Source organism: Garra rufa, chromosome 14 (assembly GCF_049309525.1).
Source record: "Garra rufa chromosome 14, GarRuf1.0, whole genome shotgun sequence".
NCBI lineage: Eukaryota > Metazoa > Chordata > Actinopteri > Cypriniformes > Cyprinidae > Garra > Garra rufa.
The window spans coordinates 16,146,066-16,217,068 of record NC_133374.1 but is presented as its reverse complement, the minus strand read 5'-3'; the positions used below and the strand labels follow the sequence as shown (position 1 = coordinate 16,217,068).

At 35.0% G+C, this 71,003-nt stretch overlaps 6 protein-coding genes across 16 annotated transcripts in view; 2 read left to right on the top strand and 4 right to left on the bottom strand.

The window, feature by feature from the left end:
* rap1gap2a (RAP1 GTPase activating protein 2a) overlaps positions 1 to 3,290 on the top strand; it is a 109,941-nt gene extending 106,651 nt beyond the window's left edge. For all 5 annotated transcript variants that reach the window (XM_073818436.1, XM_073818435.1, XM_073818434.1 and 2 more), the window contains 2 exons: positions 191 to 229; positions 927 to 3,290. In XM_073818436.1, coding sequence (XP_073674537.1) covers positions 191 to 199 — 9 coding nt within the window. In that variant the 3' untranslated portion in view covers positions 200 to 229; positions 927 to 3,290. The remainder of the gene's footprint in view (positions 1 to 190; positions 230 to 926) is intronic.
* Positions 3,291 to 3,336: 46 nt separating this feature from the next.
* On the bottom strand, positions 3,337 to 6,736 carry LOC141285472 (uncharacterized). 2 transcript variants are annotated; one of them, XM_073818480.1, is made up of 5 exons: positions 6,404 to 6,736; positions 5,681 to 6,016; positions 4,398 to 4,553; positions 3,814 to 3,842; positions 3,337 to 3,723 (listed from the first exon to the last, which is right to left on the bottom strand). In XM_073818480.1, the coding sequence occupies exons 1-5, from the start codon at positions 6,459 to 6,461 to the stop codon at positions 3,622 to 3,624; spliced, it is 681 nt and encodes a 226-aa protein (XP_073674581.1). In that variant the 5' UTR covers positions 6,462 to 6,736; the 3' UTR covers positions 3,337 to 3,621. The 2 variants fall into 2 exon arrangements, with proteins under 2 accessions (XP_073674581.1, XP_073674582.1); XM_073818481.1 differs by having other exon boundaries at positions 4,398 to 4,550.
* Positions 6,737 to 21,704: 14,968 nt separating this feature from the next.
* Positions 21,705 to 33,004, bottom strand: tsku (tsukushi small leucine rich proteoglycan homolog (Xenopus laevis)). Of its 2 annotated transcripts, none has more exons than XM_073817900.1 (2): positions 32,796 to 33,004; positions 21,705 to 23,877 (listed from the first exon to the last, which is right to left on the bottom strand). In XM_073817900.1, the coding sequence occupies exons 1-2, from the start codon at positions 32,844 to 32,846 to the stop codon at positions 22,828 to 22,830; spliced, it is 1,101 nt and encodes a 366-aa protein (XP_073674001.1). In that variant the 5' UTR covers positions 32,847 to 33,004; the 3' UTR covers positions 21,705 to 22,827. The 2 variants fall into 2 exon arrangements, with proteins under 2 accessions (XP_073674001.1, XP_073674002.1); XM_073817901.1 differs by lacking the exon at positions 32,796 to 33,004 and adding an exon at positions 26,499 to 26,639.
* A 6,556-nt stretch (positions 33,005 to 39,560) lies between these two features.
* On the top strand, positions 39,561 to 54,375 carry gucy2f (guanylate cyclase 2F, retinal). Its single transcript, XM_073818155.1, has 19 exons — positions 39,561 to 40,125; positions 41,212 to 42,005; positions 44,238 to 44,539; positions 44,626 to 44,980; positions 47,152 to 47,236; positions 47,341 to 47,437; positions 47,525 to 47,653; positions 48,742 to 48,822; positions 48,902 to 49,078; positions 49,183 to 49,339; positions 49,425 to 49,574; positions 49,730 to 49,878; positions 51,294 to 51,457; positions 51,535 to 51,727; positions 51,812 to 51,986; positions 52,077 to 52,175; positions 52,263 to 52,357; positions 52,683 to 52,768; positions 54,145 to 54,375. The coding sequence occupies exons 2-19, from the start codon at positions 41,261 to 41,263 to the stop codon at positions 54,227 to 54,229; spliced, it is 3,324 nt and encodes a 1,107-aa protein (XP_073674256.1). The 5' UTR covers positions 39,561 to 40,125; positions 41,212 to 41,260; the 3' UTR covers positions 54,230 to 54,375.
* Positions 54,376 to 57,909: 3,534 nt separating this feature from the next.
* On the bottom strand, positions 57,910 to 61,873 carry LOC141285106 (serpin H1-like). 2 transcript variants are annotated; one of them, XM_073818156.1, is made up of 6 exons: positions 61,717 to 61,873; positions 61,019 to 61,066; positions 59,857 to 60,470; positions 59,165 to 59,263; positions 58,843 to 59,075; positions 57,910 to 58,752 (listed from the first exon to the last, which is right to left on the bottom strand). In XM_073818156.1, the coding sequence occupies exons 3-6, from the start codon at positions 60,437 to 60,439 to the stop codon at positions 58,450 to 58,452; spliced, it is 1,218 nt and encodes a 405-aa protein (XP_073674257.1). In that variant the 5' UTR covers positions 60,440 to 60,470; positions 61,019 to 61,066; positions 61,717 to 61,873; the 3' UTR covers positions 57,910 to 58,449. The 2 variants fall into 2 exon arrangements, with proteins under 2 accessions (XP_073674257.1, XP_073674258.1); XM_073818157.1 differs by lacking the exon at positions 61,019 to 61,066 and having other exon boundaries at positions 61,717 to 61,872.
* A 3,290-nt stretch (positions 61,874 to 65,163) lies between these two features.
* Positions 65,164 to 68,911, bottom strand: LOC141284889 (serpin H1-like). Of its 4 annotated transcripts, XM_073817913.1 has the most exons (6): positions 68,781 to 68,881; positions 68,048 to 68,095; positions 66,912 to 67,525; positions 66,418 to 66,516; positions 66,099 to 66,331; positions 65,164 to 66,009 (listed from the first exon to the last, which is right to left on the bottom strand). In XM_073817913.1, exons 3-6 carry the CDS (start codon positions 67,492 to 67,494, stop codon positions 65,707 to 65,709), a joined length of 1,218 nt encoding a protein of 405 aa, XP_073674014.1. In that variant the 5' UTR covers positions 67,495 to 67,525; positions 68,048 to 68,095; positions 68,781 to 68,881; the 3' UTR covers positions 65,164 to 65,706. The 4 variants fall into 4 exon arrangements, with proteins under 4 accessions (XP_073674014.1, XP_073674015.1, XP_073674013.1 ...); XM_073817914.1 differs by lacking the exon at positions 68,048 to 68,095 and having other exon boundaries at positions 68,781 to 68,911; XM_073817912.1 differs by having other exon boundaries at positions 68,048 to 68,853.
* Between the last annotated feature and the right edge of the window lie 2,092 nt (positions 68,912 to 71,003).

Below are 71,003 nucleotides of genomic sequence, written 5' to 3'. Positions count from 1 at the left end.
CTTTAATATTGACTGGGTGTATTGTGAAATCATTTTCAAAGTTGTTTTATGGTAGAACAGATTAACGACAATAATGATGTTGAAATGACAACATTGCATACTGTATGGTACTCTGGATTTTATAGTGAATGTGCATTTGTTATCATAAGAATTCATACACTAAGAATAATCCTTATCCCCTTTCTTTCAGGGTCATTAGGTCAGACAGAAGCCACTGCATAGACAAAAGGTACTTTGCATGTTACAGTTTTTTACATATCTTCAAGTTAGATTTGAACAGATGCATCTTGAATGTCGGTAGGCGATTCAGTCAAAATTACAAAGGCAGCGCTCTGATACACAGAATTGAAATTACATAAAATATACGTGATGAGATTTTGCCCTCAGCCAAAACTATTTGCTCTGTAACAAATAATAGATTAATGAGACCAAAGACTACCCGTTAGATTTACCCAAAATGAAAAAAATGTATCTCCTGCTTAACCACTATAGAGGCATCAGAGTCAGCAGCAAATTCCAAAAGAACTGGCCAAGGTAAGGCTGCACAAAGTGGGTTCATGAAGGCTGTCATGTTGCCCTGAAGCTCACATCTCCAAAAACGTTGAAGCAAATTTTTAAATAGACATTATCTTTATTAACAAATTGCGTATTTTAAGTCTAAACAAGTACATTCTCACCTAAAAACTTTTAAAACTATGTTCCATGGCACAAAAACAGTATTATTTATAACATTTTACTGGATTTGGACATCAACCATGACACTCGCTGTTAGAAATACTGCAAGCGGAGGTGATACAAACTCTATCAGATCAAAAAAAACATCCCATTTTTAAACTATCTTAATCTTAGTTTTATATGTAATTTAGTAAATCTTCTCTTTTAAAAGCATATAATTTACCTAGTGTGTCTGTTCTTTGTTTTTCTAGGCAGTGACTTTGAATGGATTTTTATAGACTGGAAGAAAAAAGGGACCATTTTCTCTAGCCAATGCAACAGTTATCACTGCTCACCATAATACACAACTGAACACTGTTGTAAGAACTGATCCTACAATCCTACAAACACAGAAACGAACACAGTCTTAGTAGAAAAAAGCAACAAATGTCTCTGTTTTCCCAACATCTTAAATGTAGTGCTCAAACAAGTGTTGAAAACTATCCTTGCGTATATTGCTTTCTAGACAGATGCTCAATATTAACACAGCCACTTGAAATACTTGAAGAGTTCTCAGTCATTAAATGTTACAAGATAAGGACTACAAAATAAGGATTATAAGCACCTGTACTGCACTCAGTCTTTTGCAGAGATTACGGGTCATTTTGAGTCTTGTAACACATCGCCCATCAGTGTAAGCCTTAAATACTGTACACTATAGAGAACTATGCTTTGCTGAAGATTTCGTTATTTTTGAGTGATGTGAAAAGGTCAAATTCACCTTTCCTGAGGAGGGTAACCAAAGATGACGATTGCCAGGGTTTATTTGTGGTAAAATGGATGGCGAAGACACATTTTCTTATATTTTTAAAGGAAATTTGGTCTTTTCATTTCAGCGTACATTTAATTCTCCAAATAAAGACTTCAGTATATAGTTAAAGTCAAAAGTTTACATACACCTTGCAGATTCTGCAAAATGTTAATTATTTTAGCAAAATAAGAGGATCATACAAAATGATTTTTTATTTATTTACTGACCTGATATGTTTACATATATTCCACAAGAGAAAATAGTTAAATTTATAAAAATGACCGTGTTCGAAAGTTTACACATACTTGATTCTTAATACTGTGCGGGTAACTAAATGATCCACAGCTGTTTTTTTTTTTTGTTTAGTGATTAGTGATAGTTGTTTATGAGTCCCTTGTTTGTCCTGAACAGGCCCACTGTACTTCAGAAAAATCTTTCAGGTCCCACAAATTCTTTGTTTGGTTTGAACTCTTTCCAACAATGACTGTATTATTTTGAGATCCATCTGAAGGACTCATATGCAACTATTACAGAAGGTTCAAATGCTCACTGATGGTTCAAAAGGAAACAAGACGCATTAAGAGCCGGGGGGTGAAAACTTTTGGAATATAAAGATCAGGGTAAATTTAACTTATTTTTGTCTTCTGGGGAACATGTATCTTCTGTAGCATCTGAAGGACAGTACTAAATGAAAAAAGTATGATATTTAGGCAAAATAAGAAAAATATACTTTTCATTCTGTTTAAAAGTTTACACCCCTGGCTCTCAATGCATCAGTGAGCATTAGAACCTTCTGGAATGGTTGCATATGCGTTCCTCAGTTGTCCTCAGTGTGTAAAGATGGATCTCAAAATCATACATTGTTGGAAAGGGTTCAAATACACAAAAAGAATTTGTGGGACATGAAGGATTTTTCTGAAGAACAGCATGCAGTTTAACTGTTCAGGACAAACAAGGGACTCATGAACAACTATCGCTACACAAAAAAACACAGCTGTGGATCATTCAGGTAACAACACAGTATTAAGAATCAAGTGTGTATAAACTTTTGAACAGGGTTTTTTTATATATATAATTTTGACTAATCTTTACTCTTGTGATCGTCTTTTATGTGAAGTATCTTATTCAGGTCAGTACTAAATAAAAAAAATAACATGCATTTTGTATGATCCCTCTTATTTTCCTAAAATAATTAATGCTTTGCAGATTCTGCAAGGTGTATGTACACTTTTGAGCTCAACTGCATTTGTTTAACACATGGTTGGCAGCTACTGCTAACTTTACTAAACAGATTTGCACAAAGGAACTTAAAATTATTTACTTCATTAAATTTCATTTTGAGCTCTCAAAAACACTTGAGAAAGTGTTAACATGGACATAAACATGGTTCTTCTTACTTTCAGACTTGTGGATGTACAAAAAGGTCCTTTTTTTGTAAATGCTTTGTTGTTCAACTATGGCTGACAGATAACTTTTGAACATTTTTTGAAGGATTTTCTTTAGAAATGATGTGTTATTTATTTCCATACGTGTGTCTCTCCTCATTCCTCATGATTCTGTTGTTAGTTTTCAGCGGTACTCATTGGTGAGGGCATTAGACTGCAGAGAGCGAGTTAAATATTCTTGTACAATAGTGACAAACTTCGACATAAAATGTGTTGGCATATATGTTTGTACTGCCATAATTTATTGCTTTTAAAAAATGTTGATGTTACGTAAACAAAAAGTCAAATGAAAGATAATTTAAAAGATTATGTATATGTATATTTGGTTATGGCATGTGCCATTAAGAATTTATTATAAAATAAAATGTATTTTGTGTCAACTACCTGTCTGGTGTGTAAAACATTTGAAATATGAGTCCAATGCAATTTGCTTAAATATGTCTTCTTTTATTTCAGATACAACCACATATTTTATTTACAAAATGCACACATTCTACAGAAAAACAACAACATGTAATATGGTATTACAACTACTATAATAATACCAAATGTAACATTGCTAGCATTCACATTTCAAAGGATGCCAAATCTTTTCAATCTTGTTGTCTAACTTGGCAACTGTACTGCCATAGTGTTTACAGTCATGTTTGCTCTGCTATTGAAAATAACCCACAGCCACATGCGAGATAGAAATGCAAGATGTCTCTGTGTTCAAGAGAAACGCAGAGAGGAATAGACAATTGGCTCAGATGCTTGTTTTGGATGATCATTCTGCCGCCTTGAATCGTTCAATGCAACTTCTGCATACACCAACTGCACGAATAATGACAAGTAAAGAAATTGATCACATTCACTGATTAAAATGAGATTTGTATCAGAACACACAATTACTGAGGTACTTACTTCCTTTTTTGGTTTCACTCTAGCTGCACCTAAAACATAAAAACAACTAATTCAGAAATGTTGTATTTTTATATATTTTTAATTTAAAGGATAGTTCACCCAAAAATTAAAATTCTGTTATTAATTACTCAACCTCATGTCGTTCCAAAGCTGTTAAGACCTTCGTTCATCTTCGGTACACAAATTAAGATATTATGTATCAAATTCGAGAGCCTTGTGATCCTGCATATACAGAAACGCAACTGACACGTTTAAAGCCCAGAAAGGTAGTAAGGAGATCATTAAAACAGCCCATGTGACATCAGTGGTTCAACCATAATTTTATGAAGCTTGGGCCTTGAATGTTTCATTTGCGTTGTTGTTTTAGCAGGGTCAGAAAGCTCTTGGATTTCAATAAAAATATCTTAATTTGTGTTCCAAAGATAAATGAAGGCATTACAGGTTCGAAACAACATGAGGGTGAGAAATTAATGCCAGAATTTTTATTTTTGGGTGAACTATCACATTAAGGCAAAAAACAAAAAAACAAAAAGCTAAGTTGATTAATATTTGACACATTTGCAGAATATGGAGTTGACTCTTACAGGACGTGCGAGGACGAGGCGGGACAGGGGGTGGTGGTGGCCGATGATCCCGCGTGAGACACCAAACAAATCCCAAAACAACAGGAAAACACATCAAAGCACCAAGACAAACCAGGACTCTATAAGAGAGGCTTCTGCCTGGTGAATCTACAGCTGCTGTCCAGAAACAAAGATTGTTAGCAATGTACAGATGAGGCAAAAGCTTACATACACCTTGCAGAATCTGCTAAATGTTCATTATTTTACCAAGGGGGTCATACAAAATTCATGTTTTTTATGTAGTACTGACCTGAATAAGATATTTCATATAAAAGACGTTTAGATATAGTCCACAAGAGAAAATAGCTGAATTTATAAAAATTACCCTGTTCAAAAGTTTACATACACTTGATTCTTAATACTGTGTTAACTGAATAATCCACAGCTGTGTTTTTTTGTTTAGTGATAGTTGTTCATGAGTCCCTTGTTTGTCCTGAACAGTTCAACTGCCCTGTACTTTAGAAAAATCCCTCAGGTCCCAAAATGCATTTTTTTTTCAGCATTTTTGTGTATTTGAACCCTTTCCAACAATGACTGTATGATTCACACTGAGGACAACTGATGGAATATTTTTTATTTGAAGATCAGGTTAAATTGAACTTATTTTGTCTTCTGGGAAACATGCATCTTCTGTAGCTTCTGAAGGGCAGTATTAAATGAAAAAAAAAAAAAAAGATATTTAGGCAAAATAAGAAAATTATACACATCTTCATTCTGTTCAAAAGTTTTCACCCCTGGCTCTTAATGCATCTTTTTTCCTTCTGGAGCCTCAGTGAGTGTTTGAACCTTCTGTAATAGTTGCAAATGAGTCCCTCAGTTGTCCTCAGTGTAAAAAGATGGATCTCAGGGTTCAAATACACAAAAATGCTGAAAAACCAAAGAATTTGTAGGACCTGGAGGAAGCGACGCATAAACAACTATCACTAAACAAAACAAACAACAGCAAAAAAACAGCTGTGGATCATTCAGGTAAGAACACAGTATTAAGAATCAAGCGTATGTAAACTTTCGAACGTCATTTTGACAAATTCCACTTTTATTTTCTCTTGGACAATATGTAAACATATTTTATGTAAGTACTGAATAAAACATAACGTGCATTTCGTATGATCCCATATGTTTGGTTAAATAATGAACATTTTGCAGATTCTGCTAGGTGTATGAAAACTTTTCACCTCAACTGTATGCAAATTGTGAAACCAAAAATTGAAATATTTTAAACCAACAGCTTGTTCTGCACACACCTGCAGTCACATTCACATATGTCACATGTCCACTGCTAGTGACATTCCCAGGCCAGGATATCCTGCACTTGTATGCTCCAGCATCTGTATGGTTGACGTTGTGAATGTTGAGGAACAGATATGTGCTATTGGCTGTTGAGTTGTAACTGGACTTCTCGATTCGTTCAGAGGAAGTAAGGGGAGTAAATCCTACTCTGTCCAAATCCTGGAAAACCCATCCTCCAGTCCAGCCAGGAAGCCCACAGTGTTGCACTTCACAGCTCAACCGGAGACTACTGCCCTCCGCCACAAACTTTGCAGCACGACTTGCTCGAACATTTGAGCACAATTCACATACTGAAATGAGAATTAAACAAGCTAGTTGAGGTTTCAGTTACACAAAGCACTTACTTTGTACAGACTGTTTTACTAGAGCATTTGAAGTGATTTGAAGTCGTGTGCTTACGAAAAACGGGCGTGAACAATAAAAATATACAAAATATTAGCATTAACCGGAAACGATAATAGTGTGTACATATTTTGATAAACGCGAAAGTTGGAAAAATGTTTCCCCTTTGCAAAATATCACTTTGGGGGCTCTGTGTAAATGAACACGTGTAAAAAAAAAAAAAATGTAAATGTTTATAATACCAAAACATTATTTAGAGTTATAAAATAAAATATATATTTTAAGTGTTTTTAAAAGTGCAGCAGTTTTAGCTATGAATATAAGAAGTGACTCACCTTTTAACAAACACAAAAATGCCAGAAGCGTCAAGGAACACCTGTAAGCTCTTTTCATCCTTTATAATTTTCCCATACTAACGTTACCTGTCGAATGTCCTCGCAGCCACAGAACAGCTTCGAAAAAGCTCTTACAGTCAGCCGACTTTTCTTTGCCAAGTCTCCGGCCGGGGTACAACAACAAAAGGTACTTCAAGCTCTTCTAAACTCTCCCTAGCTCCGTAAACACCCACTCTCTTTATTCATTACAGGAAAATTGACTCCTCTTTCAGTTTAATTACGGTACATCTGCCAGCTTCAGCCGTATTGTAAATGAACACTTGAGGAAGGAAATGCAAGCTCTCCAAACACTAGAGGGAAACCTATATCATATCCTTCCTGTTGGAGCAGGGAAATCACGCTCTCTCAATCAATGTTGACATTCCATCATATGTAAACTGAAAGTAGGACACAAATGCTGGGATCTAGATAGATGAACAGTGCTAACATGTGATTGTGTGTGGGCTGCTAAGCTGTGATATGGCTTTTTTTTCTTCCGTTGGCCACTTTTGGGCAAGGAGATAAACAACCCAGAACATGTATAAAACACTTTCCCTTAATTTTTCTTTAATGCAGTCGATATTTCTTTTCTTTCTGTTTTTATTGACGTTTATTCTGTATCACCAGACTGCCAAAATATAGAATATATCTATTTGCGGTTTATTTGTTTGTTTATCCATTTAATTTCTCAGTTGACCTCTTTCTTAGCTACATGGTGAGTAAATAGGCCTCTGTTTTGAGGTAAATGAGTTCAAAAGTCTGAAAATCTGTGTACATTTAAGTAATGTTACTACTGAACACTTTTTATTTCTCTGTTTAAGATATAACACAGAGGGCCACAGTTTTTCTGGCTGAATTATTATTAGTAATATTTATTTATGGGACATTCTTTGGTCCAAACTGCTGTCCTACAACCAAAAAAACACATTTAAAAAGCTTAAATTTAAGCTTAATGTATATAAAATCATCATTTTTGGGGTACTTTTAATTGGAAGGTAACTGTCCCGAACCCTTACCCCTAAATTTCAACTTTTTAATTGAAAGATTTTCAAATTTGTTTTTAAAAGTATCTTATTCATTCTTCTTAAAAAGTGAGGTAAAAAAATAATTTTATATTTTTCTTTGTAATTTATGTAACTTTATGTAAAAAAGGAAATATTCATGTGTCCCTCTTTCTTATAGCTACATGGTGAGTAGATAGGCCTTATTTTGAGGTAAATGTGTTCAGAAGTCTGAAAATCTGTGTAAATGCAAGGAGCGTCACTACCGAACACTATTTAATTTCTCAGTTGACCGTTTTACTCTAAGAGACAACACAGAGGGCCACAGTTGTTCTGCCTGAATTATTGTTAGTAATATTTATTTATGGGACATTCTACAGAATTGGTCCAAACTGCTGTCCTACAACAACAACAAAAACACATTTAAAAGGCCTAAGTTTAAGCTTAATGTATATAAAATCATCATTTTGGGGGGCACTTTTTAATTGGAAGGTAAATGTCCCAAACCCTTACCCCGAAATTTCAACTTTTTAATTGAAAAATTTTTAAATTTGTTTTTAAAAGTATCTTTTTGATTCTTTTTAAAAAGTAAGGTTAAAAATTTATTTTATATATTTTCTTTGTAAATTATGAAACTTTATGTAAAAAAGGAAATATTCATGTGTCCTTTTTTCTTATAGCTACATGGTGAGTAGATAGGCCCCGTCTTTTTGAGGTAAATGTGTTCAAAAGTCTGAAAATCTGTGTAAATGTAAGGAACGTCACTACCGAACACTTTTAATTTCTTAGTTGACCGTTTTACTCTAAGAGACAACACAGAGGGCCACAGTTGTTCCGGCTGAATTATTATTAGTAATATTTATTCATGGGACATTCTTCAGAATTGGTCCAAACTGCTGTCCTACAACCAAAAAAAAAAACACATTTAAAAGGCTTAAGTTTAAGCTTAATGTATATAAAATCATCATTTTTGGGGATACTTTTAATTGGGAGGTAACTGTCCCGAACCCTTACCCCTAAATTTCAACTTTTTAATTGAAAAATGTTCAAATTTGTTTTTAAAAGTATCTTTTTCACATTCAATAAGTCAATAAATGTTATTTTTGTGACAAAAACAGTGTCTTAGACTACACACAATTAAAGCAGTAATGCTCATTACAGTACAGTATACTAATTACTATTTTTTTAAAATAATTTATTCATGGATTAATTCATTCAAAAAAAGCACTCTATTAATCTGAATGCAATTACGGTACTGTGATTTTTACTGTAATAAAAATTCCAGTAGTACAGTAAGTTACTGTGATTTAACTTACAGTCAGCATACTGTGGAATATATTACAGCAACTTACATGTCAATTAGTTATCTTTTTACAGTGTACTTTAGTATGTTTTAGTAGTGTTTTAGTATGCAAGTAAAATTTTGTAATGTAATGTGTTCGCTACCAAAACATTACTGTCAAACCGAAACAAAAATAAAGTATACTGAATTATCAACTAAAATGTTATGATAGTTTTTGGTTCAATGTGTATTTAAACTAATGAATTGTTAATTTTGAAATCAGTATGATCAACTTTTTGCTCTTTTCAAAGAAAAATTGGATTCAAAATAAATTAATAAATTAATTAATTTATTATTTATTTATTAAATTAATAAATTAATAAATTACACTTAAAATATTGTTAAAAATGTAATTGTTTTTGATTTATCTAAAAAAAGAAAAATGTAATAAAATAGCACAAATATATATATTTACAAAGTAGATACGCAAAATCTTAATAGGCCAATATAATTAAATTATATATTACTGTTTCGATGGTGACAACTTTTAGGACAAAAATTCCAAAACTTCCTGAAAATACAATATGTGATCCTGGACCACAAAGCCAGTCTTGGTATATTTGTAGCAATGGCCAAAAATACATTGTATGGGTCTAAATTATCAAATCATTAGGATATTAAGAAAAGATCATGTTTCATGAAGATATTTGGTAGATTTCTTAACTCAAACAAATCAAAACTTAATTTTTGATTAGTAATATGCATTGCTAAGAACAACTTTAAAGGCGATTTTCTCAATATTTTGATTGTTTTGCACCCTCACATTCCGTATTTTCAAATATTTGTATCTCGGCCAAATATTGTCCTATCCTAACAAACCATACATCAATGGAAATAGTATTTATTTATCTTTCAGTCATGCGTAAATCTCAATTTTAAAAAATTTACCCTTATGACTGTTTTGTGGTCCGGGGTCACATATGAGTATTTACTGCACAATTACTAGAGATGTGTACCATGAATATTATACAATTTACATACATATGTTTTGGAAAAATGTTTATTTTTTTTCAACATTTTTGAACCAATTCTGTAGAATGGCCCTTAAATGAAAAACTGTTGCATCCACACAGAAGAGAAGTTTGTTCATTTAATTCATAGTTTCTGGTGTAGCCACAAGGTGGTGCTCAAAGTAAAATAGTTTCTCAAACGTCAGCTGGGAAATCTGGCCTATGGTTGAGGCAAAAAGGGGCATGTGCGGGCAATTACACAGCTGCTGCAGATAAAAGCCAAGCTTAAACAGAACCTGCTGCTGCTGCTCTGTTGCTTTAAATCAAATTGCCTTCACATTGTCTTGAATCGCAATACATTACACTTGATAGATTTACTTGCGATCTCTAAAGAGACTTAAATTCATATGACAAAGGCAAACCTAGAAAGTAAAAGTTTTAGATTCAGATCCTGTGAGTAAAAGCTTAATCAGATTTCTAATGACAATTCTATCATTACTTACTCACCCTCATGTAATTTCAAACCTGTATTCTGTCATACGGGAAGAGTCTTCAAAATTCTTATCACTATTGTTCCAAAGAAGAAAGTCATACAGGTTTAACACTTTACTATTTTGGGTGAACTATCACTTTAAGCAACAAATGAGGCTCGGGCAGCATTTGGCAAAGGGAGGCTCCCTCAGAAGGCTCCTTTGAGCTGTGCGATTGTTTCCTGCAGCGAGTAACTTGAGTCAACGGACCTTAATGGTAACCAGATGTGTAGGACGTCAGTATGGGCTTACAATCTCAGGATATGTCTGTTTTTCTTGGAAAACCCGCAGTACAACACCAACCCTAAGTTACGCAAGTGCTAACAAAATAATTTAACCATTTAGTTGAGTCATATAATCTTGTATGTACAAAAGAACTTTTGTAAACTGCATTAAGTGTCCCTTTTACAGGCCAGAAAGTGAATCTGATCTCCAATCCTTATTGTTATCAGTCAAAACAGGAAACTGGACATTGACCACCCAGGAATGGGCAGGAATGAGTGCGTGCTGGTCAACCCACATGGCTTTGAAGCAGATAAGTAAAAGCAAACACTTACTGGAGCAAACAGTGTATAATTGACTAAACATGTTTTTGAGGCATACCGTGACACAAGACAAAGGAACTGGCTAAGTTCAAAGCCGTGTACTGTACAAATGATTTTTGTTCGCAAATGAAAAGGCAGATTAGTGTTCTCTGAATGGTGCAGTCCCAAGAAAGAATGGTTTCTTGGCAGTACAGATTGCTCCATGATCAGATTACTCCGTAGGCACGTCCTCAGCCTTCATTGAATGTATTTTCCCCCACTAGTGATGAGAACAGGCCCTTTGAGGTTTCTTGAATCCTTGCTGCAGAGGTATGCAATGCAAAAAAATGACAAGTGTGTGCTGGTGTTGCGCTAATGCATTACATGGAATGTAAACATCATTATGTGGTCAGCACCTCTGCGAGTGAGTTTAGCTACATCAAATGGCCTGTTCTGACACAAAACACTGACCCGGTTGAGCGTGACGTGCAAATACAGAGCCTGGTGTGTCTGTTCGGGTGCACAATAAAGCTTTTCTCTCGCACGCAGTGTTACAGTGAGAAAGCCTCTATTGTGCTGGTTTCCTGATACTGTGAGACTTATGCTTGGCCTTTAACAAAAGAGAATGAAGATGACTGCTGCGTGTGACTCCAGCAGCAGCTGGAGAAAGAAACTTCTGTGCACTGCAAAACACAGTATGTAAAAGTACAAAAAGTATGGAAGCCTGTTTCCACTGTGGAATAAAAAAGGGTCACTGGAACTTGTTTGCCAATTTTCTTACAGTTCTGAGTTTGTATCTCACAATTTAGATTTGTTTTTCATCAATATTTTTAATTGTGAGATACAAACTCATAATTAAGAGAAGAAAACTCAGAATTACTAGAATTCTGAGTTTAAATCTACAATTCTGACTTTTTTGTCCTCAGAATTGCATGTTTATCTTACACTTCTGACTTCAGAATTGTGAAAAAAGTCAGAATTATAAGAATAATTTCTGAAAAAAAGTGTTTAATGTTTTGTGACAGAACTGTATGGAACTTTAAAAAAGTAATTCTGACTTTTTATCTCACAGTTCTGTTTTTTTTTTTTTCTCTCACACAGAACACTGACCAGGAGAGCATGTGTGAACATAGAGCCTGGTGACTCAGAATTGTTAGATGAATAACTTGTATAACAAATGCTAGTTATGAAGTCAGAATTGCATGGTATAAACTCATAATTGTGAGTTATAAAGTCAGAATTGCGCAATGTAAATTCGCAATAGAACTTTTCTCAGAGTTGCAAGACATAAAGTCTGATTTCTCAGAACTGTGAGAAAAAAGAGAAAAGGGAAAAAAAACTCACATTTGCAAGAAAAGTCTGAATTGCGAGTTTTTATCTTACAATTTTGACTTTTTTTCCCTCAGAATTTCTGATGCAAAATCACAATTCTGACTTTTTCTCAGAATTATGAGAAAAAAATCGTAATTGCAAGTTATAAAGTCAGAATAGCGAGATGTAAACTCACAATTCTGACTTTTTTTCTGCAAGACAATTTTGAGAAATAAAGTCAGAATTGTGAGAAACAAGTCAGATTTGTGAGATATAAACTTGAAATTGCAAGAAAAAAATGGTAAGAGTTGAGTTTTTCTCACAATTTTAACTTTTTTTCTCAGGATCGCATGATATAAAATTCCTCACAGAATTAAGAGATAAAAAACTTGTAATTGCAAGTTATGAAGTCAGAATTGTGAGCTGTAAACTCGCAATTCAGATTTTTTTCTCAGAGCTGTGAGAAAGAAAGTCAAAATTCTGAGAAAAAAAAGTCAGACTTGTGAGTTTTTATCTTACACTTTTGATGTTTTTCTCAGATTGTGAGATAAACTCACAAATGTGAGTTATAAAGTCAGAATTATAAACATAATTGTGAGTTATAAAGTCAGAATTGTGTGATATAAACATAATTGTGAGTTATAAAGTCAGAATTGTGTGATATAAACATAATTGTGAGTTATAAAGTCAGAATTGTGAGATGTAAATTCGCAAGTCAGACTTTTTTTCTCAGCGTTGCAAGACATGGTGACAATTCTGAGACATAAAGTCAGAATTGTGAGATATAAACTTAGAATTATGAGATAAAAACTCGTAATTGCAAGTTATAAAGTAAGAATTGTGAGATATAAACTTGTAATTCGCAATTCTGACTGTATTTCTCAGAATTGTAAGAAAAAGTCAGAATTGCGAGTTTTCATCTCACAATTTTGACTTTTTTTCTCAAATTGTGAGATTAACTCAGAATTGCATGATATAAACTCATAATTATTATGAAGTTATGAAGTCAGAAATGTAAATCTTCAGAGTTGCAAGACAAAGTCACAATAAAGTCAGAATTGTGAGAACAAAAGTTTCAACAAATGATATAAACTTGCATTTGTGAGAAAAAAAATGAATTACGAGTTTTTATCTTACAATTTTGACTTTTTTTCAGAATTTCTCAGAACTGTGTGATGCAAAATTGCAACTTGCAATTGCGAGTTATAAAGTCAGAATTGCGAGACATGAACTTGCAACTATGAGTTATAAAGTCAGAATTGTGATATATATTCGTAATTGCAGGTTAAATCAGAATTAAGAGACGTAAACTTACAATTCTTTTTTTTTTTCTTAAAATTGTGAGGGAATAAAACTTGCAAATGTGAGTTATAATCAGAATTGTGAGATATACACTTATAATTGTGAGTTATAATATCAGAATTGCGAGATGTAAACTCACAATTCTATCTTTTTTTATCAAAATTGTAAGATAAACTTGCAATTGCGAGTTATAAAGTCAGAATTGTGAGATATAGACTCGCAATTCTCAGAAATAAAGTCAGAATTGCGATATAAACTCGTAATCGCGAGTTATAGTATTCTGACTTTTTTTTCCCTCAGAGTTGTGAGACATAAAGTCGCAATTCTGAGAAATAAAGTTGCAATTCTGAGAAAAAAAGTTAATAATGCGAGATACAAACTCATAAACTGTGAAATAAAAAGTCTGTTTTTTTATCCAGTGGCAGAAATGGGAAGGAAAATAGGCTTCTATACTTAGAGAATATTTAGAGGAAGAAAAAAACACTTGGTACACTGTTTTAAGGATGTGAAATCCAGAAAAATGATGTTGTGTTTTTTTTTTAAACCATGGTGAACTATATCAGCCAGGAATAATTACAGGTCCGCCTTTGTTTATTCGAAGAACCACATGAAAACTTTAATTTGTTTGTACTGTGAGACTGATCTCATTGGAAACAAAATGATATTTAGAGGTGGGGATTTTGTATGAATTCATATGATGTCAATCATACACATTGAATAAAAACATAAGAATGAGATTATACAAATTGTACAAATTAGCACAGCAGTTGCTATGAGACTGTGTTGGTGTGGATCATGTGGCAAGTTTTATGAGCCTATGTAGCGCAGTTTTTATGACTGTAATTTTAAACCTGCAACTATGAAATAGATTGCTTTTTTTTCTCTTTCACTTGTTTCTGAATCCAAATCGGAAATAAATTGGAGTCTGAAACAGCAAGCACTGTTATGGTACTTTGTAAGAATGCTTTTCCAATGAAAAATTCATGAGATTTTCATGGGTGAAATGTGACCATGTCTGCATTTTTTCCAGGCTTCATTACATTTGTTGTTTGTGCTCCGGTTCCAGACGTTGAACCCTTTTAATCAGACTCAAATTTGATTGCTCATTCTGTATCGATTCTCTTGTGCTTTTAGTTTGTGTCAGGTGTTTGGCATTGAGCCATTGGTTCTTTGCTCTGGCAATAAATATTGTACTCTTAGCCTTGAATTAACTGGACACTGGGAGTATGTGATTGAGAGAGTTTATTAAGGATTTAACATTGTTGGTGTTTACAGCAAGTTTAATTTTTTTTTAATGAACTCTGTAGCAACTTTGGTTCTTTTCCTAGTGAACTGTGGCTCACATTGATTATGCCATATCAAATGGTTCACCTAAGGCTTATTTACTTTCTGTCCTTATCTAAAGAGCAGGTGACATGACACGCTAATAGATTTATGATGTTTTACATGCGGTACAGCACACAAAAGTAAAAGTATTCACAGTAGTTCATAACCCAATGAACTGTGTCCCATAAGATCTGCCTACATCATGATGCCTAGTGCAACCTCTCACATAGTAACACAAGTTGAAACTCATGAAAGACAAGGAAGATAAGAAGCATATGTCCTAAATCAAATTGAGCAATTCATTGTGACTGTTTGCAATGTTCTGTAACAGAACGGAAAAGGTTAATGCTGGTTTGTTTGAATTTGTTAAGTAGGTCACTACAGTACAGTTGACTTACCAATGTCAACAAGTAAGAAATCAACATGCCCTCCTTTTTGTTTTTTATAAGCAGTAAATTTTAAAAGGATATAAGAATAAACATTGAATATCTATAAATAAAATAGATTGCTAGAATGTTAATCTTTCGAAATTAGCATGACTTCATTCACAGAAAACTTGTTTTTGTTTTTAAAGACATGTGATGTAGCATAGCTGCATGGCAAAGAAAACAGGATTTTCTGCAGTTTTTAAATTGCTTTTCTATGTAAACATGCAAGATGGATGTCTCTGATTGTGAAAAACAAGTCTCAATTTTTCCAAATTCCATTTTTTCCATTTAAATTTTTCTAGACTGTTTCAATGGTTAAATTAAAAATATTTATCAAAAAGCATGTCTAATTAGTTGAAACCAGCCAGAAGGAGCAAGCTGAAGTGGCCGAAATCAAACGAAGCAGAGGCATGGCGCAATTTGGACTTGGACCTGATCAAGACCATAGAGGGATCACTGCGCGGAGGGGCCGAGACTAAGCTTAACCTGATTGGAGACATAATATACCAGACCTGTAAAGACAGGTTTGGTGAAATTGTCCCCAAACAGAGGATCGCCAGGAGAGAGAAGGGAAGGAGGGAAAGGGAAATCCTCCAACTTGTGCAAAGGCGTCGGCAACTCCGCAAGAACTGGAGGAAGCCAACCCACGCAGAGAGAGAGGGTCTGAAAGTTCTGTGGGAGGAGGTCCGGAAAAGGCTAGCCGGGCTTCGCAGAGCTGAACGCATGCGCAAGCGCAGCCAGCGGAAGCAGAAAGAGCGAGCCAATTTCTTCAAGGATCCCTTCAAATATGCCAGACAGCTACTGGAGGAAAAGAAGAGCGGCAAGCTTAAAACCACCAGGGAGAAATTGGAACAGCATGTCAAAGAGCAGTACAGTGATCCTCAAAAGAGCGTCCCCTTAGGAACTCCAGGATACGTACCCCAGCCGGCAAAGCCAACAGCTGAATTCAACATCATGCCCCCCAAGCTCAGCGAAGTCAGGCAAGTCGTGGAGAAGGCAAGGTTCTCTTCTGCACCTGGGCCCAATGGGGTCCCATACAAGCTCTATAAGAACTGCCCCAAGGTACTAGAGCTGCTATGGTATCTGATAAGAACTGCCTGGAAAAAGCAAATCATTCCATCTGAGTGGCAAAGAGCGGTAGCAGTCTTCATCCCCAAGGAAACGAACTCCAAAGACATTAGCCAATTCTGAAACATTGCTCTACTGAATGTAGAAGGAAAGATCTAGCACTTCTTCTCAGTGCTAGCCAGGAGGATGACCAACTACCTGCTCGAGAACGGCTATGTTGACACCAACTGCCAGAAGGCAGGAGTTCCAGGTTTCCCAGGATGCGTAGAGCACTCCACTATGATCTGGGACCAGATCCAGAAGGCCAAGCGGGAGAAGACCGACCTGCATGTCATCTGGCTTGACCTTGCCAATGCATACGGATCAGTACCACATCAGCTGGTTAACTATGCCATGGAATTTTTCCACATGCCCACCTGCGTCAAGAACCTAGTAACACAGTACTTTAGCAACCTGCAGATGTGTTTTTCCCTCCAGGATTTCACCACCGGGTGGCAGCGGCTCGAAGTAGGAATCACGATGGGGTGTACCATTTCTCCAATACTGTTTGTAGCAGCCTTTGAGATAATCCTCATTGGGGCAAGGCAAATGGTTGGGGGGATCAAACTCCCAACTGGTAAGAGGCTTCCTCCACTGAGGAGTTACATGGATGATGTCACCAGCCTCCTTCAGACAGCAGCATGCACATCAAGACTGCTGAATAGGATGGACGAATTGATGTCATGGGCAAGAATGAAAATCAAGCCCTCCAAGTCCCGGAGCTTGTCCCTCAGGAGAGGAGTCAGAAATGACAATACCATCTTCGTCGTTGGAGGGGAAAAAATCCCACTCCTATCAGAGCAACCCATCAAAAGTCTGGGGAGGCAGTACACTGCAGATCTATCTGACAAACAGATGGGGAAAACTGTCATGAAGCAGCTCTCTGACGGACTGGCAAGGATCGACCAAAGCCAACTTCCTGGGAAGTTTAAGGTCTGGTGCTACCAGTTCACGCTCTACAGGAGGGTAATGTGACCCCTGAAAATGAGTGAGATTCCCTCATCAACCGTAAGTAAGATGGATGGAAAAGCCAACTCATTCATCCGAAAGTGGTTGGGGCTGCCACGGTGCCTATCTGAAACCGGTCTCTTTGGAAAAAACATGCTGCAGCTGCCACTGCAGTCCATACAGTTGGGCTACATGCAAGAAAAGACCAGGTTGGTTCTCGAGCTGAGGGAGTCCACAGACGAGTCAGTAAGAAACGCAAATGCCAAGGTTCCTACTGGCCGCAAGTGGAATGCCCAAACCGAGGTCGATCAAGCTGTCGGTCGGCTACAACACCGGGAGATCATGGGCAGAGTTCAGGCAGGAAGAGCAGGACTAGGATGGGAAGAGATGCCACGCTTTTGGTCCAAGGCCAATCGCAAGCAAAGGAAGGAGATGGTGGTAGCAGAGGTGACGAGGATGGAGGAAGACCGCTACAAAATCAAGGCCGTGTCGCAGGGTCGACAAGGAAGCTGGACAACCTGGGAGGGAATCATGAACCGGAACATTAGTTGGTCAGACGTGTGGAAGATCCCACAGGCAAGACTTAGCTTCCTCATTCGTTCAACCTACGTCACGCTTCCCTGCCCTCGGAACCTCCACCAGTGGTTTGGGAATGAAGAATCCTGTGCACTCTGCAATGCCCCCAACCAGGTCCTGAGAAAGCTAGCTGAAGTACTGGAGGAGTGTCGACAGGGTATCAAACAACCACCATCAGCAGAGGACCCCACCATCTTTGTGTCAGAAGGAGGGGTAAGGAGAAGCACTAGGTCAAGAGAAACAGCAAGGCTCTTCTCCCCCAACCAGAAGTGGAACATGAGGGTTGACCTGGACAGGCAGCTCCGGTTCCCCACGGAGATAACCACCACATCTCTCCGGCCAGACATAGTGGTGTGGTCAACCAAGGCAAGATCGGTGCACCTCATCGAGCTCACTGTACCACTGGAGGAGGGGATTGAGGCCGCCTTCGAACGGAAGAAGGCCAAGTACTCAGAGCTCACTGCTGAGTGCCGGGAGGCTGGCTGGAAGGGTACCAGCTACCCAGTGGAGGTTGGATGCCGAGGTTTCCTTGGGTTGTCAACCATACGCCTCTTGAGGGAAGCAGGAGTGACCGGAGGGAGGCTAAGGAGGGCAACAAAGGATCTGGCAGAGGAGGCAGAGAAAGGTAGCTTTTGGCTCTGGCTTAGGAGGAAAGATAGGGGTTGGGGGAAGAACACCTAACCCCAGACAACAGCTGCAGGGAGAACAGCTATCAGCTGCAGGGGGTGACAGGGAGACATCTCTGTCACTGCTCCGCCACCAGGAGACGTTCCAGAATTAAAGGAGTGAAACGTTGGTGAATGGTGGTTTCTGGCTGATGACCCTGCAGCTGACCCATGGGCACTGGAGGAGGTGCGACAGGCAGCAATGCCCAGCAGGTGGTAACATCTTCCTGTGCATTTACTGAAATCATGAAACTTATACCTGATCTCATGACAAAAACATACCTGTGGAAACTTTTTTGCAAGATGTGAAAGCCATGTATTGCCATGTACGTTTTGTGACATATTCGATGTGAAATGTCCAAGAGGAGCTAAAAGAGTGTTTGTCTTTTTCCCCAGAGCAGATGAACGAACATATGGTACTCTCTTAAAAATAAAGGTGCTTCAAAAGATTCTTCAAGCGATGCCATAGAAGAACCATTTTTGGTTTCACAAAGAACCATTCAGTCAAACCATCTCTTGCTTACCTTTTTATAATCTGAAGAACCTTATTTGCCACAAAGAACCTTTTGTGAAACAGAAAGGTTCTTCAGATGTTAAAGGTTCTTTATTAAACCAAAAGTTCTTCTATGGCATCATGAAGCACCTTTATTTTTAAGAGTGTACATACGACGTTGGTTTTGTACGCGTCATTGCAGATCTGTCTTGAAATGTCCGTTGAGTGGAACTATAACCCTAATAACATTTTAAAATGACATACATTCAGCACAAAACCGATAGCTCGAAAGATGACACTCATCGTGAGTTATGTTTTTCACTGGATTCGTTCCCAAGCATTCCACATCCTAAGTTAAATTTTGTGCCAGCTGAGCTACCGAGCAAGCTTGTTACGTCTGGAAAACGATATAGAGCTGTAACAAGTGTGCCGCACAAGTACAGAAAAGTGAAGCCAAAACGTTTCGATCACCCCCTGGTCAGTGTTCCAACTTTTTTTCAATGGAAAGTAGCTAAACCCAGCTTGAAAAGTCACCAAATGACATCAGATACTAATTAGCATATTCATGACGTCAGAGCGTCATATTGTCTTGCCTCTTTTGCTCACATACTGCATTTTAATGCAGCAAAATTCTCAATAAAATGGTTTTCATTGATATATCTCATATTGATATATTTTACAGTTTTTTTTGTCAGACAACAGGGTAAATATGAAATAGTGACTGAAATGCAGCCCATTAAGACTACATATCCTCTCAAAGATATTAATCTACACTAAAATCCTGATTTATAATCTTGACATTGTATAAAGAAATCAAATACACATATGATTAAAACAATGCTGGGATTTTAGCCATACTTGCATGTAAAATAGAGTTAGAAGCAACAGAATATCTTTTTTTTTTATCTGTTTGCTGTTTTGCTGTTCATTTCTGTTGGAAACCAGTGATATGTACTTTTTGGGACGTATTTTGCATCTTGCGAAAAAGTTCCCACAGGTATGTTTGTGTCATGAGATCAGGTAGAAAGTTACAAAATTTAACAGCAATTTATCAAAAGTTTAACAAAAATTAAATTTGAAGGCCCTATGAAATACATTTTATTATTTTTTTATTTTTTTTTTACCAAATTTTGCATTAATTTTCTATATTTTATTTTTTATTTTTTGAATAAAATTTTAAAACAAAACGCATCTCTAATTATTTGATTTTATTTTAAAAATCATTATTTTACTTATTTTACTTTTTTTTCCTCAGAAATACTGTTACAATTTACATTTTTCTGGCAAACAAATTCTAGTGAATATTTTGTCTTAAATATTTTTTCCAAAATGTATTGGTATATTTCTGCCAGTTTCACACAGTTCAGACAGACAGAACATGCTGGATTCACATTTAAATGGTATCTTTTGGTCTAATATTCACAGACAGTTTTGATTTAAGTGTACTGACCTACTTTTGATTTATTCATCCCAAATTTGGCAAATTTCGTGACATTCTGCATCCAGCAAATTCCATTTTTATGACTGGATTCAACAGTTCCGTCTAGGTTTTTTGCATAGCGGAAACCTCAGGGCCCTACTGGTATTTTTACACGCAAAAACGCGTGAACCCTCTATAATAGTGACCCTGGACCACAAAAGCAGCCACAAGGGTAAATTTATGAAACTGAGATTTATACATCATCTGAAAGTGGAATAAATAAGCTTTCCATTGATGTATTTTGTTAGGATAGGATACAACTATTTGAAAATGTGGAATCTGAAGGTGTAAAAATTGCCTTTAAAGTTGTTAGCAATACATATTATTAACCAAAAACTTAATTTTGATATATTTACGGTAGAAAATTTACAAAATATCTTCATGGAACGTGATCTTTACTTAATATCCTAATGATTTTTGGCATAAAAGAAAAATCAATAATTTTGTCCCATACAATGTAATTTTGGCTATTGCTACAAAAATATCAGTGCTACTTAAGTAACTAAATTGTAATATAGACTTTTATTCACACAGAACTAAAGCTACTCTTTTGCTGTTTTACAGCAATGCCATTTCCTTCAGGAAGTGCTAATCTAGTCTATTTTGAAGGATTTTCCCGCTTATAAAATGACATTCTTGTGTTCTCCTGAGAGAAATCGCAGAAAAATGGGAAGAAAGTCATGATAACATTCACTATTTGTTCTTGACTGTTGTTCCTCTTTGGCCCACGTTTATTTACATTGCGTATCCCAAGCAAGGCAGAGAGTGCAAAGTGACGAAAAGAAAGTTTAGCCGTTAAGTAAACCTTTTTTCCACTAAGCTTTTATGTAGAAAAGAAGAGGGGGATGTGTCTCTGGCATTAGTCTCCTAAAATTTCAAAGAGCTGGATCTTGGCAATAATTCAGAGCAGCTAGGGGGATATATGAATACTTGGCCTGTGAGGCCTACAAGCCTAAAGCCTGACAGGCTGAAGTCATCTGTTCCAATTCAGCCACCCAGTCTTGTCCATGGTTAGTCTGAGTGGACGGATAATGCCTTATTCTTGTAAAATAAGTGTGGGATAAAACACTGGGTGTGTTTTTTATAAACAAATCATGGCTGTCTGATTGCGTTAGACTGAGGAGAACCACATTAGCTAGGTCTGTATTATGACTACATGCACTGCGTGACTCAGAAGGATGTGCCGAAAGGCATGTCAGCCCTGACTTAACTTTGGAAACTTTTTAATACAGTTTGGGGAAATGAGCATTAAATGACAAGATTGAACACACACACACAGTTGTATGTGTAAAGCTGATTATCTTTTATTAGGAGTATAATTTTGTACAAACATAAAACATACCTCGGCTCACATGATGAACAACCATCATGCATTTTTTCGAAATCCATACAAATCTCATGAGAACATCAAAAGTGCAAAATTTCAGAGCAACATCAAGTAATCATCTGTGAAATTATGATTTAGGAATTCTAAAGAGATGTGAACTTGTTACATTTCCCTCAAGTATCAGTCTGAGTGATGTGTAGAAAAAAAATGTAGTTTGTAAATCATATTTTAGGTTTCAGTTTTAGGAAAACATTTCACTGACAAACTAATAAATTACATTTAAATTCTTATATTCCACATATTATGTTATCCTTTGTTTTTCCGTCAAAAAATGCTCAATTTTAAACCAAGTAAAAACACCAAAATTAAATACACCAAATTGTATTGCCCTCAGTGTTTAAGGTCAAATCATTATAATAAAAAATTTACAATTTAATTATGCATTGGTGTAAACTAACGGTTTCAACTTAAAATTTTAAGGCAGCTGCTGAACTTAAGTTTTTAAGTTAAATCAACTTAATTTATTGTAGTGAGTTAAAATAATGTGTACTTTTAAGTTGATATAACTTCAATTTTAGGCAGCTGCTGAACTTAAGTTTTTTAAGTTGAAACTGGTGTAAATTTTGCTTTTATATTTATTTAAAGTTGATCATAAGAGGGTTCCAGAGGGGCATCCAAACATTAGAAATGTATAATTCAAAAATACTTACGATTTAAGGCACCATGACTTCTAAATTGACCTGCAACACTGGTGTGTTTGTACAAAGTGTACAATACATACCTTTAAGACTGTTAGTGTTTAAAAAAACACACACATCACATCAGAGCTGACAACACACCGCAAATATCAGGTTACATATTAAGTAGAAGAACAGAAATGTGGTAACTAAAGTGCATGAGTCATTGCGATGTACTGTGCGTGCTTAAATGTGACGAACACATGTAAAATGTTGGACCTTAGTTGGCATAGTATGTGCAAATATGATGCAATCTTGAATTACAAAAAATAAAAGATCTTATGAGATACTAATAAGGCACAGAGATGAGAAAAAGAGTCTTTTCTGGCACTTCAGGCTCATAAAATCATTCCTGCATTGTCACAAGTTAGTATATCATTGGGTTTGGCTTGTCCAATCTGTCTGTGAAACTGTCCTTGCTTGTGTGTCTTCCAGCAATGCACGTTTGAACCTAAAGTTATGCTCTTTATGCTTGGCATCTGGGTGAAGACAGTCTTTGATAATGGTGTGACGGCAGTGTTTGACAAATTGAGCTCTTGTAAAGAGACAAGTCCACTAAAAACATCTGGGCTCAATGTCTTGAGCCAGTTGTTGTTTGACAAGTCTAAGACTTGTAGGTTCTTCAAACTCCTAAAAGCACCTGGTTGAATGAGGGTTAGCTCAGACAGGCCACTAAGAGACAGGTGAACCAGTTCCGTCATCGAATCAAAGGCTCCTTCTTCAATGCTGGAGATGAGATTCCCGTCCAGGTTCAGATACTGAAGTGGGATCCCGTTAAGCATCGGCACCGTCTTCAATTGGTTCCCTGCCAGCATAAGACTCTTGATGTTCAACGGATGTCCAGGCGTCTTCCTTGAAACCGAGGTAAGAAGGTTTCGCGACAAGTCAACCATGATTGGTACATCCTGTGGTCTGGTGGTGAACAGATCAAGGCTAAACACTTTAAATCGGTTTTCACTCAGGTCCAGCTCAACCAGAGGGAGTCCAGTAAAGCAGCCATCGCCGAGATCCTCAAGAGCGTTGTTGCTCAGGTCCAACGTCTCAAGATAGCGAAGTTTGGAGAATGCTTTGGGACTGACGTGTGCTATGAGATTGCTGCTCAGGTCCAGACTGACCAAGGTTGTGTAACCCGGTCCGGAGAGCATCGAGTCGCTGATGGAGGTAATGGAGTTTAAGGAGAGGTCGAGATGGGACGTGTCTAGAGGGATGGGGACTGGAGCATTCCCAGGGCCGATTCCACTGCAGTCCACTTTGGTAAGGCTGAAACTGTCGAAGAGGCCGAAACTCTCCACTTCACAACGACACTGCGGATGGCAGTTCTTCACCGCTCCCATGACAGCCAGGCCAAGGAAAGAGAAGAAGAGACACAGCAATGTGGCCATGGTGAGCTATAAACAAAAAAACACACAGTACAGGCTTTAATTTTACAGTTGTAAAAAGTCCCAAAACAGAATGAATCAATCAAAATCAAGTGAACTTTAAAATTTAGTTCTCAGGGGAAGTTTTTATAACGGAGTTCCTATAACTACTTGCTGCGAAAGCTCCAAGTATTGTGCATTAAACTTGAAACTGAACTGAAATATATAGTAGAAAACCCATGAAAGATTTTCTTTATTTAAAAAATCCACATAATTTTATACTTATTTTGGACTATGGGGGGCACCTTTATTTCGATGATGTAAAAAGGTTGCACTCAGTGAGCTATTTTTATCACAACACGGAAAATAAAATAATGATATACTGCCACATTGTGTGGCTAATTTTCAGTCAAAGGGCAACAAAAGAAGCAATGTAAGTGTCTTGTCTGCTTTCCTAGCGATAAGATGAGGGGAAAAGAATGGGTAGATGCCTGTGGACGAATAAAACTTCCTAAAGACCTGCGTCTTTGTTCTCTCCACTTCAGCCGTGATGCCTTAGAGGCTTTTAGTAGACCACAGCCACTGAAAGAGCTTAAAAATGGCAGAGACAAGAAACGCTAGATGCCATTCTGGCAGGATGTAAACATGTCGATGCTTGTCATTTTGTCCAGCGCCATTTCTCAGTGTGGATTTTACTCTATATCTGTGGGCATTTAGACATTTAGACAAAAAATGGATAGTTCGGCATTTTGTTTAAGCCTACGCTTATATCCATCGCCACATTTTAGCTCTTTCAGTAGCTGTGGTCATTGTATCAATATTTTATTAATGCATTTCGAGTTTTGTTGCAGTAAAAATAGCAACAGGTAGTGGCAGTAGCCCAAAATATGTATAAAACAATGTGGATATTTAAAATAACATAAAGCTTTCATTGGTTTTCCGCTACATATTTCAATAAGATACACAATTTACTATACAACTCTTAATACCCGAGGACCATTATAATTACTGGCCTTAAAGGGTTCACCCAAAAATGAAATATAACCCTCCAGGCATCATAGGTGTATATGACTTCCTTCTTTCAGACGAATACAATCAGAGTTATATCAAAAATTATCCCGCCATTTCCAAGTTTTAGAATGGAATAAGCGGGTGTTTTGAACTTCTAATTCATGACTAATTAGAAATTCGAATTCATTGTTTTGTTTTGATCCTTCCACAGTGCGTTCACATTCACTTCTGCACGGCGCATGTGCAAAACCAATGTATAACGCCATCCGCCTAGAGCTGCTTCCTGGTACGACCAGTTGGAGCAAGCTAGATTAAAATGACTCTTGCATTTTAAATATGGATATTTTTCTTACAAAATCGATTTGCAACAGGAGGCTTTTATTCACCCCCATGCCGTGTGAGGCACTTTTTATTTATTAATGGATAGATGCACTTTATTGGACTTATTTTGAACTGATGAAGCGAACACCTGCCTATGCCATTATAAAGCTTGATAGTTTTTAATATAACTCCAATTGGATTCATCAGAAAGATGGAAGTCATATACACCTAGGATGCCTGGAGGGTGAGTAAATCATGGGCTAATTTTCATTTTTGCCTCAAATAACCCTTTAAGGATCTGGCATTCCATGTTAACCATCAAAACTGAACCATAGCCCACTTCAGGGTTATTTAAGAGGTTTAAAGAGATTAGTAGTTGCTCATTACATATTGTAATTTTGTAAACCTATGTAGCCAATCATTTACAGCAGCACATACATTGCTTGTCACTCTGGCTTTGCGTTTATTCATCCGTTACGCTAAAAGTATAAAGACTTTTCCCTTCTAGAGTAACTTGATGAATCCTAATTTTCACGCAACTCCTCAAAGGATTTGACCTAATTCTTATGATCAAAGAGCCTATTAAAATTTAATTTCTAAATTACAGCATCAACTTATCACGATTACAAGGGTGCAAGGCTGTTCTCATAGAGAATTTGAGAACAGTTAGCACTTTAGTTAGTCATTTAAAGAATATAAAGAAACTCAAACACTTCTAGTTTGTATATATATTAAAGCCTCATATTATCAATTAAATCCAAACAATTACATCTGTGGGCCAAAGACAAACAATAAGAGTAATACTGCTGTATATTGTAGTTGTTGTTGGGGTTTTTTTTCCCAGAAAAGTAGTAAATTAAATTTTTTACATAAATACACGATTTCAACCAAATTTTGACATTTTATTCTACAAAAACGTATTTGAAACCTCAAAAGTAGACAATATTCAATATAAATTAATGAGTAAAAAGCTATTGCTTCAGTCTTTAATGTCACAACATGCACCATTTCGCATTGTTATTAATGTTAAAAACAGTGATGTTTTTATAACTTTGCAGAAATTGTGATACATATTTTATGACTCTTGATAAACAGCATTTATTTAAAATACAAATCTTTTGTAACGTCATAGATGTTATACTGTATTGCACCCTTGCTGAATAAAATTCTTAAATGTTTTCCATAAAAATAAAATAACTAAATAATCAATCACAAACAAAACATAATCCATATCTTGAATTACACATGTGAATACCTTAAAAATGATTACTAATAAAATCACTGCAGCATCATTATATAAATAACTGAATCCTGCTTACGTGTCTTCATGAAGTATGCAGAAGACTTTAAAAGTAGGCAGAAGATCTATGTATCACGCAGGTGGAGATGTATTCTGTGACTCCAGCTGAACTCGTGAATGCTTTGCCACGCTCTACTGACGACTTTTATTATCGGACCGCCCTACCATGTGCTCTTTGTTTAACTAAATGAACTTAAACCTCTTTCAACACTTAGCTCCGGATCCAAATACAAACAATACTGCTGGATCTGGGCACAGGTTAACCTGATTACAAAATGGGTCAAAAGAAACTTGACAGGTTCGCACAAATCATCAGAATGAAGCGGCAAAAACTACTGTCAGATTGCATGTAGCGGTATGTATAATGATTAACAGAAACAACACGCTACACAATTACATCTTATGTAATTGATTGCATAATGGGTACCATGATAAGACTTAACATACAGCCTGTACACTGACAACAGTTTAGTGAGATATAACGGTTCATTTCTAATCTGTTACTAACACAATAGCAAACTATATGCTATAAGAAAGTAGTATCCACAATGTAAAAAACGTCTTTGTGACACCCTAAAATGCTCTTAAAGTTGACAAATCTGCTTAAATAGGAGTATTTTTTTTATTAATTTATTTAGTAATTTTCTCACCCTCCGTCCATCCAAGATGAAATTTTGTATGGCTTCACTTGCTCACCTATGGATCCTCTGTAGTGAATGGGTGCCATCAGAATGCACTGCAAAAATGCTTTTCTTAGATTTTTTGTCTTGTTTCCAGCCAAAATATCTAAAAATTCTTAAATCAAGGATTTTCTAGATGAGTGAAAATTATTTTCTTGTTTTCAGAAGTCAAAATTAAGTGAGTTTTTGCTTAGAACAAGCAAAATAATCTGCCAATAGAGTAAGCAAAAAAAAAAAATCTTATTTCAAACAGAAAACAAGATTATTTTTCTTAACTCATTGGCAGATTTTGCTTGTTTCAAGAAAAAACGCACTTAATTAGGGCCCGAGCACCGATGGTGTGAGGACCCTATTGGATCTGCTCCGTTTATTATTATTATTATTATTATTATTATTATTCTCCAAAATGAATCGCATTTTAGAGGACCTAAACATTCCCGAAAACTCACAAAACTTTGCACACACATCAAACCTGGCGAAAATTTACGTCTGATATGGGGTTCAGAAGTGGGTGTGGCAAAATGGCTCGACAGCGCCACCTTTAGACGTTCAGTGGTGTGCGCTTTCAGCTGTGATTCACGTACATGCACGGAAATCGGTACACACATGTAACACACCAATACCTACAAAAAAGCCTCTTGGAGCAAAATCCGGAACCCAACAGAAAGTCGGTTAATATTAATATTCTCAACAAAATTTGTGTCATTTTTGCCATTTTCAGGCGTCGTAATTGAACGAACTCCTCCTAGAGATTTATTCGGATCAAAGCCAAATTTGGTGAGTCTAATCTAAAGCCCTTTGTGACGTTAAATTGCGAAGATCTAGAGTTTTCATCAGAGGGCGTGTCCGTGGCGGCCTGGCAAATTTCGATGTTTCACCATAAAAAAGGAAGTTGCTATAACTCAGGCATGAAATGTCCGATCTGCCCCAAACTTCACATGTGTGATAACACTCCTGACCTGATGACATCTACATGTCCATATTCAGTTATACTCATAGCGCCACCTGCTGGCAACAGGTAGTGTCATGCTGTACTCTGCAACAAACTCCTCCTAGAAATTTATACAGATCAACACCAAAATCGGTCAGTCTAATATAAAGGCTTTAGTGATGTTAAATTGCGAAGATCTTGAGTTTTCGTTGAAGGGCGTGTCCGTGGCGGCCTGACAAATTTCGAGGTCTCGCCATGGATATAAAACTTGTTATAACTCAGCCATAAAATGTCCGATTTGCCTCAAACTTCACATGTTCGATTAACGTCCTGACCTGAACACATCTGAAAGCCAATATTCTGTTATAATCACAGCGCCACCTGTTGGTAACAGGAAATGACTTGTAGCAAACTCCTCCTACAGATTTAATGATATCAACATTAAATTTGCTCAGTCTGATCTAGAGGCCTTAGAGATGATAAATTGTGAAGATCTTGAGTTTTCGTTAAAGGGCGTGTCCGTGGCGGCGTCACAAAGTTTGATGTTTCGCCATGGACATAGAAGTTGTTATAACTCAGCCATAAAATGTCCGATCTGCCTCAAACTTCACAGGTTTGGTAAGAGTCCTGGCCTGAAGACACCTAAAGGCCAATATTCAGATATTATCATAGCGCCACCTGTTGGCAGCAATATATATAATATCTTCCACTAATTCAAATATACCAAGGTCAATCTGCACTAAACTTCATGTGTTTGATGAAAGTGCTGGCCTGAACACATCTACATGCCAATAATCAGTTATAGGCATAGCACCACCAGCTGGCAGCAGGAAATTTGGCACATTTAAGTGACTTTGAAATATTTCTCCTATTTTTACTGTATTAAAAGCATACTACCCACCATTTGCTGTGTTCCTAAAGCCACCGGTCGGCGGTGAGCCCGTGTGCGAGGGCCCGTTCATCGCTGCTTGCAGCTTTAATTTTGACTTGTTTTTTTCTGAAAACAAGACAGTCATTTTTACTCATCTAGAAAATCCTTCTTGATTTAAGAATTTTTAGATATTTTGGCTGGAAACAAGACAAAAAAACTAAGCTTTGTGGACCAAAATGCTGCACGTTTGTAAAAAACATATTTGCGATTAAGATTGAAGTTTTTTTTTAAACTTCTAACCGTTGATTTCTGCTCAAATATGAGTCCTTTATCCATAACAGTGCTTTCTCCTGTGAAAACGTCCTCTTATCTGAATCAGGAGAGAAATGCACACAGATAAAGCACCATTTACAAGCAAAACAAACATGTTGGTGGATTTTGATATGAGAGGACAACAGGAGGAAGCGATATTATGGTTTATGAACACATATTTTGGTCTGAAGTGATGGTTTAAAGTTAAAAAAACATCTTAATGATAGATTTGTTTCTTACAAACATGCAGCTTTTCACTTCACAGGATGTTAACTGAGTCATGTGGATTACTTGTGGATCATTGTAATGTTTTTATGCTGTTTGGAATCTCTTTCTAACGGCACCCATTCACTGCAGATGATCTATTGGTAAGCAAGTGATGCAATGACACTTTTCTCCAAATCTGTTCTGATGAAGAAACAAACTCATCCACATCCTGGATAGCCTGAGGGTGAGTAAATATGCAGCACATTTTCATTTCTGGGTGAGCTATTCCTTTAAGAAAACGTCTGTTTATGTGCTAACAGGGCCTTGCAAAAGCACTAAAAATGATTTTCCGCCACATTTCCCCTCCAATTAATTTAGTATTGTCAGATTGATTACTTGCATGTAGCAGTAATTTTAGAACACTCAAAACGAATGGAATTTGGAGGCATGGAATTTTCTGTCAAGCTTGTGGTTGCATGTTTCTAAGTAGCCATACATAGACATCAGCCCGTGTGACAGGGGTTATGAACTCTCCAGGTGTTGTGCACCTCCCACTGTAAAATCCCTACTCAAAAACTCTAAAGTCTAAGTGGAATGTATTTTAAGAGCAATCACTGTGGTTAACAGCTACATATTTAAACCATTTATCTTTCTCCTAAACGAGGGAAATTACTCTCACACCTTCCCTTTCAAGTGAGACCCATGAGTGTGCGTGAAAATGGCCTAGTTTTTAGAATGCATTTTTCAACTGCAGTTGATGTCAAAAGTTTACATACTCTGCAGAATCTGCAAAATGTAAAAAAAAATTTTACCAAAAAAAAAGGATCATACAAAATGCATGTTACTTTTTTATTTATTTAGTACTCACCTGAATAAGATATTTCACATAAAATATGTTTACATATAGTCCACAAGATAAAATAATAGTTTTATAGAGAAAAATGAGCCTGTTCAGAAGTTTATATACACTTGATTCTTAATACTGTGTTGTTACCTAAATGGTCCACAGCTGTTTATTTTTTTTGTTTAGTTTTTTTTTTTTTTTGTGATAGTAGATTTAGAGTCCCTTCTTTGTCCTGAACAGTTAAACTGCCTGCTGTTCTTCAGAAAAATCCTTCAGGTCTTACAAATTCTTTAGTTTGTCAGCATTTTTGTGTATGCCCTTTTCAACAATGACTTGTGTGTTTTTGAGATCCATCTTTTCACACTGAGGACAACTGAGAGACTCACATGCCACTATTACAAAAGGTTCAACCACTCACTGATGCTCCAGAAGGAAAAAAACAATGCATTAAGAGCCAGGGGTGAAAACTTTTGAACAAAATAAATATGAAATATAAGATTTCTTATTTTGCCTAAATATCTTTTTTTTCCCTTTAGTACTGCCCTTTAGAATGCATTCTTAATGCATCATGTTTCCTTCTGAGGCATCAGTGAGTGGTTGAACCTTCTGTAATAGTTGCATATGGGTCCCTCAGTTGTCCTCAGTGTGAAAAGATGGAACTCAAAATCATACAGTCATTGCTGGAAAGGGTTCAAATGCACAAAACTGCTTAAAAACCAAAGAATTTGTGGGACCTGAAGGAGTTTTCTGAAGAACAGCATGCGGTTAAACTGTTCAGGACAAACAACAGACTCATGAACAACTATCCACAAAAATAAAATAAAATAAAATAAAATAAAAACAGCTGTGGATCATTCAGGTAACAACACAGTATTAAGAATTAAGTGTATGTAAACTTTTGACAGGCTATTTTTATAAATGTAACTATTGTTTTCTCTTGTGGACTAAACATCTTTTTTGTAAATGATCTTATTCAGGTCAGTACTAAATAAACGACATGCATTTTGTATGATGCCTTTTAACTTTTGACTTCAACTGTATATCTTTCTGCAGTTAACTCAGCCAAAAGAGAACTACAGTACAAGGGAACTAAAGTCGGTTCCTAACCAATTTAATTAGCGGACAGCAGACATCCTAATCCAATAAAGCTGAAAGAATGTAGTACTCTAAGGGGGTTGGATTTAATGGGAGCTTAACGTCTCAAACAGCTCACTTTTGAATGCCAGGTACTTTTAGTGATGGCAATTTCACAGCAGCACGTAATTTTTGAATTACATGCTAAAGACATGCATCAAAGTGCTCAACATAATCTTTATGGGTGTTGACTACAGTACAGCTGACATAATACAGGTTGACACCCATATCCTAGAAAGCTCACGCACGGCTTTATCTCTTTCTTGCGCAGTAAAGCACTTGTGATTCTTAAACAAAAAGGAGTTTGAAACAATATCTTGACAGGGATAGATTGTGGGTCATATGATGTATGGTTTGTTGTGATGTGACAATAATTGTTCCAAATACAACTATTTGAAAATCTGAGGGTGTCCAAATGAAGTTTTTAGCAATGGATATTACTAATCAAAAATAAGGTTTTGATATGTTCATGATAGTAAATGTACAAAATATCTTTGTGGAACATGATCTTTACTTAATATCCTAATGATTTTTGGCATAAAAGAAAACTTATTTGTGGCTATTGCTACAAATATACCCGTGCTACTTAAGAGTCCCAAATGTAAACTTTCATGTACCATTATAGATGGGGTTGCAATACTACTCCATGACTACGTTTTACATTCAAGTCTATTGACAAATGGCACCATTTGGTAACTAAAGGAGATAAGTTAACAATGCTAATGCCTCAATTTCCGACAGGAAACAACATAATTACTCCATTGTGCCTTTCATTCAAGTGTGAAAACAGCTAATTTAAGCCTAATTGTCAAATAGAAACCAAAACAAAGATGAAAAAAATAATAAAAACATACATATTGCGCCATAGTTATGATATTCCTTTATATATTAATAAAAATGATTGTTATTCTTTAAAAATAAACGGATGTTTAAACGTTACTTATAATGTAAACTGTGCAAAACAATATTGGTTAATTTACAGTAAAATCCATTTACCATCATAGATGCTGTCTAGGTAGACAGCTGACTAGGTTTTGAAACACAGCCAAAATCTCTGCTCTGATGGTTTGATCCACATCTGTATTCAGATAAAAATACAATCGCGAAGAAACTTTGTAACTTCTTAGCAAACGTGTGCGTTTCACGGAAACAGACTGGAAAGTATACGTTACTTTTCCATTCTCTTTATTTTTCATTACGCGAACGTTACTGGAGATGAAGCAGTTAGTAGACATTTTGATTTGTCAAGTAAAACATACCAATATACAGAAACGCCAACAGTACGACACGTTTGTGACATACAGGAGAAAACTTTTTATCTTTTTCGTAAAACTTACCATGTGCCGCGACTCGTCTGTCGGAGAGCTTTTACTTTTCCAGGCCAGCATCGGAAAAGACTTCAGTTTTAGGGATTGTCATATCCTGCGTTTTTATGTCGTGGGGCGAATGAGCACGTCTGCGGTATTGTTTGGGTTGTGACTTTGTCGATCTATCGGTTACAGACTCGCCGCAGAAGATGAAGCGATAAAACGCCACCGCAAGCACGGTCTCGTCTAGAGTTTCACTCACTGGAGATAATCCGCGCCCACCAACGTCTAGACGCGGAGAGCGTCAACAGTGCCCTCTAGAGGCGAGCTATAACACTACAAACCGTTTAAACGTATACTAGGGGGTTGAATCTTTTCTGACATTTTCTTAAATGTGAGCCAGGAGCACAAAACCAGTCATAAGGGTCATTTTTTTTAAAAACTGAGATTTATACATCATCTGAACACTATTTGGGTGAGATATAACTATTTGAAAAACTGGAATCTCAGGGTGCAAAAAATAAAATAAAATAAATAAAAATATTGAGAAAATTGCCTTTAAAGCTGTCCAAATGAAGTCCTTAGAAATGCATATTACTAATAAAAATTATATTTACAGTAGGAAATTTACTAAATATTTTCGTGGAACATGATCTTTACTTAATAATAATTTTGACCCATTCAATGTATTGTTGGCTATTGCTACAAATATACCTGTGCAACTTATTACTGGTTTAATTAAAATTATTAATGTTTGTTTTTATTCTAAGTAAATACATAAATTAATAAATAATAGATTTAATATCCTACGTCGATATATTAAAACCAAAACAAATTATTATGTCAATGTTTATTAATGAATGTTTTCTTAGCACTATTGTACATAAATGCATGCCTAAGGATAAGTCTAAAGTGAGAAATAACTATGTGTGTAATCGTAACAAATATTCTTGTTTTGACTGTGTGAACAGACCTGTAGGGCCTTTGCAGATGCACATTCATAAAGAAGGTGGTCATTTTTTTTATGCACCATGTTCTTGTAGCATTTATGTCTTAATTTACAACCGTTTGAAACATCTGTAATAAAAACAGTAATAATAATAAAAAAAATTGACATGTGAGTGGGTTCTAACCTGAAAAGAATGATTTCAGTTAAAATCAAATGTATTTATTTATATACCGTTTTCCACATAAAATATTGTTCTGAATACAGTTTTTAGAACATTATTTAATGTGAAACAACAGAATAAAACTAATTATAATTAATCTTGTACTTTCCCATCAGTCTTTAGAAACTGAAATTATATGAAATTAAACAACGCCAAAAAAAAAAGTTCAGTTAACATATTAACTTTAAAAGCCTTCAAATCTTCTCATATTTTCTAAGAACTCCCTTTATGGGCTACTGCAATATTTCACTGAAATCATATTTTGTGTTTTCAAAATGTGAGATATTAAATGAGTCACAACTAATTCATTATTAATAGCTTCATGTTAACATATCCACCTTATTTTTCCTGTAAGAGTGGTCTTGCATTTAATGTCTGGCTTCCAGTCTCATCAACGTCCAACTATTTTTAGCTGTACAAAACAGCTTGCTGCTTGATATTGAAAACTGGTGTGTTTTACCATATTATCATCTTAATTATGAACGCAGTGGTTTGTAGTGCATAATGTTTTACAGTTTACTGAACTTTGTTCATCTTCTTGTCATTTTCCTATAGCGGTTTATGAACCAGAAGTCTCACACATTACCAGAAAACAGCAAATGCTGAAGTTACCATCATACAATTTAAGCTTAAATTACTGTAATGGTAAGTGTTTACAACAATTCAGAAACAAAGAAGCCCCAAAGATGGATGTAATAGAGGGTTTGCTCCCAGGTTCAGTTTGGCCAATCTCAAACGCTTTTTTTAATTTTTTTAAAAAAATTTTAATTTTTTATTTTTTTTTTTGCTGAATTTTTTGCACTCTCTCCTTGATTTGTTATAACTTTTGGCAGTCTATAGTACTCCAATGTTTTTCCCAGATTAGTACCAATTAGTACAACCCAAAACATGACAATAATTGACCATTTTCAGCAGCAATAATCAGCAGAATTTGCTAGTTTTGTTTGGCTCAGTGGCAGTGTTTACCTTAAAGGAGTAGTTCACTTTCAGAACAAAAATTTACAGATAATGTACTCACCCCCTTGTCATCCAAGATGTTCATGTCTTTCTTTCTTCAGTCGTAAAGAATTATGTTTTTTGAGGAAAACGTTTCAGGATTTCTCGCCATATAATGGACTTCTATGGTGTCGCCGACTTTGAATTTCCAAAATGCAGCTTCAAAGGGCTCTAAATGATCACAGCTGAGGAAAAAGGGTCTTATCTAGCAAAATGATGGATTATTAAAAAAAAAAAAATAATACAATTTATATACTTTTTAACCTCAAATGCTCGTCTTGTCTAGCTCGGCAAGACGAGCATTTAAGATGAAAAAGTATATAAGTTGTAAATGTTTTTTTTTTAAATAACTGATCATTTCACTAGATAAGACCCTTCTTCCTTGGCTGGGATCATTTAGAGCCCTTTGAAGCTGCATTTAAACTGCATTTTGGAAGTTCAAACTCGGGGGCACCATAGAAGTCCATTATATGGAGAGAAATCCTGAAATGTTTTCCTCAAAAAACACCCTTTCTTTACGACTGAAGAAAGAAAGACATGAACATCTTGAATGACAAGGGGGTGAGTACATTATCTGTAAATTCTTGTTCTGAAAGTGAACTACTCCTTTAAGTCCAGCCAATATGGCCATTTAATGAAGCGTTGTAAGAACACTCTATATTATTTATATAAATAGTATTACTATTATGATCCACTATTTTCAGGTGGATTTAGGTCACAAGGCGTTTTTCTGCTGAGATTTTCATTACTTGAAGAAGTGAAGCTAAAGAATAAAAAGAAGGAAAGTATCCACCTTATTTTTTGCCGTAAAAGTGTGCGCGGCTATTTGTACATTTTATGGGTGTGGCTTCAGGTCTCACCCGCGTCCAGCTATTATGTACAAAACTAGTTTTGCTGCTTGATATTGGAAATTGGTGTGGCCATATTATTTTAATGTAATATCTTAATTATGAACACACTGGTAATGCAAACAGTTTTACCTTTTACTGCACGTTGTTATTCTTCTCGTTATTTCCGCTAATGAACCAAAAATATATAAAACATCCTCAAATCGTTCATTATGAATGAGCCTGCGCGTTTTAAAGAGTGCAGTTTTTTTCATCCACTAGATGGCAGTACAATAAAACAAAAAGTAGCCCTCATTTCAATAAAGAGAAAGATTTTAGTTATATCCACAAATATTACTAACTGTAGGCTAACACAAATATGAGGAAATATAGGAAGTGCATCTTCAACAATACTAACCAATCCACCAAATATATACAGAGATGTCAGTTCTAGCCCTGTAAATGTTTCAAACTCTAAAACACTTTGGTTTTTTGTATTTATAGATGGTTATTGAGTGCTACAGATTGCTGTAATATTACGTGTAAGTGCTTTGGGTGCTGTTTGCTGAGTTTGCATCCTCTGTTTCTGGTTGTAGGGCAGAGGTGTCAAGGTGTAACATTTAAGAAGCTCAGAGGCTTATTGGATATGGGTCAGCACATCTCTCTCGCCCTCCTCCCTCTCTCTCACTCTCACTGCACATAACACCAGAAAATCTCTACAGTAACCTGAAGGCAAACATACACAGGTCTACACCCCATGTCCAGCTGCATTAAGCTCCTCAAGCACATCCCAAAAGTCATGTGACCCATCAGAAAGTCACGACTTTTGCAACTGTTTAATTTTTCATAGCCAGCGAATGAAAAACAGTGAAAATGATGGTTTTGTTTTGTAAATGTTTATAGCATTACCTGGGCTCGTGTGTCTCTGTAAAGCATAAACATTGTGCTAATAGTGCAAATGAGCTCAGAGAGAGCTCAGACGAGTTCTCAAAACACAAGGTTTAACTGACGCAGGCAAATGTAAGAGGACTCTAGGGATCGTCCAAGGGAGCGCCCTTCGTTAACTTTAATTATACCCAATACACCTTGTGCAAATTCAATTGAAGTGGGCCTATCACAGCTACGCCAAACAAATGCTTAATTACACTGCATAAACGCTCAGCATGGAAATGGTGCTGCTGAGACCTTGCTCGACCTTAAATAAGAAAAGCATAAAAAAGAAAACAAACAAAAAAGCATAAAAATAATAATAAAAGTAAGGTTTTTTTCTTTCATTTTTGAATTAAAGGTCATTTTGATATTTTTTGTGGAGCTGTAATTGACTTGTAATTTTTTTAAATAAACGAAATGTTGGCATAAATAGCTTGATTTGTGTATGTACGTATGTGCTGCATGTGTATATTGTGTATATTATATTTTATTATTTTTATACAAAAAAATAATTTAACTCCATTCAAATATGTTTATAATCATTTGTAAATAATATTACAAATATTATATATATATTATACAATTTATTTGAAAACGTATTTGACTTATGTAAAGTAATTAATTAATTAATTCATTACTTTAATTAACAAACAAACAATCAAGAGATCTCTCAACAACACTTGTTTGTGTGTGTGTGTGTGTGTGTGTGTGTGTGTGTGTGTGTGTGTGTGTGTGTGTGTGTTGTGTGTGTGTGTGTGTGTGTGTGTGTGTGTGTGTGTGTGTGTGTGTGTGTGTGTGTGTGTGTGTGTGTGTGTGTGTGTGTGTGTGTGTGTGTGTGTGTGTGTGTGTGTGTGTGTGTGTGTGTGTGTGTGTGTACCTGGTATTCATCACGTTGTGGGGACCAAATGTCCCCACAAGGATAGGAATACCAGTAAATTTTGACCTTGTGGGGACATTTCTCAGGTCCCCATGAGGAAACAGGTTTATAAATCATGCACAATGAGTTTTTTTGATGAAGTAAAAGTATGCACAATCTCCTGTGAGGGCTAGGTTTAGGTGTAGGGTAGGTGTAGGGCGATAGAAAATACGGTTTGTACAGTATAAAAACCATTACGCCTATGGAATGTCCCCATAAAACATGTAAACCCAACGTGTGTGTGTGTGTGTGTGTGTGTGTGTGTGTGTGTGTGTGTGTGTAAGTGTGTGTGTAAATAATAATAATAATAATATAAAACGTATTTTTTTCTTTCATTTTTATATTTTGATGTCATTTTGATATTTTTGTGGAGCTTTAATTGACTGGACATTTTAATTAAAATATACGATTGTAAATTATATATATTAACTAATTTGATAATTTAATTAATTAACTAAAAATGAAATTTAAATTAAAACTTTACAATTAACATATATATATATATATATATATATATATATATATATATATATATATATATATATATATATATATATATATATACATATATATATAGAGAGAGGAGAGAGTCATTTAATTTAATTATAGTCATTAAAATAATCTATTTAATAATTAATTTATATTTAATTAATTACATTTTATCATTTTAATTAAATAATGAAAAATTAACTAAAATAAAATTGTATATATTATACAATATGTAGGCTATATATTATATAATATATATATATATATACATATGTGTGTATATATATATATATATATATATATATATATATGTGTGTGTGTGTGTGTGTGTGTGTGTGTGTGTGTGTGTGTGTGTGTGTGTGTGTGTGTGTAAAAATATTAAAACATATTGTTCATTAATTAGCAGAAGTCAAATACGTTTTCAAATAAATTTTATATAAATTAATTAATTTAAATGTTTTGTTTTAATTTAATTGTTATTGTGTAATTTTAATTAATTAATTAACATAAACAAACAATCAAGAGATCTCTCAACATAACTCAAGTTTTGTGTGTGTGTGTGTGTGCGCATATAAATAATAAGGTTAGGTAGGTTTTTTCTTAATTTTCTTTTTATATTTTTGAGGAGCTTTAATTGTGTGGAGATTGTAGTCATTCGTAAATAATATTTAAAATATATAGATAGGCTATATTTTAAAAATCTATAAAAAGTTACAAATTTACAACAACACTGTACACAGTACCCATAAATAATATTTTACTTAAAAGAACTTGTTTAAAAAAACTTATTTTAATGAAAAACGTATTTTTTAATTTAATTTATTTATTTTAATTGACTAAGATTTGCGTTTAAGATTGCGTTTTTAGGGATGCACCGATACGATATGATTTCACCGATATGATTTCACGTTGAGCCGTGTATATACTACACACAGCCGTTGTTTACCGACTTTTACAGTGTGAAAGTGCGCAGCTCGTCGGTAAACAACGGCTGTGTGTAGTATATACGGCTCAACATGAAATCATGCACCTGATGGCATTTACCGCTGATTACAGAACCGGCTTTACTGACAAAACGCGCAAGTGATCGGCCGATACGGATCGGTGCATCTCCTCGAACATAAAATTAAATCAAATCTATCTAAATATAAATTAATAAACTAAAAATGATTCATTTAAAAGGTAATGATTAATAAATAGGACATTATGTGATTGGTTCATTGCATTTAATTCTTCTTCTTGGCCCATCAAGACGTCTACCTAATGTGCAATTTACGCTTGTAACGACTGTCCACCAAAATCCGAATTAACATTATTTTATATTTCATTCGTTCGTCTAAAAAGCAACTAGTTGCTTTCATGGCTATAGCTCAGTCAGTAAAGGTGGGTCTGAAGCGTTAACGTATGTCTGCAATCCTCTTATTTTGTCCCTGACCAAGTATGGATTAGATTCATCCGCGGGTCACTTTCAAAGGACTTTCAGTGAATAGAGAAACATCTAGGCCTCTTGATATTTTCGAGGGGATTCAATTAAAACGCAAATCGCTTTTTTATTTGATTTGATTATAATGATTTATTTAATTATTTTCACGCTCGACAAGGATTTAAGAAACTGCGACATAAAGGAAATAAGGTAACAACTGAACCCGCATTAACAACACTATCGATATTCTACACTAGTAATAATCATAACAGTGAAAAATGGAAAATGTTACTGAACGTTAGGTGTGAATTGTGAAGGTGCAAAAGGGCACCTGGATTGATGACTACAGGCATTAAGTAGCTCTCCAGGGTGCTGAAGTTGAATCTCTCATCGCCACTGACGAGCCTCATCAAACTCTTGTTTGTGAAGCTGAGATCTACTCAACATTTGTTTATGCCCACGGCGCGACTGATGCTGGAAAACCGTCGTGAAAGATGACCGTCTAACTCTATAAAGGATAAAAATCCACCTTATTAAAGAAAACACTGGAGCAAGGAAGTAAAACTTTGTGGAAATGTTCTCATGCATCAAGAGGCCCGTATAAATAATGGTAAGTTCAGTTTCTCAATTGCATTGTACAGTATGTAGCAATGTGTTTCAGATTGTATGGCATTAATATAAGTGCATTTTTTGCATTTGCAGTGCATCAAAAATTTGGTAGTGAAACAATTTTCAATCAGAACTTGCTAGTAAATTTCACAAATAATTACAAAGAAGTGGCAAGCAACAGACTGAATTAAACATGACATTTAGATGTAAAGACTAAAATATTATTTACTTCCAAAAATAATACTGTGAATGTAATGTTTTTAGTATTGTCAAAAATATTTTCTCCTTGTCACAATAATTTAATGTAATTTCTACATGTAATATTTTAGTTAGAATCATTTAGTCGAGTTTCAACTCTAATTAATTTTACAATGAGCTGCAGATAACTACTTTGACTTTTACAAAATCAATCAAATGTTTTTGAACAGTAAGATTTTTAATGCTTTTTAAAGAAATTTCTTCTGCTCACCAAGCCTGCATTTATTTGATCCAAAGCACAGCAAAACAGTAAAATTTTGAAATATTTTTACTATTTAAAATAACTGTTTTCTATTTGAATATATTTTAAAATGTAATTTATTCCTGTGATTTTAAAGCTGATTTTTTAGCATCATTACTCCAGTCACATGATCCATCAGAAATAATTATAATATTCTGATTTGCTCCTCAAAATTTTTTTTTTTTAATTATTTTTAAAATTATTTATTATTATTAGGTTGAAAACAGGGGAGTAGAATTTTTTTTCCCGAATTGTATAATCACTTTTGATCAATTTAAAGCATCTGTGCTAAATAAAAGTAATAATTTCTATCATTTCTTTACAAAAAGAAATTAAAATATATTTAAACAGAAAAAAAAAGTTATTTTAAATAGTTAAAATACTTCAAAATTTTACTGTTTTTACTGTATTTTGGATCAAATAAATGCAGGCCTGGTGAGCAGAAGAGAATTCTTTAAAAACATTAAAAATTTTACTGTTCAAAAACTTTTGACTGATAGTGTATATATAACAGATAAGCCTATATTATTGAATATTTGGACTTGAAAACTGCTAAATATGTGCCATGTCTAATTTCCTGTTTTCTAGGTGTTTCTTTGTAACATCCATCTCTCATAACGGCTTCTGACGGAGGACAATGCAACATATTCACCTCCCATTCGGAGGTGCTTTATGGGAGTTATCCAGTTTCCCCTGCTGCACCGTCCTCCGGAGCAGACACAGCCTCTCCACGCTACCATTTTACAGCATTACACTATGGATTATTCTTGGTGTTTTGACATTTCCATGCTGTGTCCAATGTCTGATTTTCAAAGTAGGTGTCCTCGGGCCTTGGAACTGTGACCCTTATTATGCAAAATCACTTCCTGCCATTGCATCCAGACTGGCTGTTGGCCGCATAAACGAGGATTTTAGTTTAGACCTGGGCTGTACAATGGACTTCGTCATCCTTCAGGAGGCTTGCGAGACATCTAAAGCCTTGACCTCATTTGTGCAATATGAAAACCTGGTTGATGCATTTGTAGGCCCTACAAATCCAGGATACTGCAATGCTGCAGCGCTCATGAGCAAGAATTGGGACAAGTCTATGTTTTCATGGGCGTGCGTTAACTATGAGTTAGACCGGGTTCAAGGCTACCCAACGTTTGCTCGAACTTTACCGTCCCCGACGAGGGTGCTTTTCAGTGTGCTTAAGTTTTTCAGCTTGGCTAACATAGCCATCGTGTCTTCTAATGAGGATATATGGATCGACACGGCTGCCAAATTGGCTAGTGCTCTCAGAAACCAGGGGCTTCCTGTTGGCATCGTCATGTCCACGGGGAATAATGACACCATGCTGGAGAACACGTTGCTGAGCATACAAAACGCAGGGGAGATAAAAGGTAAAGTGTTTTGAATGCATAGATTTGCAGTGTCTGCATAAACATTCCTTTTATGTTTAGAGGCATTAAGAGATTTTTGCTTCAGTAAATATTTCTCGGTAATTTTTAAGGACAAGTTCTATATAGGCAAAGCAATAACTATTGTTTTAACCTAGATTTCATTTTGCCTGTGTCGATTAACCAGCAAAATTCTGGAAGTGGAGCATTCCACGGATAAGAATACATGAAACGCATTATTAGACCTTTTTTTAAAGCTGCAGGATATATTAAACAAATTTCAAAATCATAATAAAGCATAAGGCTATTGTGAATTCACAAAGGCTACCATTTAATTATATAAAAAAATGAGATGCAGGCTTAATATTTGTGGTTTAATTATTTGCATGCATGTGTCGGAGCGGCTCTGTTCAGAGTAAATGCTGCTCCACACAAACTGTTATCATTTACATGTGTGCAGTGTCTCAAACCCGATCTCTGCATATTGTTGTGAGTTTGGGTTTATTATAACGTTCATCTGGGAATGCAATGTGTGCCATTTCATCAGATTTGTAAGATAAATCATTTATAAACCTACACAAACACAGGAGAATACATCAATATCTTTCTCAATATGCTAACTGTTCATCGCGATTTAAAAAAAAGGCCAAATCCTCACATTTTGATGTCCACATATTCAAGAAATTACAGTTGCTGTAGCATTTCTGTTGTAAAGAAATGGATATTTTTCCATTTCTTTACAACAGAAATGCTACAGCAAAGATTAAATGGACATTTGAATTTAATGTTGTTTAGTTAATATTAAACAAGGAATTATGGTGTGTTCACACCAAATTTAATTATTTGCATGAGTAGATTACATACAAAGGGCATTACCTCTATGTTTATAATACATTATGTATTTTAACAGTTTTGTTCAATTAAACAAAAGAATTACTTGCTTTTGATACTTTGTTTGAACTAATTATTATTGCCTCATTGCTATCATAATATTTTAAATCATTTTAAAGGCTATTATTTGCTTAGGTCTATTTTTATCGCTCTAAAAAATAATTATAATTATCTGATAACTTAATTAATCGTCAGAATTATTGACTGCTTACTCAATTACCAAAATAACTGTTAGTGACAGCCCTATATATTTTATTTTTAAATTATAATTTTAAAATTTTGTCAGTGTGAGTTTCTTAATATTTAATAAGTCAAATATTGAAGGCATTTTAAGATTACACCACAAAAACTATAAAAAGGCAACATATATTTCAAGAGGCTTATCCTCTTAATAATACATTTGAATTTGAATATGTAAACACAAAACATTTAAAATTTAAGACATAACTCTCCCTTATCAACCTTAGATTTAAAATAATAATAATAATAATAATATATATATATATATATATATATATATATATATATATATATATATATATATATATGTGTGTGTGTGTTTGTGTACTTTACTATATATTATATATTTAGAAATATTACATATTATCATACTAATATATTGAAACAAACATACAAAAAATTATGCAATAAATAAACAAATAAAAAATAGGTATAAAATGAACTTTTGACTTGAAATCCTATACTGTAAAAAGTTTTCACCGGTTTTCACTTAAAAACTTAAGTTTAGCAGCTGCCTTAAAATTTTAAGTTAAATCAACTTAAGTCATTTCAACTCACAAGTTAAATCAACTAACTTTTATTGTAGTAAGTTAAAATGACTTGTAGTTTTAAGCTGATTTAACTTAAAATTTTAAGGCAGCTGCTGAACTTAGGCTTTTAAGTTGAAAACTTTTTACAGTGTATACACTGTAAAAAGTTTTCACCAGTTTCAACTTAAAAACATAAGTTTAGCAGCTGCCTTAAGATTTTAAGTTAAATCAACTTAAGTCATTTAAACTCACAAGTTATATCAACTTTTTTATTGTAATAAGTTAAGATGACTTGTAGTTTTAAGCTGATTTAACTTAAAAACTTAAGGCAGCTGCTGAACTTAAAAACCTAAGTTGAATCTGGTGAAAACTTTTTACAGTGTAGTATTTAAACCTGTGTGTAAATGCATACACCAAATTTGTTACTCAATTGAAGATATTTATGTGAAACTTACGTTTAAAAAAAATGTATATTTAGGTACATTGTATATACAATGTATATAAATATACAATGTATATTTAGATCAAAATGATCATTTAATGCGAATTAACTTATTTTGCATGTGTTTTCCAGTCATTATTATGTGCATGCATTCAGCACTCATTGGAGGAGAGCAACAAACTTTATTCCTGATGAAGGCCTATGACATGGGATTGACAAAGGGTCAATATGTGTTTATACCATACGACACCCTCCTGTACAGCCTGCCCTACACCAACACCACTTACTTCCCATTGCAAAACAACACCAAGCTGCGCAGAGCCTATGACGCTGTACTCACCATCACCGTAGAGTCAGATCTAATGTCATTTAACGAAGCGTACAACATGGCCAGACGATTTGGAGAACTGATTGTGTCACAAGAGCCAGAGCAGGTGTGCACGGTGCACTTCAAAACATTTATGAATCTTATTTATACACATGCATAAGTGTTGCATTAATATGTTCTGTTACATTTCAGGTCTCTCCGCTCTTTGGTACAGTCTACAATAGTTTATACCTCCTTGCCAAGTCCATGCACAATGCCAGAAGAGCTGGTAAGTGGTTCTCCGGGTCCAACCTGGCCTCCTTCACGAGTAACATTACATATTCCGGTTTCAACCAGAACATCCGCACGGATGCCCAAGGGAATGGGCAGACCGACTACGTGATCTTGGACACGGATGGCTGGGGATCTGAACTGTACCGGTGCTTTTATGTGAACCTGACGTTAGATAAGGTGGTGTTCGCCGGCACGTACATTCATTTCCCTGCAGGTTCACCTCCGCCTTCAGACTCGAGTTGCTGGTTTGACCCTAATGGGATTTGCACAGGAGGTACAACAAACACACACACACACACACATTCTTTTTTCTTTTCTCTTAAGAATATTTGAAATAAAATATTTACTTTTTTAAAAACTACATTTTTAAAGAAAAAAAATTAAATATATATATATATATATATATATATATATATATATAATAAAATTAATAATTGCTGTTAAATTATAGTTACATACAGCTCTCTCTATATATATATATATGTATATTTATACATTTATATATAAACATAGTAAAAATATCTTTATGCTCAATATTGTGTTATAAATAATCAATATTAAACATTATTTTCATTGACACAATATTTCATTTTTAATCATGCTAACAGATATGACATTGCTGTTTTCACATGATCATTGTCACATCATGACTGTGTAATTTATTAATATTATTATTATTATTATTAAAAAAATAATAACATTCAAATTCAAACAATTTTAAGAAATATTTGGCATTTTATCTTTAGATTTTTCTTTATTAATTACTTTATTTAGTAAATGATCAATATGAAACATTTTATTTATTTATTCATTCATTCTCTTAAAAAATTTAAAGAAAGTTTTTTAGAAAAAATAAATTATAATTTTTAAGAAATAATCAATGAAAATTAATAATTACAACTAAATTATAGTTACATGCAGATCTCTGTCTATATATATATATATATATATATATATATATATATATATGTGTGTGTGTGTGTGTGTGTGTTTATATATAAGCATAGTAAAAATATTCTTATTTTTATTATTATTCAAATATTCATAATTTAAAGAAATAATTAATTTAATTTAATTTAATAATTCAAATTAAACAGTAATATTTTATTTTTAATTATGCTAACAGATATGACATTGCTGTTTTCAAATGATCATTGTCAGTAACATCATGACTGTATAATTTATTATTATCATTATTATTAAAAATAATAACATTCAAATTCAAATGATTTTAAGAAATATTTGGTATTTTATCTTCAATATTTTTAGTAAATGATCAATATTAAACATTTTTTTATTTTCTTATTCATTCATTCGTGTATTCATTCTCTTAAGAAATATTTTAAAGAAAATAATTACTTTTTTTAGAAATAGCAAATTTAAATTTTTGAAAATTAATAATTACAGCTAAATTATAGTAACATACATCTCTCTCTATATATATTTATTTATTTATATATAAGCATAGTATAAATATCTTTATGCTCAATATTGTGTTGTAAATAATCAACATTAAACATTATTTTTAATATTATTCAAAGCCAAATAGTTAAAAAAATAATTAATAAAAATGTAATTTAATTATTTAAAGTAAACAGTAATGTTTTCTTTTTGATCAAACAAACAGATGACATTGCTGTTTTCATCATTGTCACTGTCACATCATAACTGTATAATTTCTTCTTATTATTATTATTAAAATAATAACATTCAAATAATTTAAAGAAATATTTTGTATTTTATCTTCAATATTTTAGTAAATTATCAATATTAAACGTTTCATTTATTCGTTCATTCTCTTAAAAAATATTTAAAAGAAAGTTATTTTTTAAGAAATAATAAATTCAAAAGAAATGTAATAATTAACTAAATTATAGCTACAGCTCTCTTTCTCCCTCTATATATATTTATAAATAAATAATTAATTCAGTTAATTTTAATAATTAAAATTAAACAGTAATATTTTCTTTTTAATCATGCTAACAGATATGACATTGCTGTTTTCATATGATCATTGTCACTGTCAAATCATGACTGTATAATTTATTATTATTATTATTATAAAAGTCAAATAATTTTGCATAAATTAATTTACATTTTATTATGACATTACACTGTAAAAAAAAAAGCTACGGCTGCCAAACAAAAAACGTAATATTACAGTAAAATATCTTAATTGAAATAAAGTGCAAAAACAATAATTTTACAGAAATTTTCATTAAAGGTTTTACCGAAAAAAAAACATTATTTTACAGATTTTTCCTTGTTTCAATTACGATATTTTACTTTAATTTTGCGTTTTTTGTTTGGCAGCCGTAGCTGCCAGTCATTTGGCCGTTTTTTTACAGGACTTTTTTACAGTGTATAACTGATGCATATCATTATATGTATAATTAGTAACATATATTATGCATTTGTTGACTAATTTATTCTTTTGTTTTACAGGTGTGGAAATAATATACGTCATCATAGCATTTGTGATTGTCCTCATTATAGTTCTTGGTTCTATTGGTCTAACTCTATTCATAAGGTAAAATTGCTGTGCTTTTGATTAGATCCTATGATTTTTTTTTACAGTTTATGAATATATAGAAGGTGCAAGAAGTTGTGCATGATCTTGTCTGATCTTTGCAGGAGGCGAATCCAACAAATCCAGCTGTTCAAAGGACCCAACAGAATCCTGCTTACACTCGAGGACCTGACCTTCATCAACCCTCAGCTAAGCAAGAGAGTATGCGTCACCCGACCAGCAGCTTTCTTTAAACACTATAAGCTCTTTTTATGCTATATTATATTTTATATGTGTCTTTTCTTACAGAAAATCACCCTTGAGGATCTTAGCGACTCAAAAAGTTACATTGAGGAGAAGAGCACAGGGGAACGCTCCCGCTCTGTGAATAGCATGGCAACAGCAACACATGAAACTTCAAATGTGGCTGTCTATGAGGTGATTTTATGTGCCATTTCGTTTTATTTATTGAACACACCATGTTTTTTTCAACTTGACACAATTTAAGGGGTACCTGTTATACCCCTTTTTACAATATGTAATAAAGTTTCAGGTGTCCCCAGAATGTGCCTGAACTTTCAGCTGCAAAAACCCCACAGATCATTTATCATATCACTTTGAAAATGCCTATTTTGAGTGGAAGCAGAAACAAGCTTTTTGCATGCATACCTCTTTAAATGCAAATGAGCTGCTGCTTCCCGCCCACTTTTCCAGAATAGGACTGTGCCGTAATAGCTCATACCTCAGATACTCTGCTAAAAAAAACATCTGTTTGGTTTTTTATTATCATGTCTATCGTGTTGAAATCATGCGAATAACATGAATATACGAAGCACGTTGTCACACAACATTTCCCTAAGTACTAAACTAAGTTCTCTTTCATGTGTTATTGCACTTAAAAACACGCGGATTACAAAAACAGTTGGTTATGTCTGTGAAGGTAAACAGCTGAGAAAGACATCACGTTTATATTCGATCTGTTTGGCAGCAGTGTAATATACAGTAAATAAATCCACTGGTATTGTCTCCTCTGAGGCCAGTGTTGCCAAATCCGTGATTTTCCCGTCGAATTGCCGCGAGTTCATGTCCGTGGGTTGAAGTGGCACCAATAACATAATATTTAGCCCCTGGAATGCTATTTACGCGGAACGCAATTTGAATTTGGGGACCTCCGTCAAAACATGACTGGGCTACTTTTGGGCTAGATTTGAGTAGCAATTGGGCGGGTTTTGAAAATCTGGCAACCGCTTGCGAAAACAAAATGGTGGCACCGTGGGTGGAAACATGCAGATTAAGGAACAGTAATATTACAATAAGATTTTCTATGTCACAGGGGGAGCGAAATCTGAGCAGCTTGTTTTTTCACATGCTTGCAGAGAAAGGCTTACCAAAATAAAGTTACTGGGTTGTCCTTTTTCACATTTTCTGAGTTGGTAGATGCACCGGGAACCTGATTATATCACTTTAACATGAAGAAAGTCAGATTTTCATGATGTGTCATCTTTAAATCATGTTGATCTTTGCAGGGTGACTGGGTGTGGCTTAAAAAGTTTAAGGAGGGTCATTTCAAGGAGGTTAAACAGAGCACCACTAAGATCTTCACCAAGGTACTGGCTCAAAACACTTAACAGTTTGGTATGAGGTTGTTCTTTGAGAGACACATCCTATCATCTTTATAATTCCCAGATGAAGGACCTGCGGAATGAAAACGTCAATCCATTTTTGGGGTTTTTCACTGATTGTGAGATGTTTGCCATTGTGACTGAACACTGTTCTCGAGGGAGTCTACATGATCTCCTCCGTAATGAAGATGTCAAATTGGACTGGATGTTTAAATCATCCTTGGTGCTGGATCTCATCAAGGTACTTTTGAACATTTTGATGAGTATTAATGCTAAAATGTGAACTTCTAATGATCTCCAGATCATTTTCAAATGATTTGATGTCTTTCTGGTACCATCCAATAGGGCATGAAATATCTTCACCACAGGGAATTTCCTCATGGGCACCTGAAGTCTCGTAATTGTGTAGTAGATGGACGTTTTGTCTTAAAGATCACTGATTATGGTTACAATGAGATTCTTGAGACCCAAAAAGCTCCAAGGGAGGTCCCACCTCCAGAGGGTATGGGTGTTTTTTTTTTTTTTAAATCTTACTTTCTTACTTTTAATCCATCTAATTCATGATAAGGCAATTCTTTGTCTCTTAGATCTATTCTGGACAGCTCCTGAACATCTCAGAGACCTTGACAGTCCGCGGAAAGGAACTTATAAAGGAGATGTGTACAGCTTTTCAATTATACTTCAAGAAGTAGTGGTCAGAGGAGCGCCGTACTGCATGCTCGGCTTGTCTCCTGAAGGTTAGTTATGAAGACAATATCTATTGCTCCTACAGAATTAGGTGATGAACCAGTTTTAAAGAGGCAAACAGGCTGTTACCACAGAATCTGGGCAGGTATTATCAGTGAAATTTGGCATCTCTTTATAAGCAACGGCATGTTTATTGTATCCACAGAGATAATAAGGAAGGTGAAGAAACCTCCACCTATGTGCAGGCCTACTGTAGCTCCAGATCAAGCTCCACTGGAATGTATTCAGTTAATGAAGCAGTGCTGGAGTGAACAGCCTGATAGAAGGCCTCCTTTTGATCAGATCTTTGATCAGGTGAGCTTCGAGGAGTAGTTTTTGGAATTTATTGAGTTAGGATCTAAGGAACTTTGGTTGCTTATTACATTAGCAGTCAAAAGTTTTTGAACAGTAAGATTTTTTATGTTTTTTTTTAATAAGTTTCTTCTGCTCACCATAACCTGCATTTATTTGATCCAAAGTACAGCAAAAACAATAAAACAATACTATTTAAAATAACTGTTTTCTATTTGAATATATTTTAAAATGTAATATATTCCTTATATTATTATCCTTATATTATAAATTATAGAAATTAATAATTTATTTAGCAAGGATGCTTTAAATTGATCAAAAGTGATGATAAAGACATTTCTAATTTTACAAAAGATTTCTATTTCAGATAAATGCCGTTCTTCTGAACTTTCTATTTATATAAAAAAACTGAAAGAATTCTACTAAACTTTTTTCAACATAATAATAATAAAAAAATGTTTTTTTGAGCAGCAAATCAGAATATTAGAATGATTTCTGAAGGATCATGTGACTGGAGTAATGATGCTAAAAATGATTATTATTTTTTTTCAAAATAGATTACATTTTAAAATATATTCAAATAGAAATAAGTTATTTTAAAAAATAAAAATTTCACAGTTTTTGCTGTATTTTGGATCAAATAAACTGTTCAAAAATTTTGACTGGTACCGTATGTGTAATGATTTTATTAAATAAATTTAATTTAATTTAATTTAATTTAATTTTAGTGTTGCTATTTATTGTATTTCATTGTTGTTTACAGAATTGTTTAATTTCATATTATTTTATTATTATTACCATTATTATTTAATAGTATTATTATTTAATTTAATATTTATAATTTACTTTTTTTTAAAGAAATTAATACTTTTATTTAGCAAGGATGCATGAAACTTTCTATTAATCAAAGTATACAAAAAAATTTTATCATGGTTTCCACAAAAGCATTGGTAAAAGTAAGAAATGTTTCTTGAGCACCAGAACAGGATCTTAAAATTATTTCCAAAGTATCATGTGACACTGAAGACTAGAGTAATGGCTGCTAAAAAATGTACCTTTGCCCTCACATGAATAAATAACATTTTAAAATATATTAAAATTGTTATTTTATTTTTAAAAAAATGGTTACGTATTTTAAAGTTTATTAATAGTTGTTTTAAATTATAAACATTTAACAATATTACTGATTTACTGTAATCTTTAATCAAATAAATACAGCCTTGGTAAGCACAAAAGACTATACAAATAAAAAAAATAAAAAGAACAATTTCAAAAATATCTTGCCGATATTTTACTTACTTACTTACTTCCAAATTTCACGTTAAAGCCACTTAAAAGTTTCTTGGCAAAGGTCTAAAAGACAACTATCTTAAAACTATCATTTTTTAGATATTTTTTTATATATTTTCTGTTCTCAGTTCAAGCTCATCAACAAGGGCAAAAAGACCAATATTATAGACTCCATGTTGCGTATGCTGGAGCAGTACTCCTCTAACCTGGAAGACCTGATCAGGGAAAGAACGGAGGAGCTGGAGGTAGAGAAACAGAGGACAGAGAAGCTCCTGGCTGAGATGCTTCCTCCGTGAGTATATGTTTTTCATATACAACTTCTCATATACATGTTCCTGGATCAACATCTAAGTCCATTTTCATTCACAGCTCTGTGGCAGAAGCTCTGAAAACCGGTGTCTCCGTGGAGCCAGAGTACTTCGATCAAGTCACCATCTACTTCAGTGACATTGTAGGCTTCACCACCATCTCATCCCTTAGTGATCCAATTGAGGTTGTAGATCTGCTCAATGACCTTTACACCCTGTTTGATGCTGTGCTTGGCAGCCACGATGTCTACAAGGTAAGCTTGGATTTCTGAGTCAACATGGCAAACAGCAAGTGATTCCCATGAAAACTAAGGCTGATTAACTCTTCTTAATCAAAGGTTGAAACCATTGGAGATGCCTACATGGTGGCTTCGGGCCTGCCGAAGAGGAACGGCAACAAGCACGCAGCCGAAATTGCCAACATGTCTCTGAACATTCTCAGCTCTGTGGGCTCCTTCAAGATGCGGCACATGCCAGAGGTTCCGGTCAGGATACGGATCGGCATTCACTCGGGTGAGCTCTCGATCTCCAGTGGTTTTCATTCGCTCATTGTCCAAATTTGTAGTTCTGTCCCTCGACCTATCATGTTTCTTCTCTATCCAGGGTCGTGTGTTGCTGGAGTCGTGGGTCTAACTATGCCTAGATACTGCCTTTTTGGAGACACAGTCAACACAGCCTCTCGAATGGAATCTACAGGGTTGCGTATGTTCCATTCAGATATTTTTGTGATATACTAACCCATGATGTACTGTAATGAGAAGCTCCATCAATAAACATTATTTCCCTCAGCTTACAGAATTCATGTGAACATTAGTACAGTGAATATTCTCCGTTCACTGAACGATGGCTACAAAATAGAAGTTCGAGGAAAGACTGAGCTAAAGGTACTAACACAAATGCTTTATTTTGTAAAATCATAACTAACTAAACTAAATAGTATGAACATATACTACAACTTGTGGTCAGTTAATAATTTCATTCAGCAAGGATGCATTAAATTGATCAATGTAACAGATTTCTACTTCAAATAAATTAAAGTTATTTTAAATTGCAAAGACCTTTTTTCTATATTTTTGATTAAATGCAGCCTTGGTGAGCATAAAATACTTCTTTCAAGAACATTAAAAAATCTTACTGACCTCAAAATGTAGTACAAACTTACTGTGGCTATTTTACATTTTTTATTCATATTTATGTTTTTTTTTTTAGGGGAAAGGCATTGAAGAAACATACTGGCTTGTTGGAAAAGCTAATTTTACAAAGCCTTTGCCAAATCCACCAGAGATCAAACCAGGGTAAGATTTTAATCATATTTGACCATTTATCATTTATTTTACACATAAAATTATATACACTATTAGTCAAACGTTTTTTAACAGTGACATTCCTCCTCTGCTTACTAAGCCTGCATTTATTTGATCCAAAATACAGCAAAAGCAGTAATATTGTGGAATATTTTGCTTTCTATTTGAATATATTTTAAAATGTAATTTATTTTTGTGATCAAATCTAAATTTTCAGCATTATTGTCCCAGTCATCAGTGTCACATGATCCTTCAGAAATCATTCTAATATGCAGATTTTCTGTTTAAGAAACATTTATTATTAATATCAATATTTAAAACAGTAATTTTTTCAGGATTCTCTGATGAATAGAAAGATCCAAACATCAGCATTTATCTTAAATAAAAAACTTTTGTAACATTATACACTATACCATTTAAAAGAAAGTACCATTTGGGAAATAAATGATTGAAATGAATACTTTTATTTAGCAAGGATGCTTTAAAGTTATCAAAAGTGATAATAAAGACATTTATAATGTTACAAAAGATTTGTATTTCAGATAAATGCTGTTCTTCTGCACTTTCTATTCATCAAAGAAACCTAAAAAAAAAAATCCTACTCAGCTGTTTTCAACGTAATAAAAATTCTAAATGTTTCTTGAGCAGCAAATCAGAATATTAGAATGATTTCTGAAGGATCATGTGACTGGAGTAATGATGCTAAAAATTCAGTGTTGAAATCACAGGAATAAATTACATTTAAAATATATTCAAATAGACAGCAGTTATTTTAAATAGTAAAAATATTTCACAATATTACTGCTTTTGCTGTATTTTGGACCAAATAAATGCAGGCTTGGTGAAAAATGAAAAAACTTTTGACTGGTAGCGTGAATATATATTAGAAATTAACTGAATTTAATTGAATGTAAAGCAGTGGTCTTTTTAATTATATTGCACTTTTTTTACTGGATAAATAGTTTTTTACTGCAAGACTTTCCAAATAAATTGTACTTTTAGATTCATTTTGTGGTTCAGATTAATTGTCTTTGTACTTATGAATGGAATACTATTTACGGATTGGATAATTGGATTTATGCATCAGGGAAGACAACCATGGTTTGAGACCTGAGGACATTGAGGCTTACAGGAGAAGGAAAGCTGAGAAAAAGGCATGAACCCACAGTCATTTGCAAGGAGGTAGTACCTTGCATGCTGTGCTGTGGTGTATTTGTCATGTGGTTAGGGGGTTTTCTGCTGGTATTGTGCCGTGATGGTGGTTATTGTGGTGTTGGACTGTCTGTGCATGCTGTGTATTTTTGCAGTTTTTCTGAAATGCATCACTTACCTTAGTCTAAATCACTAAATCACTTGTCTTCTTTTAGAGATAACTGGCAAGACATGGTGACGGAGGAGATCAAGTCAATATTTCGCAAGGCCAAGAGACAAGTGGACAAGCCCAAAATCTGAAAAGCACAAGGAAGGATGTTAAAACTGACAACGAAGGAAAGACACATGACAAGTTGCATGGGAGAGAAACAAAGGACAACACAAGCATGTGTGTTTCACTGCAGCTTACAAAGACTACTTTAATAGGATTGATTGTCGTCTGTCTAATCCGACTCTGCCCAGCGCAGCAGAAACAACAGTGCTAATGAAATGGCCGCTGAAGAACAAGTAGTCAGTGAAAGTGTATTTCTTTCCCCACACTTCCTCTGCTTTGGCCACAAAGTGGCTCAGTGTGCATCTCGTACCAAATACGAGTGTGTGCTTGTTAGTTTTTTCACCATTTTCGCATTTTGTGTTCCCATGGTGGAGCTTTAATTGATTTTCTTTGATCTTCTCTAACCATAAAACAATGTAGTGGCATAATCAGATTTGGCGAGGCTTAGTGGACATCTGCTGCAGAGACCAAATGGGATATTCTAGCAATGTTTATGCAAAAGCCAAATTGACTGAGGTTGGTTGATAGCATGTGATTACAAATGTAAAGCTGCTGTACGTTTTCTCAGACTCGTGACTGTTTATGCTGAATAAGAAGTTGCTTAAGAGAAATTACAAAATGGAATGCAATAATTCTGTGAATTCTGTTCATTTATGTAAAGATGTTTATTTATACTATGCAGAATATTATTAGTTGTACATTGCAATACATTTAGAAAACAGGGCAAAACTGATACTGCTTTTAAAATACATACAAAATCAGACTAATCGGTTTAATAAAGGGTCCTGTCTCTCTCTCTGATGAAGCACATGTGCTTGTATTGGATTTAAAATGATGCTGTGCAGTTTAAGTTGTATTAAACATGTAGGCTGGGTTTATCTGAGAGGGATTGACTGCCTTACATAAGCTGTTTAAAATGATAACTTGCATTTTCTGTAAATCAGACCTATCAGGCACAGCCTGAGTGGCATTTTTAATTTTTCTGACTGATCTCATTTTCTGGGAGTCAATGTAATAGTTCAGTTTCGCACTCCTAGCATTTTTTAAGTGTCTGTTAAACGTTTATATAAGTACTGTACAATATTATATACTATAATTGTTACAGTTATAGATAAGGATAACAGTATGATACTTTAAATGTTCAATTTCAAGCTAGCAAAAGACAATGTTGTTCTGATGTTATATAGACAATAATATGCTTAGTTCAACAAATCATTCTTTTGATGCGTTTTTTTGTTTCTTCTTGCATTATAATGGAAGCTAAGGAACAGCCTCAGTAAACAGTAATTTACATAATTTCAAAACTGACGAGTCACCTGAATCTTATTAACTGTGGTGCGCACACACCCAAGGGAACACGTACGTGTGGCACAAGAAAAGCAGCAGCTAGAAAAAAAGTTTAACTGGTTTAATCTGAAGGCTACCGATTTCACTCTATATTTCGCAGCATATCAAGGCAAGTGCACTAAATTATCGTTCTCGTCACTATGATGAACACTTCATTAGAGCATTCAATTTCCCCTAAAGATTACAGTTGAGGTTAAACGTTTACATACACCTTGCAGAATCTGCTAAATGTTTATAATTTTTAACCAAAATAAGAGCGATCATACAAAATGAATGTTATTTTTTATGTAGTACTGACCTGAATAAGATATTTCACATAAAAGCTGTTTACATATAGTCTACAAGAGAAAATAATAGTTGAATTTATAAAAATGACCCCGTTCAAAAGTTTACATACACTTGATTCTTAATACTGTGTTGTTACCTGAATGATCCACAGCTGTTGTTGTTGTTTTTTTGTTTAGTGATAATTGTTCATGAGTCCCTTGTTTGTCCTGAACAGTTAAACTGCCCACTGTTCTTCAGAAAAATCCTTCAGGTCCCACAAATTATTTGTTTTTTCTGCATTTTTGTGTATTTGAACCCTTTCCAACAATACTGTATGATTTTGAGGTCCATCTTTTCACACTGAGGACAACTAAGAGACTCATATGATATTACAAAATGTTCAAACACTCTCTGATGCTCCAGAAGGAAAGATTATGCATTAAGAGCCAGGGGTGTAAACATTTGAATAGAATGAACATTTGTACATTTTTCTTATTTTGCCTAAATATTATATTTTTTTCATTTAGTACTGCCCTTCAGAAGCTACAGAAGATGCTTACAAGTTTCCCAGAAGACAAAATAAGTTAAATTTACCTTGATTTTCAAATTCGAAAAGTTTAACTGTTTAGGACAAACAATTAAGGGACTCGTGAACAACTATCAAAAAAATAAAAACACAGCTGTGGATCATTCAAGTAACAAAACGGTAGAGTCAAGTGTATGTAAACTTTTGAACAGGGTCATTTTTTTATAAATTGAACAATTATTTTCCCTTTTGGACTATATTCAAACATCTTTAATGTGAAATATCTTATTCAGGTCAACACGCATTTTGTATGATCCCTCTTATTTTGGTAAAATAATTAACATTTTGCAGATTCTGCGAGGTGTATGTAAACTTTTGACCTCAACTGTGTTTCTCATTTGGGTTTTATGAATAAACTAAGATATGTAAATGTAAAACTAAAAAAAGGTAAAGTAAATGGGACATAAAGGACTTTGTGCATGGTGTGTGAATATACATTATATGAAATGTGTCTAAAAGTTTAAAGTTGCATAGCCATATTGGAGATACTCGGATGTAAACAACAGCATGGATTGCATGGTTAATATACTACTGAATGCACTGTTCATTTATGTTTAGTGCAGCCAATATGGCCAATTGATGAGAGGCAATGTCCAAAACAGAAACACTTCATTAGAGGGTTCAATTTCCCCCAAAGATTATTTCCTATTTGGCTTTTATGAATAAACTAAGGTTTGCGTTTTACTTTAACGTTTTGTTTAAGCAAAGAACTTCAGTACGTTGCCAACTGCTAAGTAAAGGCTGCATCTGTTCATTATTCTCAGTCATTTCTCACTTCTCAACAAAATGTTTGAGACCTGAAGGTCTTGTCAGCAGTTTTGTTGCTTACCACAAGATGTCCCTGTTATAAAGGTTTTGTTTTGTGAGCTTACCCATAGCAAGGATACCTTATATTCGAGTATTCTCTTTAATCATACTTCTTACAAACCAGTTTCATTTTCTGAATAGTATGCATATTACATTAAGTCGTCCTGGGTTATCACGTTGGTTATTTATCTCGACCATTTGCTTTTTTGACTATTTTCTTAGCCTCGCCTGATTGCCCATCTCACCATGTGAGCCCTTGACTCCAGCCTCTGATACCTCCGTTGTATACCTCCACTCATTGTGAACGGAAAGCTACCTTTTCACGTCAAAACTCCTCTTTGTGGTTTAGGGGTTTACGGTGCCATAAAGACAGCAGGGTGTCTGGGAAATCTGTGTCACTTACAGGTGAGGAGGTGAGACAACACTTTAAGCCCTCAGTGGAATAAACGCACAGCTAAAGCTCCACATTCCTGAAGGTTGACACAACAATCCAGGCGGAATGACTGGGATTAAACTGGTAGGAATTACAGAGCAGTGACAATGTGCTTTGCTTTTACCTGTCGTTATTAGTTATTGTCAGTCGTTCGGAAGAGTGTGACTGTATGTTAGTTTTATTTATGTATTCATTTTATGTATTATTTTAGATTGTATCTATTTTTTGGTTTATTTATTTATTTAAACAGAACGGAACAGTATATATTTTGGGGAAAAAAATCGGTTTATTGAAAAAAAATCACAGAATGAGAAAAGGAGAAAAAATTAGCACACTTTCTCAAAAGATACTATATGGTAAAAACATAAAAACATAACATCTAACATGGAGACAGGCATCAGTGCAGGAGTCAAGTTTTTTGATGGAAGTAAAATCATAAGAACCTACCTACTGTGCTTGAGAAACAGAATAGGACTACCTTTTCCCTTTAAACATTAAAGATAAGGCAAACCCTATGTTGCAAACTCATAAAGAGACATTCTACAAGCACAGTCATAAATGCCACAGCTTAACATCAATGACACTACACTTAATATAAGCATAGTGTCTGATTAAGTAATACACATCAACTAATTGATGTCAAACCTCTGATTGCATTTGTAGGGTTCTGATTCCTCACCTATAGGACTGCATTGCTCCTGATGTTTACAACCAGTCTGACATGTCATTGAGACACAGATAATCCATTGGAATGGGCACATGAGGTAACAATCAGATCATTAATAACAATAATACCATTTTAAAACCTACAACTCATCTCTCATTTTATCACCCTTAGGCCGAACTAGTCTGCCGATAAAGAGAATGGAGTTGGTCTTGTTGTCTTTCACAAGGAAAATGAAGGGATGGTCGGCGTAGAAGAGCTTGGGGTTCCGGATCTTCTCGCTACCGTAGATGTCGGCGTCAAATGGGTTTCCCTCTGTGTCCCACTCCAAGGCGGAGGCATGGAAGACATTGGCGAGGTAAAGATCTTTCTTGCCGGAAATGTTAGACAGGTCTGCCTTAGACTTGTCCACCGCTTCAGTGAGACCAAGTTCTGCAAGATGTTTCTGCAAAGCAAGAGAGAAGAGCATTATATATCATGCAAGAAAAGTATCATAGTTAGTAGTGGCTATATAGCAAAAATAAGCCATATTTACCTGAAGGTCATGGCTGACTTCCATGCTAACTTTAGGCAGGGAGATGGCAACCGCTCTCTCCTCGAGCTTGCTGACCCAGGTGTCCAGCTGCTGGCGAGTGAGCAGCTTCTCCAGCCTTTCCAGAGGCTCCACATGGTAGGGCATGATGAAAATCATGCTGGACTTCTTATGTGCCAAAGGCATGCTGACCACAAGCATCTTGTTCTGTGTGTCTTCATAGAAGCCGTAGATACCTATAATTGGTAAAGTTACATACTGTTGAGTTCACTTGTAGGTTTAGTAGATTTTGAGTAAGAGACTTCAAAACATCTGTTGGTTTTACCTGTGCGATGCATCATTGGAACAGAGACCGTGTGAGAGCGGGAAACCAGGAAACCACGGTTGTCAACCATCTTGTGGTGAAACCTCTCATCCCAGTGGGCTGTGGAATAGGAATAAACCATTAGTATGATTTTGTGTTTTGTTATTCTGGCCTGGCTCTTTATTAGATCTGTATAAATAATTGAATAAAATGTAGTGTTAGTCATGTAGACATTCTTGTAACTATTAAAGTAATAGTTTAAAAGTTTTCACCCCCATTCTCTTAATGTATTGTTTTTTTCTTTTGGAGCATCAATGAGTATTTGAAACTTCTGTAATAGTTGCATATAAGTCCCTCAGTTGTCCTCAGTGTGAAAAGATGGATCTTCAGGTCATACAGTCATTGTTGGAAAAGGCTTCAAATACAAAAAAGTGATAAAACCTTTCTGAAGAACAGCAGGCAGTTTAACTGTTCAGAACAAACAAGGGACTCATGAACAACTATCACTAGTTTTAGTCTTGTGGACTATATGTTAAAGTCTTTCATGTGAAATATCTTATTCAGGTCAGTACTAAATAAAAAATAACATGTATTTTGTATGATCCCTCTTATTTTAGTAAAATAATTAACATTTTGCACATTCTACAAGGTGTATATAAACTTTTGACTTCAACTGTAGTTTAGTAAGTCATTTTTATAACATAACTACTTACGTTTAAAGAACATAGCATTGACGATCATAGCCCCATCTGTGTTTATCACATCCTTGGTAATTTCTGGCAGCTTTCCGTCAGTTGACTTGGCAGCCCACTCATTGATGGAGTTAATGGCGCTTCTTTTATCGCGGAAGTTGATCTTCGAGTGTTCGTAGTTGTAGTGCTTCTTGCTGCTCTTGACAAAGTCGTCAGAAAAGCTGACAGAGCTTGGGCCGTACAGCCTGTTGTTGATCTTCCATGTGATGTTGCGGGCCTCGGGGTCGCTCACCTCAGTCAGAAGCTCAGACAGGCCTGTGTGCAGATGGTCATCCCTTAGGGCGTCAGCCTTCAGGAGACTCTTCACCTGGGACGCAGTGGAGGATTTGCCCCCCATGGCGACCATTCCCAGAGAGGAGGCCACCACCACAGGAGAGATGAGGATGTTGTCGAGATCCTTTTCTTTGGCGACATTGTGGTAGAGATTGAAGGCCAGGTTAGCGCTGGTCTCTGCCATGGAGGTTGCATGGGGACTCAGCTTTTTGTCCTCACCGGACACGGCCACAGCCAAAAGGCACAGAGCAAAGAGGTTGGATACCAACATGCTGGCTGTATTTTAGAGTAGCAATAAAAGCCTAGAAGAGAAAAGAGGCAACAATTAATATAAAGTGATAACTGAACAATTATTCACTAATGGAAATGTAAATATTTCTATGTGTCTGTTTTAGGAACAAATGGCTGCATAGTGAATTAGTTTGATCTTGTGTTTTATATCAGTTTTAAATCATTTTGCATTCAAGTTTTTTTTTAATGTTTGCACCATAAACAGTTAAACCTACAGATATGAAGCCTGTAGGTCATGTTTTCTAGGCCAAACCAGTTAAACAAAAGCAGTTGCAATAACTAATCAGACAGGCACTGCTTAACTTGAGTCTGCTCATTTTATGCACTTCTGAAATTTAGTTTAAAACACTTTATTGCATATAAAAATCACATTTCATGTTGGAAGTGTGATTTAAAACTATGTTTGAGTTGGTCGTGAGATGTTATGTGTCCGTTTTCACTGATAACCTCATGAAGCAGCTTATGTAAATCAGCATAGTTTTTCATTCACATTTCATTATGTTTGTGTCTTTTTTCCATTTTTTCTTTGCATATGTTGCTTTGTTTTCATCTTGGATACCTTGATACGTTTTCATATTCATAGTTGTCAATGATTGCGATTTTCACTCTGAAAGACAAGAGGTGCATTTGGGTAATCTACACAAAAATATATTTATATACATTGGTTAATGTGCAAAAAAACCTTCTTGAACTCAGTTTTTTTTTTCTAAGTTATGAAAAGGTTTAAATTGAATCAGAAATTTGAGAAATCTGCTGCTACTTCATGCACACACAGAGAAAGAAAGACATGTACACTCTTCTTATTGGTTAAGAGATAGAAACTTTAGACCAATCAGAACTTCCACAGTAGACCCGCATCTGAATACCAGAGGTAGAACTGATTGAGTGATAGCATAAACCACTCCCAAATGGAAAAATCTCATCACTTTAGGGTGTGCAAATAATGGGAAAAAATAACACAAATCTGGAACAATATGCGTCATTCAAAGGAACCTAAATTGATAAAAAGAAAAACATTCTATGATTGTCCAATGCATCTAAACTGAACTTTTTTCACTACTTTTCCATAAGATGAAGAAAATTCTGGATTAAGTTGCCTGTAAAGGCATTTTAAAAATGCAAAATAAACTGAAAAAAGCTGAAGGAAGAGTAAAAAATAGTATTCTCTGACCCTGTGTGCAGTAGCTTTTTTAGCATGCAAAAAAGTCATTCTAAATAAATATTTGTGAAAGAAAAGTATTTTTTCCCAGTGATTACCTTGGATAGCTGTTTGGATGTGGTGGTGTTCTTCTTCTTCTTCTTCCTCTTCTTCTTTTTTTTCTTCTTTTTCTTCTTCTCTCAGATGTTTTCCTCTTCTTTTCCCAGATGCTGCTTCGCTGCAGAGTGTTTGAAGCAGAGGCCTTTATAGTCCATGAGAGAAACTTCTAGAAGCTGGAGCTGGTCTATTCAAATGAGGATGTTTGGATTTCCTAGGGAAGCTGGGAAAGCCCTCCCTCTGGATCAAATGACCACTAGATTCAACCTCTGCAAGGTCCTAAAGCCTTTTAAAATCTGCAAACAATCTGTTAATCTCTGCCATAATCTCATTTAAACTATGACTCATAAATCTAAAATTGTATATACAGGCATTAAGTGTGTATTGGAATATATTAATGTTTTGTCCTGTATTACATTTTACCACTCAACCCAGATTTGCTCAGCTGAGTTGGCAGTATTTGCAGAACAGAATGTGCATTTTATGGTAAAGTATGAACGTCTAAAATGACTGTTTCTCTATAAATTAGACAAAAAAAAAAAACAAAAAAAAAAAACAGGATAAATGAAGTATCCATTATAATTACAAAGTTTTCTGTTTTTGTCAACATTCCTTCTAGATTTTTCTGTCGGGGGATGCAGAGACATGCTCCTCAAGCTCACATCCTCCCCCAACACTGCCACGTCAAAGCGTGAATTCTTTTTCAGGCCGTGGGTGTGGTACAGGAACGGCTATATACATTTCAAAGTAACTTTTATAGTTTTACTAAACTTAATATAGCATTTTGGGGGGAAATTTTAGAATCAAGTCTTTTGCACTTTTTCACTTTGCATGTTTGCACTTTTTATTTATGCAACTTTTTTGTCTGTTCCCTGCAGTAATAAAACATGAAACATTAGAGCATTCAATTTTCCCGAAAGTTTACAGTTGAGGTCAAAAGTTTACATACACCTTGCAGAATCTGCAAAATGTTGATTTTACCAAAATAAGTTATGAAACTTTATGTAGTATGTTTATGTAGTACTGACCTGAATAAGATATTTCACATAAAAGATGTTTACAAATAGTCTACAAGAGAAAATAATAGTTGAATTTATAAAAATTACCCCGTTCAAAAGTTTACATACACTTGTTTCTTAATACAGTATTGATACCTGAATGATCCACAGCTGTTTTTTTGTTTTGTTTTGTTTTTTGTTTATTTGTTTAATTATAGATGTTCATGAGTCCCTTGTTTGTCCTGAAAAGTTAATTCTTCAAAAAATCCTTCAGGTCCCACAAATTCTTTGGTTTTTCTGCATTTTTGTGTATTTGTACCCTTTCCAACAATACTGTATGATTTTGAGCTTCATCTTTTCACTCTGAGGACAACTGAGGGACTCATATGCAACTATTACAGAAGGTTCAAAGGCTTTCTGATGCTCCAGAAGGAAAAACGATGCTTTAAGAGCCAGGGGTGTAAACTTTTGAACAGAATAAAGATGTGTACATTTTTCTAATTTTGCCTAAATATCATATTTTTGTCATTTAGTACTGCCCTTCAGAAGCTACAGAAGATACATGTTTCCCAGAAGACAAAATTAGTCAAATTTACCCTGATTTTCAAATTCAAAAATTTTAACTGTTGAGCTAAAAAAGAGAACAACTAACGAAAAAACTAAAAACAGCTGTGGATCATTCAAGTAACAACACAGTTGAATCTAGTGTATGAAGATTGAGAGCTGGACATCTTGTCTGCAGTTCTGTTGCTTACCACAAGATGGACCTGTTATAAAGGTTTTGTTCTGTGAGCCAACCCGAGCCAACCCATAGCACGGTATCGTACATTCGAGTATTCTCTTTAATCATACTCCTTAAAACAGTTTCATTGTATAAATATTATGTGTATTACATGAAGGCATGCTGGGTTATCACGTTGGTTATTTTTCTCGACCATCTCCCTTTTGACTATTTTCTTAGCCTTGCCTGATTGCCCATCTCACCATGCGAGCCCTTAACTCCAGCCTCTAATCAATTCTTTGTAGGCTATACTTGGGTGACCAGACGTCAACGTTTTCCGGGGACAGTCCCGGTTTTTGGTGTCCTGTTCCCGACTGGAGTTGTCCCCAGAAATATCCCCGTTTTACACCACGTTCAAAACAATCCGCAAATACAGTATCACTATCACGGCCATTCAGAAGCACAGAAGTGCACTGCACTCCCAACGTAATGGACAAGAATCTAACTAATAAATGTTAAACCTTTTTAACATTATTAAAACTACATACTGAGTGACTGATAGCAACTTTGTCATGGAAAACACTTGTTGGTTCATATTGAGTTCGCAGTTTTAATGCAGGCTATATGATTTTAGCCAATTTTTTAAGACCTCAGGTAATTATCTATTGTTGCCATCATTATGGCTATAAATGTCAAGCAATATGATATTCAAACTCACATTAGACACTTTTAACATTGAATAAAACATGCAGTTAGTACATGAGAAATACAGTTTCAAAAATACAAATGTCACGTGTCGCCGTCTAGTAAAACTGAAGACTGTAAAAAAGACAAAAACTCTGATTAAAATCGAAAAGTCACCTGTAGTTAGGACACTCTCAATTACATTTACAGAAAGCACATTGTGGTCAAAATGACAATAAAATGCTAAGAAAGGCTTATTAGGGATCGAAAGGATCGATTTCCAAAAGCATAAACATAGTAAAAATTGAAAAGTTTTAATTATTGTACGCAGTTGTGAAAATGGTAATTCAGATTTAAAAAAATTACATATTTGTTAAATACATTTTTATTTATCATATGTTCTCATATTTATTGTTTTATTTGCAATGTGTTTTTCTAAAGCCATAATTTTGTTATAAAACTACTTTTGATAGGTTTGCTTTTTAATTACTATATTAATATATGGAACCCACAACAATTAAAAAACAAAAACTGTTTTTTATTTGTATATAATCACAAGAGAGATTTCGGTGATATTTTGACCTCTGAACTAGGAAATGTCCCCGGTTTTCATTTAAGAATCTGGTAACTTTATTGTTTACCTCCACCACTCTTTGTGAATTAGGAAAAAGCTACTTTCTCACGTCAAAGCTCCTTGTGGTTTAGGGGTTTATGGTCTCAAGACAGCAGGGTGTCTGGGAAATCTGTGTCACCAACAGGTGAGGAGGTGAGACAACACTTTAAGCCCTCAGTGGAATAAACGCACAGCTAAAGCTCCACATTCCTGAAGGTTGACACAACAATCCAGGCGGAATGACTGGGATTAAACTGGCAGGATTTTCAGAGCAGTGACAATGTGCTTTGCTTTTACCTGTCGTTATTAGTAATTGTCAGTCATTCGGAAGAGTGTGACTTTTATTTAGTTTTAGGTTTATGTATTCATTTTATGTATTATTTTAGATTTTATCTAATTTTAGATTTATTTAAATACAAAAAACAGAACAGTATATTTTCAAAAAATTAGTTTATTGAAAAATCACAACAATGAAATAAAGAAGAAAAATTGCACACTTTCTGAAAAGATACTCTATGGTAAAGACATGAAGCATAACATCTAACAAACTGGAGACAGGCATCAGTGCAGGAGTCAAGTTTTTTGATGGAAGTAAAATCATTAGAACCTACCTACTGTGCTTGAGAAACAGAATAGGACTACCTTTTCCCTTTAAACATTAAAGATAAGGCAAACCCTACACAGGTGTCACATACTCATGAAGAGACATTCTACAAGCACAGTCATAAATGCCACAGCTTAACATCAATGACACTACACTTAATATAAGCATAGTGTCTGATTAAGTAATACACATCAACTAATTGATGTCAAACCTCTGATTGCATTTGTAGGGTTCTGATTCCTCACCTATAGGACTGCATTGCTCCTGATGTTTACAACCAGTCTGACATGTCATTGAGACACAGATAATCCATTGGAATGGGCACATGAGGTAACAATCAGATCATTAATAACAATAATACCATTTTAAAACCTACAACTCATCTCTCATTTTATCACCCTTAGGCCGAACTAGTCTGCCGATAAAGAGAATGGAGTTGGTCTTGTTGTCTTTCACAAGAAAAATGAAGGGATGGTCGGCGTAGAAGAGCTTGGGGTTCCTGATCTTCTCGCTACCGTAGATGCTGGCGTCAAATGGGTTTCCCTCTGTGTCCCACTCAAAGGCGGAGGCATGGAAGACATTGGCGAGGTAAAGATCTTTCTTGCCAGAAATGTTAGACAGGTCTGCCTTAGACTTGTCCACCGCTTCAGTGAGACCAAGTTCTGCAAGATGTTTCTGCAAAGCAAGAGAAAAGAGCATTATATATCATGCAGAAAAGTAACACAGATAGTCGAGGCTATATAGCAATAATAAGCCATATTTACCTGAAGGTCATGGCTGACTTCCATGCTAACTTTAGGCAGGGAGATGGCAACCGCTCTCTCCTCGAGCTTGCTGACCCAGGTGTCCAGCTGTTGGCGAGTGAGCAGCTTCTCCAGCCTTTCCAGAGGCTCCACATGGTTGGGCATGATGAAAATCATGCTGGACTTCTTATGTGCCAAAGGCATGCTGACTACAAACAGCTTGTTCTGTGTGTCTTCATAGAAGCCGTAGATACCTATAATGGGTGAAGGTACATACTGTTAAGTTCACTTGTAGGTTTAATAGATTGAGTAAGAGACTTCAAAACAGCTGTTGATTTACCTGTGCGATGCATCATTGGAACAGAGATCGTGTGAGAGCGGGAAACCAGGAAACCACGGTTGTCAACCATCTTGTGGTGAAACCTCTCATCCCAGTGGGCTGTGGAATAGGAATAAACCATTAGTATGATTTTGTGTTTTGTTATTCTGGCCTGGCTCTCTATTAGATCTGTATAAATAATTGAATAAAATGTAATAATTTAAGTGTAATTCATTTAGACATTCTTGTAACTATTAAAGTAAATATCAGTTGGGGGTTCGTCCGGGATGAACTGTACAGTTAAAGTCAAAAGTTTACATACACCTTGCAGAATGAGTCCCAAACTTTTGAACAGGGCCATTTTTAGTAATTCAACTATTATTTTCTCCTATGGACTATGTAAAATATCTTATTCACATTAGTACTAAATAAAAAACATATAAGATTTCGCAGATTCTGCAAGGTGTATGTTAACTTTTGACTTCAACTGATATTTATATGACATAACTACTTACGTTTAAAGAACATAGCATTGACGATCATAGCCCCATCTGTGTTTTTCACATCCTTGGTAATTTCTGGCAGCTTTCCGTCAGTTGACTTGGCAGCCCACTCATTGATGGAGTTAATGGCGCTTCTTTTATCGCGGAAGTTGATCTTCGAGTGTTCGTAGTTGTAGTGCTTCTTGCTGCTCTTGACAAAGTCGTCAGAAAAGCTGACAGAGCTTGGGCCGTACAGCCTGTTGTTGATCTTCCATGTGATGTTGCGGGCCTCGGGGTCGCTCACCTCAGTCAGAAGCTCAGACAGGCCAGTGTGCAGATGGTCATCCCTTAGGGCGTCAGCCTTCAGGAGACTCTTCACCTGGGACGCAGTGGAGGATTTGCCCCCCATGGCGACCATTCCCAGAGAGGAGGCCACCACCACAGGAGAGATGAGGATGTTGTCGAGATCCTTTTCTTTGGCGACATTGTGGTAGAGATTGAAGGCCAGGTTAGCGCTGGTCTCTGCCATGGAGGTTGCATGGGGACTCAGCTTTTTGTCCTCACCGGACACGGCCACAGCCAAAAGGCACAGAGCAAAGAGGTTGGATACCAACATGCTGGCTGTATTTTAGAGTAGCAATGAAAGCCTAGAAGAGAAAAGAGGCAACAATTAATATAAAGTGATAACTGAACAATTATTCACTAATGGAAATGTAAATATTTCTATGTGTCTGTTTTAGGAACAAATGGCTGCATAGTGAATTAGTTTGATCTTGTGTTTTATATCAGTTTTAAATCATTTTGCATTCAAGTTTTTTTTTATGTTTGCACCATAAACAGTTAAACCTACAGAAATGAAGCCTGTAGGTCATGTTTTCTAGGCCAAACCAGTTAAACAAAAGCAGTTGCAATAACTAATCAGACAGGCACTGCTTAACTTGAGTCTGCTCATTTTATGCAGTTCTGAAATTACTTTTAAACACTTAATTGCATTTAAAAATCACATTTCATGTTGGAAGTGTGATTTTAAAACTATGCTTGTGTCCCTTTTTAATTAACAACCTCAAGAAGCAGCTTATGTAAGTCAGCATGGTTATTCATTCACATATGTTTGTATCTTTTTTCAGTTTTTTTCTTTGTATATGTTGCTTTCTTTTCATCTTGGATACCTTGATATGTTTTCATATTCATAGTTGTCAACGATTGCGATTTTCACTCTGAAAGACAAGAGGTGCATTTGGGTAATCTACACAAAAATATCTTTATATACATTGGTTAATGTGAAAAAACTCCTTGAACTCTTTGCTTTTCCCCTTAGTTATGAAAAGGTTTAAGTTGAAGCGGAAATTTGAGAAATCTGCTGCTACTTCATGCACACACAGAGAAAGAAAGACACGTACACTCTTCTTATTGGCTAAGAGGATCTTAGATGGAAACTTTGAACCAATCAGAACTTCCACAGTAGATCCGCATCCGAATACTAGAGGTAGAACTGATCAAGTGATAGCATAAAACCACTCCCAAATGGAAAAATCTCATCACTTTAGGGTATGAAAATAATAGGAACAATATGCATAATTGAAAATAACCTACATTTATAAAAAGAAAAGAAAAAGAAAAACATTCTATGACTGTCCAATTCATGTAAACTGACCTTTTTTGACTACTTTCCCATAGAATGAAGTAAGTGTTTATGGAAAAAAGCAAAACTATTGACAACTTATAGTTGATTTTGGATTAAGTTGCTTGTAAAGTCATTTTAAAAATGCAAAATGAACTAAAAAAAGCAGAAGGAAGAGTAAAAAAAGAGTATTATCTGACCCTGTGTGCAGTAGCTTTTTTAGCATGCAAAAAATCATTCTAAATCAATATTTGTGCAATAAAAGCATTTTTCTCAAGTACCTTGGATAGCTGTTTTGGATGTGTTCTTCTGCTTCTTCTTCTTCTTCTCTCAGATGTTCTCCTCTTCTTTTCCCAGATGCTGCTTCGCTGCAGAGTGTTTGAAGCAGAGGCCTTTATAGTCCATGAGAGAAACTTCTAGAAGCTGGAGCTGGTCTATTCAAATGAGGATGTTTGGATTTCCTAGGAAAGCTGGGAAAGCCCTCCCTCTGGATCAAATGACCACTAGATTCAACCTCTGCAAGGTCCTAAAGCCTTTTGAAATCTGCAAACAATCAGTTAATCTCTGCCATAATCTCATTTAAACTATGACTCATGAATCTAAAATCGTATATACTGGCATTAAGTGTGTATTGGAAGATATTAATGTTTTGTCCTGTATTACATTTTACCACTCAACCCAGATTTGCTGAGTTGGCAGTGTTTTGCAGAAGAGAATGTGCATTTTATGCTAAAGTATGAAGTCTGAAATGACTGTTTGTCAATAAATTACACAAACAAGCCCAGGAAAACAGGATAAATGAAGTATCCATTATAATTACAAAGTTTTCTGTTTTTGTCAACATTCCTTCTAGATTTTTCTGTCGGGGGATGCAGAGACATGCTCCTCAAGCTCACATCCTCCCCCAACACTGCCACGTCAAAGCGTAAATTCTTTCTCAGGCCGTGGGTGTGGTGCAGGAATGGCTATATGCATATATGCAAGTCTTTTGCACTTTTTTCATTTTGCATGTTTGCACTTTTTCTTTATGCAACTTTTTCTTCTGTTCCTTGCAGTAATGAAACACAAGTAAGCTTTTTCTTTCTTTCTTTCTTTCTTTGTGTAAATGTCTCAAAGTCATCCATGCATCAAATAAGCTCCATTAAAAATAAAAAGCTCTCAAAGTGTTCTAATAAGTTTAGGTTTTTATTAGGTACATTTGTAAATATTTCTGATAAGCACAAAAGCATGTGTTTTGTTCATTGACCACCTGTGTGTGGAATGTGTTGCCCAAACGTATGACACTGCTGCAAACGACAATCTGTTGTTTACCAGTGACTCTCTTTAAACATCTAAGTTCCTTCGAGACTTCAGTCTTGCATGAGTCAGATGTCTTGCTACAGTGGCACAACACTCAAACTTTGGTTTTGTTTAAAAATGTTTAAAAGATATATTCATACATGTTCATTGAACTTCAGAAATCTGCACAAAGCAGTCACTGAGTTACGGGCTGAGCTTGTGGGCCGTGCCAGACATGTATGATGTAAGATGTGAGCAAAGTTACTTCTTAAACGCTGATGTAACTTAGTGCAGCATTGCATGTGTCTTTAATTTCTTATTAAAGCGAGAAAAAGATAATTTAGTGAGAAAAAACTATTTATGCTGGTGTAGTTGGTTTTCTAAATGGTTTGTGTGCAAAACAAATTCATTAAGTTATAACTGAATTAATGCAAATCATATATCACAAATAGAATTGTGTTGTTTATCACTGCGGCAATCAAACTTTGTGCACCGTGAGATGTACAGTACTTGTCCAAAAGTTTTAGGCCACTAGTATTTTCACCAACAAAAAATGGTTTTAAGTCAGTTATGTCTATCTTTTTCTGTAGTGTGTCAGTAGGAGATGCACAAGGAGTCTGACAACAGCTAGTGTTGCACATATAGATCTGATCTCATTATAAATCCTTTTGTGTGGAATGACATGAAAAAAACAGAACAAACCAAGAATAAATCCAGAAGAACTGTGGCAATGTCTCCAAGATGCTTCAAGAGACCTACCTGCAAATCTACAGTGCTGTTAAAAGTTTTAGGCCCTTGTGGCAAAATGCTGTTAAATGAGGATGCTGTCAAAAATGTCATAAATAGATTCTTTAACAATTAACTTCTATTAACTAAATTAAATCAACATTTGGTCTGACCATTCTTTGTGTTTAAAGCAGATTGCCACAGGTGCACTTTGCAGGAATGTCTCTTGAAGCATGGAGACGTTGCCACAGTTTGTTATGGTAACGTGCTGGACAGATGAGACACAAATACTAATTTTAATATAATCTTCGGATCGACAGGCAGGAACATCCACACACGTAAACATCAAACAACGAATAAAGACCGACAGTAAACTGAACTCAAAGACAAACTTATAAAGGGTGACTAATCATTAAACACAGGTGACGGGAATAACGGGAAAATGAGGGTTAAGTCAAATGACAACAGAATGACATGGGGAGACAATGGGAGAAACCAAT

Bases quoted from the DNA above. Each gene is read 5' to 3' on its own strand.
- LOC141285472 (XM_073818480.1), bottom strand. From the start codon at position 6,461: ATGAAAAGAGCTTACAGGTGTTCCTTGACGCTTCTGGCATTTTTGTGT. The intron at 3,843-4,397 runs GTAAGAGTCAAC...TTTATGTTTTAG, and splicing joins GCCTCGTCCTCGCACGTCCT to GTGCAGCTAGAGTGAAACCA. The intron at 3,724-3,813 runs GTAAGTACCTCA...TTATTCGTGCAG, and splicing joins GAGTGAAACCAAAAAAGGAA to TTGGTGTATGCAGAAGTTGC.
- tsku (XM_073817900.1), bottom strand. From the start codon at position 32,846: ATGCTGGCCTGGAAAAGTAAAAGCTCTCCGACAGACGAGTCGCGGCAC. The intron at 23,878-32,795 runs GTAAGTTTTACG...TTTTGTTTATAG, and splicing joins CAGACGAGTCGCGGCACATG to CTCACCATGGCCACATTGCT.
- gucy2f (XM_073818155.1), top strand. From the start codon at position 41,261: ATGCAACATATTCACCTCCCATTCGGAGGTGCTTTATGGGAGTTATCC. The intron at 47,237-47,340 runs GTAAAATTGCTG...TGATCTTTGCAG, and splicing joins GGTCTAACTCTATTCATAAG to GAGGCGAATCCAACAAATCC. The intron at 51,728-51,811 runs GTAAGCTTGGAT...TCTTAATCAAAG, and splicing joins GCAGCCACGATGTCTACAAG to GTTGAAACCATTGGAGATGC.
- LOC141285106 (XM_073818156.1), bottom strand. From the start codon at position 60,439: ATGTTGGTATCCAACCTCTTTGCTCTGTGCCTTTTGGCTGTGGCCGTG. The intron at 59,264-59,856 runs GTAAGTAGTTAT...CCTATTCCACAG, and splicing joins CAATGCTATGTTCTTTAAAC to CCCACTGGGATGAGAGGTTT. The intron at 58,753-58,842 runs GTAAATATGGCT...CTTGCTTTGCAG, and splicing joins AAGTCAGCCATGACCTTCAG to AAACATCTTGCAGAACTTGG.
- LOC141284889 (XM_073817914.1), bottom strand. From the start codon at position 67,494: ATGTTGGTATCCAACCTCTTTGCTCTGTGCCTTTTGGCTGTGGCCGTG. The intron at 66,517-66,911 runs GTAAGTAGTTAT...CCTATTCCACAG, and splicing joins CAATGCTATGTTCTTTAAAC to CCCACTGGGATGAGAGGTTT. The intron at 66,010-66,098 runs GTAAATATGGCT...CTTGCTTTGCAG, and splicing joins AAGTCAGCCATGACCTTCAG to AAACATCTTGCAGAACTTGG.